The sequence below is a fragment of the Cryptomeria japonica genome, chromosome 10 (assembly GCF_030272615.1).
Source record: "Cryptomeria japonica chromosome 10, Sugi_1.0, whole genome shotgun sequence".
In the NCBI taxonomy this organism is placed as follows: domain Eukaryota; kingdom Viridiplantae; phylum Streptophyta; class Pinopsida; order Cupressales; family Cupressaceae; genus Cryptomeria; species Cryptomeria japonica.
This window is the reverse complement of record NC_081414.1, coordinates 22,700,268-22,772,356: the sequence shown is the minus strand read 5'-3', so window position 1 is coordinate 22,772,356 and position 72,089 is coordinate 22,700,268.

The following is a 72,089-nucleotide window of genomic DNA, read 5'->3' as shown; positions in this document are numbered from 1 at the left end:
CATCTGGTTTGCACAATCATTAGTTTTGTATGCTTTGTTTTCATGTCTCTATTGAATGTGTCTTAGGATAGATTCATTGCAATGAATGCATTTGTAATTGATTATTAGTTTTTGTCTTGTCTTGTGATGATTTCCTATTTCCTAACGTACAAAATGTACTAATAATATTGTTGAATATGAAGCTCTCCTATTAGGACTTAAATTAGCAAACAAGCATGGTATTAAGTTACTAACAATTTATGGTGATTCAAAATTAGTTTTTTCATAAGTTAGAGGCAAATTTGCTACAAAAAATATAAAATTAAGAATTTATAGGAATAAGGTTTGGGATTATATTGAACTTTTTGATGCTTTTTCCATTAATTGGACTGAAAGGTCCAATAATATTTTGGTGAACTTTATGGCTAACCTGGCAATTAAAAATAATGATATCCCTTTTGATGATATTACACAAGTTGAAATTAAAACAAGACCATATGTTCCTGATAATGTTAAGAGTTGGCAAGTGTTTAATGATGACAGGGATCTGCTAAGATTTCTCTTTTGTGAAGATTAGTATGCAGACCAACAGATTGATTGGAATGGACTTGTAGAAGACAAGGATGGCATGGAAACAGTACTTGGGTAGGAGGTGTTGCAGCTGAAGAAAAATAAAATCCTGAAGGGATTGGTAGAGCTGGAAAGAATGTTTGATGATAAAGACATGGCTAGTTTTAGACCTAGTTCAGGAGGGTGTGAAGGTGTTGAAAAAATAAACTTGGGAAGTGACAGCAATCCAAGAGAAGTGTATATTGGAAAAAGGCTCACACCAAAGATCAGGACAGTATTGATTAATCTACTGAGAAAATATAGACATGTCTTTTCTTGGTTATATGATGACCTTAAATCATACAAAGAAGACCTTTTTCAGCATGAGGTGCCATTAAAACCAGATGCTAACCCCTTCAGGAAAGAAAAAAAAAAAAGGCCTATAAACCCTACCTTGGCTACTAAGATGAAGGAGGAGTTAATGAAAATGAGAAATGGAAGGATTATTGAGCCTATAAGGCACTCAACATGGGTGTCAAACTTAGTACCAGTACGAAAGAAAAATGGTGATATTAGGTTATGTGTAGATTTCAGAAATCTAAATGTTTCATCTTTGAAGGATAACTATGCTTTGTCTAACATGGAAGCTCTATTGCAGAAGGTTACAGGAAATGAATTGATGTCTATGATGGATGGGTTTTCAGGCTATAACCAAGTTAAGGTCAAGGAGTCAGATAAATACAAGACAACCTTTACTACACCATGGGGCACTTATGTGTATGCAAGGATTCCTTTCGGGTTAAGAAATGCAGGAGCTACATTCCAAAGGGCTATGGACGTAGCCTTTGAAGGGTTAATTGATCATATTTTAGCAGTGTAACAAGATGATCTGACTGCTTATTCTAAAAATGCAGAAGATCATTGTAATGGCTTAGAATTTTTTTTATTAGAGCATTAGAATATGGCATGTCTTTGAATCCTCAAAAATGTCATTTTGGTGTTACTGAAGGAAAATTGTTAGGTCATATTGCTTCAAAATATGGTGGGAGAATCGATCGAGAAAGGATTGCTTCTATTGATAAAATTCAAATCCCAAAAATAGTTAAAGCAATTCAATATTTTTTCGGTCAAATTAACTTTGTAAGAAGATTTGTTTCAAACTTCTCTAAAATCATAAAGTCTTGCTAAAATGTTGAAAAAGGGTGCTGAAATAAAATGGACTAATGAAGCTCTTGAAGCTTTTGTAAATATCAAAAGAGCCATCAAGGAACCCCTCGTATTAAAATCACCTGATTTCTCTAAACCCTTCCAATTGTTTTTATTTGCTTCATTCCATACCATTGTTGTTGTCATGTTACAAAAGAATGATGAGGGCAATGAACAGCCAGTGGCATTTTTTAGCAAAACCTTACAAGCATTTGAATTGAACTATGATTTGGACGAAAAATAGGCTTATGCTCTTGTGAAAGCTATTAAATCTTTCAGACCCTATTTGGTTGGTGCCACTGTCATTGCATATGTGCCAAATGTTGTTGTTAAAGACATCTTCAGACAATCAGAAACTACTGGAAGGAGATGCAGATGGATAAATCAGATCCAAGAATTCAATATTGATCTACAAATCACAAAGTTGGTAAGGGGTCAGGGTTTGGCAAAATTAATGGCAGAATCCAATTTTGAAGCAGCACAGGTAAATTGGGTAGAGTTGGAAGATGCATAAATTAGCATTGAGATGTGTCCTTGGTAAACAAATATTGTATATTACTTAAAATACATGGAATATCCGGATATTTTAAATGATAGTCAGAAAATAACTTTAAAGTTTTAAACATCTAAGTATGTGTTACTTAATGGAGATTTATATTGGAAAAATAGAGATGGTATTCTCTTATTGTGTTTAGATGAGTGTCAAGCATCTGTTGTTTTAAAAGATTTACATGAAGGCATATGTGGAGGTCATTTTTTAGCCAAAACCACTGCTCATAAAATTCTGAATGTTGGTTATTATTGGCCCCAAATTTTTAAATATAGTCATGCTTATATCAGAAAATGTGAAGCACGTCAAAAATTTTCAAGAAAACTTAACTATAATGGAGTCATTCCTCTCAAACCCATGCATACAGAGGAACCATTCCAGATGTGGGGTATTGACGTCATAGTGGAAGTAGCAAATAAATCTAGTGGTGGGCATAAATGGATTTTGGTGGCTACTAATTATTTTACTAAGTGGGTTGAAGTCATTCCCACAAGATAGGCTACTAGCAAAGTTGTGATAAAGGTTCTTTTGGAAAACATTTTGACTAGATTTGGGGTACCCCAGAAGATTGTGGTAGATAATGGTATGTGTTTCAGATCCAATGAGTTCTCTGATTTCTGTAAAACTTATGGGATCATTTTGTCCTATTCATCACCTTACCATCCCCAAGGAAATGGACAAGCAAACTCCAGCAATAAAAACTTGTTGAAGATTATCAAAAGGATGTTGGGTGATAATAAAAGAGCTTGGGATTCAAAATTGATATTAGCAGTATGGGTTGATAGAGTGACAGTTGAGAAATCCATAGGATTTGCTCCATATGAGCTTGTACATGGCAAAGAAGCAAGATTACCCTTGAGTAATTTTCTCCTAGTTTATAAATTTTTTACAGAAGAGTTTTTGAGAAGAAGTGAACTTTATGGGGGACAAATTGATGGCATTAACTGAGTTGGATGAATGTAGAAAAGAGGCTCAGGAAAGAAACATCCAGAGGCAATAGATGGTTAAGTATTTACATGATAAAAGGGCTTGCGACAAAACTTTTCAGGAAGGAGAATGGGTACTTAAATGGAATGCCAAAGACCAAGACAAAGGAAAACATGGAAAATTTGATGCATACTGGTTAGGACCTTATATCATCTTTGAAAAGGGTGGAGAAAACTCATATTACTTGTAGGGTACTGATGGCGAATTGCTAGAATTTCCAGTCCATGCTCAATACCTCAAGCATTTCTTCTCTTGATGATCAGGGAGTATTTATTGTATTATAGTAATATAGTTTTTCTCTTGTTTTCTGTTATATGTTTTAAATTTTCATTTTGGTCTGCTTATCTAGAGATAGCTAAGATCTCACTATGGTTACATGGAGCATACGTCCCCAGAAAGAGCCACGATTGGAACCCTAAAATTTTCAAATTTTAAAGTTCCAAATTCATGCCAAAAAGTAGATTTCTATGTTCAATCATGTGTAACATCTATAATCAGGTAGGTTCATTCAATTCTAACTTTCAGAGACCAAGTCTAATGCATCCATCAAGAGGTCAGCTTGAGGTATGTATATGTTTCACAAATTCCAGAGTCAAGCTAGTTATAGCTTTTCAAACCATAATTCTTTTTCATCTCATCACTATCAGGTCAAATTAATTATTCCTTTGTATTTCATGTATATCTGAGACCTACGTTTCAAATTTCGGATTCATATGAGGTTATTTGATATGTTTTCTAAAAGAAAATTTAAATATAACTTATTTGAATTGACAATACGCAATTCTAAATTCTGAATCAAGATGATTACAATTGGACATTAGTAAATCATTTTGCAGGAGCATAACTAAAGAACATGGAGCTGCGCCAGAAAAGGGAAAGCCTTTATCCCACGTTTGTGGGATAGGCTCTTTTAACACTTAAATCCAAAACAGCCCATATGATAACTATCAAAACACAATAGGCTTTTGGCATGAAGAAGGTTGAACCCAGTGGATCCTACGTGCACACACATCTCGAGGTAACCAAAGTTTTATGATAGACTAGCGAGGATGGAGGCTAAAGATTGAGCAATTCAAGCAAATCTAACAATCGAGCAGATGATCCAATGGTGGTCTCTATACCACAATGGGAAATTGCATGGCAAATACATATCACGAATCAGCAACAAAGCACATGCAGAAAAGGCAAGTTAATTATTGAGCAGGTTGAAGGTGGATCAACAATTGTCGCTATACTGCAAGATGAAGATGCACGCCAATTATCCCCCATGACATTGAGACAAGTGAGGTGGCATCCAGGTGGAAGTTGAGGTAGTGCCCAGGTAGATCATGTGGCAAACTAGAGGCTGACATGTGGTCACATGTGATAGAAGAGAGAAGCGCAGGTAGGTTAGGGATCACACAAGTCCGAGAAGATACAACGGTTGTCGCTATACTGCGATGGGAAACTGTTCCTTAGTTACCCATTGTGACTTGGTGACTAACCGCTAGCAGTCACACCGATAAGGCAGACGCTTAAAGATAGATAGTGAAGTGGCACAGATGGATGAAGAGATAAAGGACGAGGAGGTCATGGAAGATCCAACGGATGTCGCTATTCCACTATGGAAAGTTACACGATCAATATCTATCGCGAATCAGCGACAAAGGGGGACCAAAGTGAAACGGTGGGTCCAGTCAAGATGAGTTAGCAGTTGAAGTGGTCGTCAGGTGGCATGTCATCAAAAAAAGACTTATCGAACAAACCTAGGATGCGATGGATCTCTAAAAGGACTCACTGAAAGTAGTAGTTTCACCAACATGAAGTTCATCGAAGAAATCAGAAGCGGTCCCATCAAAAATAAAAAATATCGATGAAACTACAGAATCGATAAGACCTGTGAACAACTCACTGAGGGAGGAAATTTGGCCGAAAGAATAATATTAATTCATGGATATCATTATAAGAGAAATATTTTCCTTTATTTATTTGATATAACAATCTTTTTAGGGTAAATTATTATCTTATGTCAATGAATGTTATACTTGCACATTATTTTCTTAAAAAGAAAATACTTTGGTTTTATTGAATTATTTTAAACAAGTATTTATATAAAAATTATTGACTTTTCAAACTAAAATCTAAGGTGGAATATGTTTAATTTTCAAATCAATGAATTCGATTGGCTTATCTTGTGTGCAAGAGATATTGACAAGATGATGAATATTTGCCGAGGAATTTTATCAAGGTGGAGAATAAAAGACACATTATTAGAGCATCATTTAGTATTTTTTAGGGTTCTCATTTGCAATTGTTTATTAAACCAGAGGGTGTGTCTTTTGAAATGCAACTGTCTATAACTCTCTTTTGTGTATGAAAGGGTATGTCCTTTCATATATGTCTTTTGATTGACATACTTATAGGGAGTCATTTTTGTATGTAATAGAAAGGGGGAAATATTGTCATAAGAAGAAGATATGGTTGTAAGGATTGAATATCATTTTGTATTAGAGAAGTCTATAGGAAGAAGAAGTATCATTTTGTACAAGAAATCTTTAATGGAGTATCTGCAAGTGCAACTTATGTATGCAATTCTTTCCTAAAGATTAATATACAAGGTTCACTGTTTCTTTTTCCAAATATTGTGTACACTTTTGTGTTGATGATTATCTTTGTCCTCTTGATAAATCTGTTTATAGATTTTCTATGATGTGAATCACATGCCATTGCATTAAGTGAAAGATTGAGTTCTTATTGTTTGTGTAACGCGTACTGAACCTTCATAGTTGATGAGAAATTGTCTCTTGAGTTGATAAGATATTTTGTCCACAAAGTGTCATATATATACCTAGATAGAGGCACTGGTTTGTTATTGATCTTTTAAGGTTTTGATCTGTATGCATTCAAGGTCCTTGATAGAGAAATGTTCTTCCCAAATCTTGTATGAGCTGATCTATGCAGATTTTATTTAAGTCTTGAAAGTAATTTCATTTTCAATATACATTCACGATCATTTATTTTCAAAGCATTCAGTTAAAGCACATAATAAAGCATAGTTGCAGAACAATAATTTGCGAGTTGTGTAAACTTGCTAAAAGGTTTAAATCCACTATAAATAACCTCTTTTGTGCTTGAGAGGAAGAGGAACACCCGCCTAGGTTCAGTGGTGCCTTAAGTGCAGAGGGATTTGGTCTTTGACCATCCCTATTCGTTGGCCAACGCTGATTGGACTACTTGAAGATTTGGCAAGTCTTTTGGTTTTCCAATCTATGGTTTTGGGAACCAACAGATTGGCGACTCTACTGGGGAGTTTTCATACATAGTTTGACATTCACCTAGAAGCTTTGGTGTTTTTTCATTGAATGTTTTTTAAGTTTTGTTTTCCCCATCTGAGTCACACAACAGATTGCTAACTTTGTTGGGGAGTTGTCATACATAGTTTTCAGAATCTTTGGTAGTTTATTTGAGACTCTACTGAAGGGAGGATCCCAAAAGATAAGTTAAGTTCATAATATTTCCTCTTAGGAGGTGGTGAATCTACATTTCAATACATGAATAATAGTTGGTATTTTAAGAAAATAAGAGAAACCCCTAGACGTTTATCAATAAAATTGATGCAGGGGAGAAGGTCTTTGCATAAAGGGTAGGATAATCTTGTTGAGTTGAGTTCGACATTGAGTTTATTGATGTACAAGATAAGGACATTCCTAAGGATGTTTGGGACACACTGGAAACCATTTATGGTCGTAATGAGCATGTCAAGTAGGCTAAGAAAGAAAGGCTTAGAGGAAAATTTGAAGACATGAGGATGGTTGAAGGAGAGACCATTCAACAATATAGCATGAGGATTAAGACTATGGTTGGAGATATCAAGAGAACTAGTGGAAAAATTGATGATGTCAGCATTGTCAGCAAAGTTCTGAGATCATTGTTACCGGTCTATGCAATCATGGTTGTCTCTGTTCAGGAGATAAGGTCTATCGACAAAAGAAAGGTATCTTTAGACTCTATTATTACAAAGTTGACTGCATATGAATTGAATAGCTATGATGGTAGTGTTCAGAAGACAGAGTCAGTCTTTAGAGCGTCCGCTTCTTCTGCACCAACCAGAAAAGGAAAAGAGGTCAGTGCCAGTTATGAATCCAGGCCAAGCAGAGATATGGATGATGAGGAGATTTTAATGGACTTTGAAGCTCTTCTTGCCAAGAGACTTCCAAAAGGCATTGGAAAATACAGAGGTAAGCTTCTTGTAAAATATTTTTCCTATAATAAGATAGGACATATAGCTGTTATTTGTCCTAACAATGACAATAAGGATAAACCAGAAAGGTTTAGAAAGTATAAAGGAGGAGGTAGGAGAAATTGTCTTGTTGCAGTGGATGAAGGTGTTACCGATGAAGAATATGAGGATGAAGAGAATGAGGACATAGTGTTTGTAGCTGTAAAGGAAGAGGTGTCTGATTAGAAATCCCTTGTCTCTCGCATTGACAACTCTAATGAGTGGATCATTGATAGCAGGTGTTCTCACCACATCACTGGTGACCGAAGAAATTTTCTAACTTTGGAAGAATATGATGGAGGTGTTGTCTAGTTTGGCAACGATGCACCTTGCATGGTGAAAGGAAAAGGATCCATCTCACTGAATGGAAAGTGAAGTGTGGATGATGTCTACTAGGTAGAAGGCCTTAAGCACAACCTTTTGAGTGGTCCTCAGCTGAACGACAAAGGACTTATTCTGGAGTTCAAAGGTGGGGTTTTCAAAACAATCAAAAAGAGTGGTGAACTTATTGCCACCAGTAAGAGAATCAAAGGAAACCTATTTCAGCTGAATGCCAAGATTAGTAAGTGAATGATGGAAAAATTTGATGATAGTTGGATATGGTCTAGGAGACTCGATCATATAATTTTTTATAATATTGTAAAAGTTAGTAAGATCAAGGTGGTAAGAGGATTGTCTTTGTTGAACAAACCAGAGAATAGTTTATGCAGAGAATGTCAGCTTGGGAAGATGTCTTCCTCAACATTCAAAGGTAAGTCTTTTTCAGTAGAGAACTTACTTGATCTAATGCACACTGATCTGTGTGGTTTGATGAAAACAAGAAGTATTCAGGGAGATCGGTATTTTATGATCCTTACCGATGACTGCTCAATAATGATGTGGGTCACATTCTTGAAAGACATGTCTGAGGAATTTGGAAAGTTCAAAGCCTTTAGAGCATTGGTGGAGAAGGAAAGCAGCAGAAGAATAAAATGCCTAAGAACCAATCAGGGAGGTGAATTTACTTCTAATGAATTCAACAAGTACTGTGAAGAGAATGAAATCAAGAGGAAATTGTCTACCCCAAGGACACCATAGCAGAATGGTATAGCAAAAAGGAATAACAGGATTGTAGTTGAAGGGCCAAGAACTATGTTGATCCAAGGAAATGTAGCTCACACATTTTGGAGAGAAGCAGTGAACACTGCAGTCTATACTATGAACCGGGTACTCATCAAGAAAGGTAAAGACAAAACCCTCTATGAGTACTGGAATGGGAGAACTCCTAATGTGAGTTATTTCAAAGTGTTTGGCAATAAGTGCTATATCAGGAGAGGTGAGCATCTGAGCAAGTTTGATGCTAAATGTGATGAAGGAATATTTCTAGGATATTCCACTAAAAGAAAAGCTCTCAAATTCTAAAACAATAGGACTCAAAAAATTGTTGAGAGTATTAATGTCAAGGTTGATGAATCCCCTAAGGAGCCTGAGGAAACTAGTAGTAAGCAAGCAGAAGATGAATCAGGTGTAGCCTTCTTGGAACTGGTTAAGGAGGAAACAAGTTGCAAACGCTAGAAAGAGCTCAATGTTCCTATACCAGTAGAATCTGCAGTAGGTGAAGAAGAAGATGAAGTGGAAGAAGAAGAGGAAAAGAAAGTGGAACCAACTAGGGTCATTCCTAGGTATGTGAAACCACATCATGATCTAAAGCAGATCATAGGAGACAAAGATGGAGGGATACTCACAAGGAGAAAGATGAAAGAAAACTCTTGCATGATTTCAGAGTTTGAGCCTAATATCACTAGAGAGGCACTTACTGATGAAGACTAGATAAAAGCAATGGAAGATGAGCTAGACCAAATAGAAAAGAATGCAACATGGTCCTTGGTGCCCAGACCAAAACATAAGAATGTCATAGGTACCAAATGGGTCTTCAGGAATAAGCTAAATGAAGAAGGCATAGTGGTAAGGAACAAGGCAAGACTTGTATGCAAGGGATATGCTCAGGAAGAGGGAGAAGACTATGGACAAATATTTGCCCCAGTAGCAAGACTAGAAGGTGTCTGAATGCTACTTGCATTTGCAGAATTCAAGGGATTCAAGGTATACCATATGGATGTGAAGTCTACATTCTTGAATGGAATCCTAGAAGAAGTGTATATTGAGAAACCAGATGAGTTTGCTTTGTCAAAAGATAGTAACATTGTGTGTAGATTACACAAGGCCCTGTATGGATTGAAACAAGCACCAAGGGCATGGTATGAATGGTTACACTCTTATCTTGTGAAGACAAGATTTCATAGAACAAGTGAGGACAACAACATCAGCGTGAAATTTGAAAGTGATCAGATATTGATCTGTTAAGTATTTGTAGATGACATAATCTTTGGAGGACATGATGAAATGAGTCATGCATTTGCAGATGAAATGAAGAAAGAGTTTGAGATGTATCTGATTGGAGAGATAAATTTCTTCATTGGTCTACAGATTCAACAGACGAAGGAGGGTATCTTCATTACCCAATCAAAGTATATTAAAGAGGTATTGAAGACCTTTGGCATGGAGGAGAGAAAATTGGTTGGAACACTGATGGTCACCACATGCAAACTGACAAAGGAGGATGATACAACATTGGTGGATGAGAAGGAGTATTGGTCGATGATCAGTAAGTTTCACTATGTGGTGCACAGTAGACTGGATATTGCTCATGTAGTGGGCATAGTGGCCCATTTTCAGAAGAGTCCAATAGAATCTCACTTGGTAGCGGTAAAGAGGATTCTTAGATATCTAAAAGGGACAGTTGATTATGGACTGTGGTATCCATATAATAGAAACTTTGGTCTCAAAGTGTTTACCGATGTAGATTGGGTAGGTAATGTGGACCACCAGAAGAGTAAAACTAGTGGAGCATTCTTCCTTAATGGGAGACTCGTCTAATGGACAAGTAAGAAGTAGAGTTGTATTTCCCAGTCTACAACTAAAGCGGAGTGTGTAGCAACATTTATGAACTTCACTCAGGCAATCTGGATGAATCTTGTGTTAGGATTCCCAAAGATACTGAGAGAGGGGGGTGAATCAGTATCTAACCGGTTAATAGATTTTCTGACCTTATTAAATAAATTGCATTCTAAAATAGTGTACCGATAAACAAGAATTAATGCAGTAAATATGAACAATAAACACAACATAGAAAGCACACCATAACACAATATTTTTGGCGAGGAAACCCAGTGTGGGAAAAATCTCGGTGGGATTTGTGACCACAATATTCACTCACTGGCCAATGAATGTATATTACTTACAATAGTGGTGCCTGCACATGCAGGAGGGCCAACTACCTAGAGCTCACTACTCAATTACAAAAGGAAGTCTTACTGACTTACAAAATGGATTATGGAAATCCAATGTGATGTACTGCTACAAAAAGCATCTGCTATGCTAGGTTTAGTATCGGTTTAAGCTCATACAACAACCATAAACCTTACTCCAAAATCTGCCTTAATATTTGCTCATCATATCCATCCTATCATCTATGTGTATATCCGAAATGATCTTCAAGATCTCATACTTATATATGAGTCTTATTACAATATGCCATGCCGACTTACAAAAAGATATTATAATTAAATACAATATACAATAATCAAAATCCTATCGGTTGGGGTGTCAGTAATCATCTTTGTCGCTGTCGATGAACTATCTGTCGGTGTAAAGTCTACTGATACCAGTGCCATAGGATTTCATGGTTGACATCAATGAAAATACCTACAATCATCTACAATTCTCATTGGAGTGTGAAATGCCAACAATCTCCCCCTTTGGCGTTGATGGCAACACCCATGAGAAAAATTCAAAATTATATGCAAAAATTGAAGTCCAAAAATCTTACCAAAACTGTGTGCTCCCCATGAGCAGATGATCTCTAAGTCAATGGATTTTTCTCTTCTCTACTACTCCCCCTTTGACATCAATGACAAAGTTTTTCAAAATGTCAATTGAGTGTAGTTATCAGCTAGAACAATGTAACCGGTTGGTTACAATTTGAAAAAGGTCCGCTAATACAAAATTTAGGCTCTCAGTGAACTTGTCACTGTCCTTCAATGTTGCCTCTATTCTTTGAATGGTATCGGTGAGGTGATGCATATGCTCTTCTAGTGTCTTTAGTCCTTGAACAAGTGCCTCTTATATCTCTTTCCTTACAGAGATGAGGTAATCCAATTTGGGACTGAGTCTTCTTTTAAGTTCTTTTGCCTTGTATTTTATTCTTTCCTTTTCTTTCTCTAATTTTTCAAGTTTCTCCTCAAAACCTGCTATCTCCTGCTCTATAACTGATATTGGTTTGGAGGAACCAATGATGTTGTTAGCTATATCATTTATTTCTTTATGCACTTTACTAATCTTCTTGTCTATATCCACTATCAAAATATTAGTCTTGCATGTGTCTCTGTACAACTCCTTAAACTCCATTATTGTTTTGCTTAGTGTCGGTAGGAGGGTGTCAATGTGTCCCATGCACTTCTTTATTGTCTCATCAAATAATTTCTCTTTTTCCTTATTCATTTTCTCTCTAAATATCTCCTCATTTATTTGTTCCACTATCAATATGTTATCGATGATATACTTAGACAATGTGTCTAATTGACTTAAAGAGTCTTTATTGTCCACATTGCACTTGGGTGCAATCAATTTTAGAATAGGAATGGTATCATCAATAGCTTTTATATGCTAGTACATTACAATCTGTGATTTTCTTAATTGAATCCAACAATACCTCTGTCACATTAGTTGGTCTGAATTTTGTCATGGAAGAACCAGATGATTGTCCAACTACCTTAACAATCTGCATTCCACTGGTGTGAGTAACCTCTTTTCTTGTATTGACCTCTAGTAGGTCAGTTTGTGTCTGCATTTTGATTAGCAAAGGCTTAGGGTTCTCAGTTGTTGTCGGTAGCACTATCTCTGCATGAACCTATGACTCAACCTTTTTCTCTCCCTATTTATCAACCTATATCTCAGTGGGTTTCACTGTGCTCTCTACTGCCAGTTTCTCTGATGATGTCTCAGTGGTATTCACTATTAGTTTCTCAGTATACACCTCTATACTATCCACTGTCGGTATCTCAACTGGTTTCTCTATGTTATCAACCAGTTGCTCTAACTCTGTAGGTTTTTCAATGTTTTTATTAATGGTATTGTCAGTATCCATTCTAGTAACCAGGGGATTAACTGATTGTTCAGTTTGCTCAAGTTGTGTCTCAACCCCAATCTCAATGTTATCAACCATTGGCTCTTCATGTGTTCCTACCTACATATTTTCAGTCGGTGGCTCAGTAGCCACATCTTTCTTCTCACCTGTGGTTTCCTTATCAACCACAATATTGACCTCATGTGTATCAATATTCATTGTATACATGATTTCTAATTCAGGATTTTTATCCTCATCTATAGTCTTCATATCCTCAGTTGTCGATATGTCAACAGTTTCAACTGATGAAGTAATAGAAGGAGGTGGTGGAAAATTATCTATTACTTTTATGTTGGGTAGTCCACCTACCTTGCCTTTATCTTTGTCCTTATCATTTTGATAGACCTTGAAAGTTTTGGGTCTTTTGAGTTCTTCTTGCTTCTCTTTCTCCACAAAGAAGATATCCCATTTATCTGTTGTCTCTTCAATGATTTCATTAACTCTGTCTGCCATTAAAGATACATGTCGGTGACCACTAGAAAATACTGTCCTATTAGCTTCACTTATTAACTCATCAATTTCTTCTGTTGATTTAACAAGGTGTACAACAAGTAGCTTTTCAACTTTTATTTTCTTATCCAATTCCATAATAGCTAGTCTCTTGGCATCAAGTCGTCTATACAAGTCACTGGGCAGATCATATACAACCTCTATCAAAATTTTCTTATTGATATATAGGTGTAGAATGATACTATTTTCTATGCTTTCCTTTTCCTCATTTGTAAAAGTATCATACAGTTTACTAACATTAGACAAGTTTCCATCATCCCTTATTTCATTCAGAAGATTGTCTAAAGGAGGGATAACCTGTTTTTCCTTCTTCTTCCTTGGTGTCATTTTCTTTGCTGGAGGCCTTACTACCTATTGTTTCTTTCTTGTTTTATTTGGTGTAGGAGAGGGTACCAGTGAAGGTTTTCTTTTCCTTTCTACTCTCTTAAACTCAGCTGGTATTTCACTGTCAGATGAAGTTCCAACCTGTGAGAGGTGAGCTTCCGGTTGCAACCCTTCCAAGTCACTTTCCTTAATACCAGTGATATTCAATACATTTTCCTTGATCTCTTTGACCTGTTTAGTTGCTTTCCTGATATATTGCTCTCTTTTCTTCCTTCATTTAAGTGTTTGTACTTTTCTTCCAATGGTTTCAGCACTACCAAATATTTTCTCTTCAGGTTCTCTAGGGGCTTCAAGTAGGGCTTTGGCATATGTTTCAATTATGTTTACATTATCCTCATAACCCATTTTTGTCACCCAAACAGTTCTAGGAACCACTACCTCCATCCAGATTTCATCTTTCTTAATAACAAAACATTTCTTTTTGAGATTTGGCAACAATGTTCTGAGGTAGCCTTTCCCTTGTTTTCATTCTAGCCTTAAATTCTTGGAAATATTCAATTATATTGTTTTCCTTGTCTTTTCCCATGCCGATAAAGATATCCAATAGTTGTTTACCTACCGGTATGTCAAAACCAAATTCTTTCTTGCCTATATGGGGAACTTTCTTTGTAATATATAGCATTAGGCACACAAGTAGATTACTAGATTTGAAAGTACCTTTCTTATCACCTTTAATTTTCTTCAAGTTGTCAATCAATTCATCCTTCAACCATTCACATATATCTATCTTAGCATTATTGTTCACCATATCATAAGCACTCTTGATACACAGACTAGAAATAGAGTTCAATCTGTTAGCATGTGTAGTTTGTATCCTAGTATCATGCTAATGAATCTAACATTTATGTCTTTCACATAATTGACTCTCAAGGATCTGTTGTCATGGGTTGCACCAGTTAATGTCATCACAATGTTATTTGGAACTTTCTTAGTTTTGTCAGGCCTACTATCAGTGGAAGGTAAGCCAGTCACTGTCTTTACTACTTCTCTAGTGATCTTATGGATAGAATCAAGCCAAAAGAATTATCCATGAACTCTGCTGAGTACAATCCTCACAACTTCCTTAGGGAAATCTAGTTATGTTCCGGTTTCACAACACCATTCTCATCACAAATGACAATCTTATACATATTCATGATTTCATCAGCACCTAGTTCCTCAATATGACAATATATGTATATCCTAGGATCTTCTACATATGCAACTCCTTTAGGGATTTTAGAGAATGCACCTAGGGTATCATCATGCTTCGCTACTTTGGGTATGATCTTGAATACGGGCCTAAGGCATTTAACCACTTCAATAGCAGTAGGTTTTGCAATGAATTCAAGAGCAGGGGAGGAAGCCATTGATAAATACCTTAATCTACCTTTAGGTTTGGATGCTTGAAAGATTTTGCTTCACTTCTCGCTGTGGATAACTTTGCTCGGGTTTTTCGCGCTCTTAGGAAATTTGAATGCTCAGTGAGTGAAAAAGAGTGAAAAACAGTTGCTTTATAATGTCTTTTCCTTCAACTACCACAATAAATGTATGTCAGTTAAGTGAAACTTAACACATCTACCGGTAAAGAAGCAATTCATCTTCTTACCATCAACTGATGGTAAACTAGCATGATTTTCAATTAGTTTTCATACCCCCAAAAGATTTCTTTTCAATTAGATGAAGAATCTCCTATCGGTGGAGTCATACTCTATTCTACCGGTGAAGGAATAGTCTCATCAACATTCTGATATCTCTTTTTAATCCATTGTTTTGAAAATTCTTGCTTTACCTCATCAACCTTCTCTTTACCTTTCAAATTGGGTCCTTTATTATTTGGCGGTGATGCCTTACTTCTACAAAACTTTGCAATATGTCCAATCTTGTTACAAGCATAACAAGTCACATTGTTTTTTTGAATAGTCTTTCCATATCCTATGCCGGTATGTGTTCTGCATTGATTAGATAAGTGTCCAAATCTTCCACAAACATAACATCTTACATTCATTCTGCAATTTTCTGAATTATGACCAATTTTGTTGCATTTGGAACATTGACTGGTGGGTGCATTAGTGTTTTCATAGTTTCTAGATCTACATTGATTTTCTCTATGACCATACTTGTTACAGTTACAGCATTTCCCATTAAATTTGTAGGCATTAGGTTGTCTTACTGGTTTACTGTTATCATGATTGTTTGCAGTACTGGAGCTTTCACCAACTTCAAAGCCAAGTCCATTAGTGTCTCCATCAGGTCTATGATTTTTCAGCATGTTATCAAGTTCCTCTGAACTTTTCTTGAATTTCTCTTTGTGTTGATTTACAGTAGCCAACTCATTTTCCAAGAATCCCTTCTGTCTCATAAGTTCAATTTTATCATTTTCCATGTGGATCAGATCTATCTTCAACATATCATTTTCATGAATAAGTCTTAGATTTTCAGTTCCAGCATCATTGAGTCTTCTAGTCAAGTCATCTTCATTCTTCTTTCTGTCTTCAATGTCTTTGCAAAACCTCATAGTCATATCTTGCATCTCATTCCTCATAGCACTGTTTTCTTGTCTCAACTTGTTCACAAGGTCATTAAGAGTTTCCTTTTCATCATCATCACTCTGCATCTTCTCATGAAGTTCTCTTCTTTTATTTCTATCAATAGTGAGATTCTCTTGAAGTCCTTGAATGAATTCTTGTATAGTCTTCAGATCATCTTCAAGTTTGATATTCTTTAACTTTTATCCATCATAATCTGAAAGAGTTGTTTCCAATTGCTTTCTCAAACTTTCTATCTGTACCGGTGTCACAATCTCCCTCAAGTTATTAGGCTTCTGAAAATAGAGGACCAAGCTCTGATACCAATTGTTAGGATTCCCAAAGATACTAAGAGGGGGGGGGTTGAATTAGTATCTAACTAGTTCACAGATTTTCTGACCTTATTAAATAAATTGCATTCCAAAACAGTGTACCAGTAAACAAGAATTAATGGAGTAAATATGAACAATAAACACAACATAGAAAGCACACCATAACACAAGATTTTTGGCGAGGAAACCTGGTGTGGAAAAAACCTCAGTGGGATTTGTGACCCACAATATTCACTCACTGGCCAATGAATGGATATTACTTACAATAGTGGTGCTTGCACATGTAGGAAGGCCAACTACCTAGAGCTCACTACTCAATTACAAAAGGAAGTCTCGCTGACTTACAAAATGGATTATGGAAATCCAATGTGATGTACTACTACAAAAAGCATCTGCTATGTCAGGTTCAGTACCGGTTTAAGCTTATACAACAATCATAAACCTTACTCCAAAATCCGCCTTAATATTTGCTCATCATATCCATCCTATCATCTATGTGTATATCCGAAATGATCTTCAAGATCTCATACTTATATATGAGTCTTATTACAATATGCCATGTCGGCTTACAAAAAGATATTATAATTAAATACAATATACAATAATCAAAATCCTGTCCGCCGGGGTACCGGTAATCGTCTTTGTCGCTACCGGTGTAGAGTTTGTCAGTGTTGGTGCCTGTCGATGCCATAGGATTGCAAGGTTGCCATCAATGACAATACCTTCAATCAATTAGCATTGGAGTGTGCAATGCCAACAACATGTACTATATGGCTTCAAAGTGACTGTATCTAAACCAGTGAGTATTTTTTGTGATAATACTAGTGCAATCAATATTTCCAAAAATCTAGTATTGCATGCTAGTACCAAGCATATTGAGCTCAAGTATCATTTCTTGAGAGAAAAGGTTCAGAATAAAGAGGTTGTATTAGAACATGTTTTCAGTAAGGAGCAGCTAGCAAACATATTCACTAAGCCCTTACCGAAGACTACATTTACCTATTTGAGAGGTGAATTAGGGGTTCTGCCCCTTCATGAAGTAAACTAAAGTTGTGTGCTCCACATCAGTCAGGTACTATCATGTCATATCTTACAGGATTGATGTTGTAGACACCTAAAAATGGTCAACGCTTGCGAAATCATGCTTTAACATTTGCGCATGACCTTATTTTAGGGTTTTTGCGTCGCATTAACATTTCTCCTATGATTTGCACTTGGCCTTTATCATTTGCGAGCATCGAGTCATTCTTCTACATTCTTCATTCATCTTACTCTCGAATTTGGTCTTGTCGACAACACTCTCCAGTCATGATTTTAATCGATCTTATCTTATTGCATCAATGTGTGTGCTCATTTGTCATCATTTTGGACATCGTCAATCCTAATTAGGGTTTTATCCTCTTATCAATCTTGTCATGTTGTCATCAATCCTTATCATTTTCAATCTTGTCATTTTGCAATCGATTTGTCATCGGTCGTTGTCATGTTCGATCTTGTCATTTTGCGATCGATTTGTCATCAATCGTGGTCATTTTCAATCCTGTCGTCTTGTAATCTATTTTGTCATCGATCCTTGTCCTCTTGTCAATTTTGTCATCTTGTGATAAATTTATCATCGATCATCGTCATTATTTCAATTTGGGTCAATTAGTTATTGTTCCTCGTCAATTGGCGTATTTATCAATTGAATCATTTATCACATTGGTCCTTTGTTAATCAGAATCAAATCGAATCAATTATCTTCAATCAAGACCTAATTGTCATTCTCGCATTGCTAATTCATCTTCTAGGGTTTTATGATTTAATCATTTAACCTTGTGTGTCATTTCTTCCTCTAGGATTAATAAATTGTTTATTTATCCTAAGTCTTCTCATCGCAATTAAATGTTCATTTAATTGGCTAATTATTCCTCTTTTAATGAATTAATTAATAAATGACAAATTATTAATTAATTTACCTAATTCCTAATTTCCTATTTTCCATTAATTTCTAATTTCTAATTTCCTAATTTCTTAATTCCTCATTTTCTAATTTTCTATTTTTTTAATTCCTAATTTCAATTCTCTCCTATTTTTCTCCTAATTTCATGGGAATGACATAGAAATTTGTCATAATTTGTCATAATTGACAATCAATTAATTTTTGACATAGAAGTTGTCATAATTTGTCATAAATTATCAATCAACAAATTTTGCATAGAAAGTGCATAATTTGTCATAATTTGTCATGATTGACATAATTGATTTGCAATTTCCATTTGAATTGAATCATGCTAATCTTGTCATCTCTCCAATTTTTCTATAAATTGGATGAATTTCTTCAATCTTGACTAATAATGAGAATGAGAATAATCAAATTATTGAATTTCTAATCACTTTGTCAAATCACGCTTCGAGTACTCTTGTGTCAATGTCAATCTTGCTTTCACATTAGGTTTATGCACTTGAAGGTGAGATCCACAACAAAACTATTTGGAGAAGAAAGAAGAACAATGGAGCTGCATGAAGGAAGCATTTGCATTTACATCTGGTTTGCATAATCTTTTTGAATGTTTCATTTTCTTGTCTCTATTGAATGTGTTTAGGATAGGTCATTACATTTGAGCTTTTGTGATTGAGCTATGACTAATATTCCTATAATGTTTGTGATGATTTCCAAATTCCTATGCTACAGATGTGTTGAAGGATGCTACTCCATAGGGGGAGTAGCATAGTGGAGATTGGAACCTTGTGCCTCCACTTTGGCATTGTTGTCAAAGAGGGAGAAGATATCTGATGATGTATGGGGGAGAAGATATATTGTTTGCAGAGAAGATGTTGAGCATACACACTAATCAGTCTAGGTAATGGTGATCCTTTAAGTTGCATAGGTATAGTGTCAACCGGTGTATACATTTTTACCTGAGCAATGATTCACTAAGTATTGCCATCAATGCCAAAGGGGGAGATTGTTGGCATATGATGAAGCAGTGACAATGTATATTTTCATTGATGTCAATAAATGAACAGGTTTGTGGTACCCGAGCAGGTGAACTAGTATAAAACAGTATGAAGACTAGAAGCCACTATAGTCAACCGAGATGGAGTGAACCAGTGTCGAGGTTCACAGTTTGACTATCAGTTGGTAGTCTCAGTTCAGCTCTAGGGTTTCCGGTTTGGCTTGTGCGGTGCAATTGATGATGTCTTGTAATGAGTTAGTTAAGAACAAGGATAAGGATCAAGATACCATGTCAACTATGTGCACATGAAGGATTCTTCGAGGATCTTGTGTGTGAAGATCGAATGCATTGAATGTCTACCTCGGGAATGTGCATTTTTCTTAGAGGCATGAGAAAAGCGTATGATGGGTTACTGTTTTCCAGTTGCGATAAATATTGGACGATGCAGAATGACTTGAGATCTTTCTCATATTTTTCTATTCTATGAAAAGTATTTTAATGGTCAGAATTGGACCACTTGTAATTGTAAACCTAAAATGATTAGGGTTTAGGGTTTATGCTAACCAACCTAATTGTTGTTGTCTATAAGGTCGATGATGTTTGTTGTTGTTTGTGTTGGAAAAAGTTGTGTTTATGTCCACATGTAGAGATACTTTCCAAACCAAGGTGTGGAATCTGTAAAGTTTGATTGCAGAGGAGAGGAATTGAAAAGGATATGCCTTAGCAAGTAGTGTTGTTATCAGATTGAAGCTTTACCTATTGACTTCTAACCATCTCAATAGAGGGAAAATCCCTTGACCATGTAGCTTTAATAGGCTTGCTGAAAATCCTCTAACCAGGTGACTCAAGCTCATTGAGTTCTTTAAATCCTCTAGCAAGGTAACCTTTAACAAGGTTTCAACCTTTAACAGGGTTTATAGCCATCCCTTAACCGGGTGATCCCTAACAAGATCGGTTCCTAACAGAACCTTATTGTAAAGTCTTTAACCGGACTAGGCTCCTAACAAAGCAGAGTTCAAAAGAGTTCAAAAACAAACTTGTGGGTATTCATCCCCACCATGGTTTTTCCCATTTGGGTTTCCACGTGAAAAATCTATGTGTCATGGGCTGTGTATTTTTCATGAGATGTTTGAGTAGTTTTTGTTCTATTGTATATGCATGCAGAGCTAATGGTTGTGATATTACTAACGCAACTCATGCATGTTCAAACTGGTAAAATAGCTATCTAGATTTGAAAAGTGTTGTATGCTATTTGATGTACTTTTATTTTACCAATTTAGTTGTCTGAAGCATTTCAGTTTAACCGGTATTGCTATGGTTAAGTACAGTGGTATAGATAACCGGTTATCTGTGTTCAGAGATTGTTAAAACATTAAAGCAAGTTTTGTCTGTACTGATTCACCCCCCCCGCTCTCAATACCGGTTAGAGTATTAGTTGTTCATCATTATTCATCACACTAGTTTTAAATCCTAGTATAGTCTTGTCTAAATGAGCTTTCTGCATGTTAATCAAGTCTTCCAAAAGTTTGCTACTTTCAAGAACTTTACTTTCTACCTTCAACTTCTTTACTTCTTGTTCCAGCTTCTCACATTCTTCTGTCTTCAGCTTGATCAATATTCTTTCAGGGTTTCTTCTATCTTGTTCTTCTCATCAATCTTCATCATCAGATCTTTAATGGTTTCATTCACCTACTTCAATTGATTGTTAACTTCCTTATGTCTCAACTTGAACTTCCAAACCTATCCTCACAACTTCATTACACACTCATTTGCTTCTCTAATATTTTATTTTAATTCCCCATTCTCTAATTCCACTCATTTCAGATCTTCAAGAGCTATCTGAAATTCTTCATCTAGATGATGTTCTTTGATCATACACATCGGTGCCATGATTCAACCAACAAGGATCTCCCTCAAGAAGTTAATCTGTCAAACAAGGGACCAGGCTTTGATACTAATTCTTGAATTGATTGAATGGACCAGAATACTAAGGGGGGGGTGGGGGTGAATCATTATTCCCGCATTTCTCAAACGTTTACTACTATATAAATCTCATCAACATGGAACAACAAAGAAAAACAAACAAACAACACAACCACAAATTTAACACCGGATTTTATACGTGGAAAACACAAATGGGAAAAAGCATGGAGAGGGTTAACTCTCAAGATAATATAACTAGTTATATGGTGTTTACAAAAAGGGTGGCTCACTATTAGATGGCTCACTGCTAGATTACAAAGTGGCTCACTCCCGGAATGCTCACTGCAATAGATATAAATGAACTGAGGAAAGTTGCATCTCCAAATGCATGAAGTCAATTCCAATATAAGCTCAGATATCAACTTACATAAGCTTACAACAAATTTGGTAAAGGATTACTACAACACTTTCCACAACTGCTTGCAACAAATCCAACAAAGGATTACTACACCATTGTGACTGCACTCTGCTAAACCAATTACTTGCAGTATATCTGGTAAAGGATTACTATAACACATTCTACGCTTTGACTCTTCTTCACACACCTTCGCTCATATACTTCTCATACTGCATACTGCTTGCATACTAGCTCTGTCATTTGTATACTTCTTATTCTACTACACTTCACAAGCATACTCTATTGAATACCACACATACTCTCTCTCTCATTATTCACACACACACTCTTCTCTTCTTCAAATGCCACACAATGCTACTTTCACATCCTCACATCTTCTATATATATACAATTAAGCACAAACACCAAGATACTATGTCGGCCAAGCACAAGTGATGCATTGCTTGGATGAACACGTTATCCAAAGCATACCTCAAGAAAAAATACGATAACCAAGCCGGCCTTCACAAATATTCTACATGCTTCCTTTACATACTTAATTTACCAAACATGTGCCCCAATTATTGGAACAAAATAGGGTCTATTGGACCCAAGGATACAGACCCATAAGCACAAACTCCAAGCACAACAACTCCTAACTATACCACATATTCTGGAACATAATATAATGCAATATAATCAATACAAAATGATACAACCGATATGTCTGATACTACTGATATAAATAATATAACTGATACCGAAACTGGATGCAAACCATGATAAGCAAAACACAAGATTCCAGAGAAGAAGATATTCTACAAATGACTCCAGTAGATCATATATACCTTACTCCTTCATATCACTTACATACCTATCTTCCACTGTTGCTCAACCTGCAAAACCAAAACTGTTTCATGTGCCTTAATAGCATGCCACATCCAGTCCTAATAGAATGACCAGGTTTGACATCAATGACAATATTCACACAAATATAACAATCATATCTCAAAGCTTTTACCTATGTTATTTATTATTTCATGATGACGTTTTTAAGAACATGCATTACGTTTGTAGATATCATAAAGGCTTTTGTACACAATGATAATCCTAGAGATGACATTAACAAGGTTAACACTTGTACCTCTCCTAGGGTATCTAATGTGAATAGGGAAAAAAGCCAATAATCCATCAATGATATCTCCATTAGAGAGAAAGCATTGAAGAGCAACATGACACCATCCTCTTCTCATCGACATACTCTAGTGCAAGAGGGGGAAGATCAAAATATTGGTTTATCAATCTCTTTAGATCCTCCTCATTCTCCTAAATCTTATCTTAGTCATCATCAACATATTTGTACAGACGATGATGTTATGCATTTTTTATTCATGACCTATCCCCTTACATAACATTAAGCAAAGATGAAGCCTTTGATGATAAGGACCTTCCTTCCCAACCTATCGAAGAGGATATGAATGATGATAGAAAGGAGAATCTTCCTACGAAGGATATTCCTTATTAATCTAATTCTCTCTTTGATCCTTCCATGTGCCCTTATGATGGTATGATGAAAGAATAAGTATCAGGTCAACTACTGAGAGGGGGGGTGAATCAGTAGATAGAAAAACTGATAATAAAATTCACCAATTAATTTCTCAAAGTAAACTTAGAATAATAACTCTATCAAGATAAAAACTCATAAGATAAACTAGTTGTTTGTTACAACAAATTAACAGTAAACAACTTCTTCATATCTCAATACTTCCAGTTATCATGACTTATCAGAAATAGTTAAGTAGTTAAGTAAATCAACCATGAAAATATAACCACAAAAACATTCACCACTTGACACAAATATTTTGGACGTGGAACCCCAAATAGGTAAAAACCACGGAGAGATGAGACTCACAAGATAATATTTGAACTCTTCTAAAGGTTGCCCTATTAGGAGTTGTGTGTGTGAAAAGTGAACTAAGAATCTGTATCTGCAAGACACAACACTTCAATCAAGTCATTACATGCATGGTTAATTAGATATAATCAATGAATAATAAACCATAACAAATCGACCCATTGCTTTCTCAAAGATGCGAGTATAAGATTGCTCTCAGATTATAAGCAATACCAGTGACTAGACAACATCAAGATGAAGGATTTTATCTATATGAACATGATGAATGCTAGATGGATGCGATATTAATCTAACAAGATTTAAGCAATAAATGAGATAAATGATCCAAATATGTATGCAATATTCTTAATGAACCTAGAGAAAAATCAGAATAATAACAATATATTCTCCATGATCTTTGAATGAGAGATGAGAGCCTGAATTTATAGAAAATTCAGAAAGAAACCAAAGGCTAAGATCAAATGATGATGAGCGGTCAAGATTTTCCAAGAGGAAGCACAATCTAGGTGAATTGATGTGATTGGATGCTTTTCTCAGTTTTAAAGGAAATTGAACTAAAATTAAGATTTAAAAAAAAAAAAAAAATTGAATTATTCTTTATTTCATTCAATTTTAATATTTAATTGTTTTAATTGCTTTCTCTCAGATTATTTATCAATTTTTAATTTGTTTTTCAAGATTATCTCCAATTGATTTCTTTTCTCAATTTTTTAATTCTTTCTTGGTCAATTAATTCCTTTTTTTGATTTATTTCCATTTTTGAAGATTTGATGGAAAATTGATTTATTTAATTAAATATGCTAGGATATTTAATTAAAATAAATAAGATAATTGTTTAAAATGATTTATTTGGAATTATTTAATTAATTAATTAAATATTTAATTAATATTGATTGATTAATTTGCCATGTGACATTTGATGATTAAAGAATTAATTGTGTGCTCAAGATTTATTTAATTGCCTTTGGTTAGGACCTTGGTGATGCTATCGAGATTAGGGGCTCACGGTTTAGATGACCATTTTTAGGGTATTACATTTGCCCCTCTTTGAATTAATGTGTGAGCAACGTGTTGGAGCAAAGAAAATTTGATGTCTAGGAGATACCAGTTCTGAACTTGAACTAGATGAAAGCGAGGTGTTTGGCTTGTTTCAAAGCGACGAAGCTGAATGAAGTCTGATTAAAGTGATACCATTCCCGAACTTGATTGAACTTAGGAACGATAGAAAATAAAAGATACCGAACTTGAACTTGATTGATCTAGACACAACGACTGATGATAAAAATTGATCTTGAACTTGATTGATCAAGATATGATGAAGATAAACTGTTCAGCTTCGTCCAAAGCAACGAATACTAAACACCTGCTTAGATTGAGTGTGATCAAAGAAACTCTTTAAACCCTTGATTGAGTTTAAATGAATAATCAGCTTGATGAAAAGCTATGAAACTAATTAATGTTAAGAGATTGATTTAGACGAACACAAATATCAGCTTTCATATGAAGCGATCAAACTGATATGCCCCTAGCGATTGAGGTCTTATTTGATTGATTTTCTTTAGTTGAAAAAGATGTTTTTCTTGACTTTCGATGAAGATTTCAAAATTTTCTCGACATTTGAAGATGTGAGGTCATAAGGTCACGAGTATGCCCCCTCAGGAGCGAAATCAAAAGATAGTGAGGGTACATAACGATTATAGGCAATTTTTAGCGATGATAAGTTGTTTTGAGCACAAATTGATTTAGAGGAATTTTTGAAAATTTTGCGAGAAATTGAGTGCAAAGTTGATTTGTAGAAATTAAATTGAGATTCAGCGTTGAAATTGAGTGCAAAGTTAAAGAAAGAGGAAGCTTTTGATGAAAAGAGCGCTAAGTGGTCCAAATTCTGAAATTGACTAGCAAAATGATCTTGAATTTCGATTTCGATCCCGAAAATGGACTCAAGACAGTCAATTTAGCTAAGTGTACAATTTTCATGTCCATCGGAGCAAGTTGAAAAATTAGGTTTTTGGCTATATATGGGAAAAACTTGTCATTTTCAATTCATTTTAATCCTCCAAGTTTGAAAATTCAAAAAGCCTTCTGCGAAGAAAATGGTGGTCCCTACTCGTCAACATCGATTTGAGCGCCAGAGAAGACATAATCAACCCTGAAACTATGAGCCAGCGGTAAGTGATCGATCTTAAGCCTGTTTGTGTTTCCAAATTTGAATTTTTTTGTTCAATTTTTAAGTTTTCCGCATGTTTGGGGTCGGGCATCACTGTTTGTCATGCAAGACAAGATCTTGTCTCATACGAGAAACTGGTAAATTTTCTTTTGTCGTTTAAGGCCATTAGTTTTATCGTTCTAGGACCACCCATGTGTCGTACGACAGGTCTATAAAAAGACCATTTTGTCGTGCGGATTCCAAAAGTTTGTCGTTCGAGGATGTTTTGTCGTGATAGAGCTAATCTTGGCTCATATGAAATGCTGCTTATTTGTGTTATGTCATTCGAGAAATAGTGAGCATTTTTGAAGGTGTAAACATGAAATTTTGAATTTGCATTTGACTTAGTTGGATTTGCGTGATGTTTTGGTTCTCTTGTAGGCTTATTTGGAATGTTTTATGATGCTTCGTTATTGGGTTTTTGCATGTTCAATTACCTCCTGTGTTGTTCAGATGTGTGTATCCTCCTACCATGGCATTAGTGCGACATTTATCTGAGGTTGAGCAGGCTCATATTGACTTGTGCGGCTTGACTCATCTGTTGGGATTACCTGATATCTGTGTGAATCACGGAATGCTTACGGTATTGGTAGAGTGTTTTCGAAGCATAACACATTTCATCTATCGGTGGGGGAGTTGATTATCACTCCTGAGGATGTATATAGGATCCTTCGTATTCCTTTTGCTGGGGATAAGGTGGATTATGATTCAGGGCACCTTCCAGGATTATAGGCAGTCAGGCATGTCTTTGGTGATCCTGACATTTTGACTCAATCCATGAGTTGGGATATTCTTATGAGCAGGTACAGTGAGGAGTATCCTCTAGTATGCATCCTAGCAGGATTCATAGGTTGTTTTCTTATGCCAGACAGAAGGCAGTAGGGCTTCTAGTGCGGATGCGGCCGAATGTTAGAGAGGTTGATAGAGACCCCTCAGAGACTTGGCTAGGGTGCTTATTTATTGGCCCACATGTATCGAGAGATGCATGAGATCGTATACAGAGATGGGTGGAGTATGGACGACAGGGTATATATTTTGCAAGTGTGGGTTTGGGAGCACCTTCCCGTTTGTCGGTCGATAGTAGCTAACAGCAGAGAGCTTGGGCAACCAATCATTTATAGGTATGTTGGATATATTACACAACCCCATCTAGGCAAGACAGATTTTTGGAGACGACAGCTTGATGACCTGATAGCTGTTGTATGGAGACTATACAGAGGTTTGGAGCCGTGGGATGACTGGCGGCTAGTTTGCAGGGACCTATTTGTTACATGCCCACTGATTGGGATGTCACAGACCATTGTGGAGCGATTCGTCATTTCTTGAGTGATGAGGCAGTATGGCCAGCCTTAGGGGATCTCGCAAGAGTATATAGCTTATGCTCGGTATACAGATGATGAGAGATAGGGATGGTCTCTGCGATTATCATACGCTTTGGCGATGCAAGAGCTGACAGGTTTACACTGCCAAAGGTGGGACTACTTGGACGATGTAGCGGATGCGGGAGTATTGCCCTAGTATAGAGATCATTTTCAGCAGCATCTGTTCCCCCGATTTATAGATCTAGGTGAGAAGGCTCCTCATATTAAGGATATTGAGGATGATGCCCCTGCACCAGCATAGGGACAGGGATAGGGCCACAGGAAGGGTCACAGGCAGGGACAGGCACAGAGAGCTGAGGCTCCACGGTGGACAGGTGGTGATCCTGGTGCTAGCAGCAATAGGGTGCTTGTTGAGGGTGGACAGCAGAGGGGTGAGGGTGGATCCCTAGGAGGAGTGGGTGTGAGATTGGGTGGGACTGAGGAGGAGCGAGCAGCTCCAAGACAAGTCTGGCAGTAGAGGGATGAGCAGGGTGGAACTACAGGTGGAGGTGGAGGTGAGGAGCCTGCGAGAGAGCAGGGGACGGATGTTGGACGATCGATGAGGGCACATCTTGCAAAGCTACAGTCACAGCTGATAGTGGCTTAGACTCAGTTGGTGGAGCGGGACCAGCATCTTGCCGAGGTGAGCGTCGAGCGTGATCGCCAGATCGCAGCATTGAGAGCAGAGATGAGAGCAGAGATAGATTCCTTGCAATAGGAGGTCCTTCACCAAAGTAGCAGGGCAGCCTACTATGTTGCAGCATATAGTGTTGCAGTTCCTATTGCGCAGCAAGTGATACCCTATTCATAGTATATGGCATGGTCAGAGGGAGCTTGGGTGACTCGACAGGATCCTGGGCATCAGGGTCATCCTCCTCCACCAAGCAATGAGGGAGAGGGTGCAAGCTAGATTATTTCTTTTTGTAGCTCGGATATTTTTTGTAGACACACCCATTTTTTGTAGCCTATATGATTCTTGCTCCAATGGGAGTTTGTATATATCATTTGACATCATTTTGTACTCATATACTTGGCATGATATATATATATATATGAGATCTGATTTGACTTCATCGTACTTGTGTTGATTCGCTTATGAGATGTCTTTTATATGCTTTATTCTATATGTATGCATTTCTTTGCAGTATGAATGTATGAATGCAAATGAATATGGATGTCTTATTTTTCTTTCTTTTCATATGCAAATAAATGAATGTGAATGAGTAATGCAATTGTTTCTTTATTTTTCTATGCAATAAGATGAATGTAAATGAGTGATAGTGAAATGTATGAATCTATATAAAATGTTCATGTATGCAGCTAACATCTCAATACACAAGTACTCGATTGGATAAATGATGAAAAGAGACCACTTAGCGAAGAAATGATGACGCTCCCGACTCTTGTTCAAAAGATAAAGAGAGCACTGTTATTATACCAAAATCACTCCAAATTCACAAAATGCAAGATGAAATGCAAAACGATATGCAAAATGAGATGCAACCTAAACCTAGTCACTGGACTTTGAAAAGCTTAATTTTCATCATTGAGTGTTTTACAATTATAGCAAGCAGAGTAGAGTTCCTTTCTTTTCATGTGCAGTGTTAATGATCTTGTCCGCAATGACCCTTTTTCATTCATATCCTTGGATAGATTTTGCAGGAACCTGGATTGCACAATAAAGAAATTCCCTCAAAATAGACAAAGAAATGATATGGAACCTCCATGTAGCATTTAAATAAGCGGAGTCAAAGTATGTGAGGCGATTTCACCTTGATGTGAAGGCTCTTATCACAGACACCTAGCTAATTTAGATGTTTCCAGATCATTGGAATCATTCCTACAAGTAGCAAACAAGAAAATATTATGCCCCCAATCCTTACTCCTCTTAGTCACAAGAGACTTCCTCGAGTTACTCAGAGCGATAATAATCGAAAACCAATATAAAAGACAGAACACAAATAAAATTTTCATGCATAGCTCAACCTGTTTAGTGATTGTTTTTCATTATGTTGTTTTGCTTGTTAACTTAGTGATAAAACTCTTTAGTAGCCAGGAGACAGGTAACTAACTCGGAGTGGATGACCAGGTTTCACTGACGTAAAGTTGACTTGGTTGATAGCGCTTAGGACATGTAATGTGCTCTGTCGATTACTCTAAGACTGACAATGATCGGTTTCAAGCCATGAGGATTCCAACGAATCGGGATGTCACAAAAGTGACTAAAATATGTACAAGCGAAAGCAAATATGCAGGAAAGTGAGAATGCCAATGTTGCATTGATAGATGGAGTGCTTGAGTACAAGAGGCACCTATTTACCAAGTTTTCACCTGCTTGGCAGAGATATACATTTTTTTTTACCAAGGTGCCTGTTTACCAGGTTTTCACCAGGGCATTTTCTCTCTTTTTTTTTTTTTTTTTCTTTTTCTCTTTTTTTCTTTTTTTTGAATTCCTTCAGGACTTTTTCTGATTTTTATGATTTTGACATAACTTTTTCCGATTTTTGTGATTTCTTCAGGACATTTTCTGGTTTTTATGATTTTTTTCCAAACTTTTTCCGCTGTAAAAGCTGCTGGAGTAGAGAATATTTAGGTGAAAAATTTCTTTAGATGGATGGTGTTAATTGGTTTGCGGAGCTATTCTCCTTCCGATGTTGAAAGTTGATAAGCACCAAAGCCAAAAGTTACAGTAACGATATAGGGACCCAGCCAGTTGGGTTCAAACTTCCCTTTGTTATCTTGAAACTGTTGATTTTTAGGATTCTCTCTTAGAACTAAGTCACCAACTTTAAATTCTAAGTGTCGGACTTTCTTGTTATATCCTCTGGACATTCTCTTCTGATACACTCTGAGATGATCAAACGCCACTTGCCGACGCTCATCCAGCAATTCGAGCTCTTGCAATCTAGATATTCTATAGTCTTCATCAGTAACAAGACCTTGCAAGGAAACTCTTAGAGATGGTATTTCAACTTCAATAGGTAATACTGCTTCAAACCCATACACCAAAGAAAAAGGTGTAGCCCTAGTTGGTGTTCTGATACTTGTTCTATAAGCCCACAGTGCAGGATTGAGTTGCAGATGCTAATCCTTCCCGAATTTGTTCACTATTCTGTGCAAGATAGTCAGTAGGTTTTTGTTAGATGCCTCTACTTGTCCATTACCTTAAGGGTAATATACTATGGACCGGTGTTGTTTGATTTTAAACTTCTCACAAAGTTCATCTAGATATTTGTTCTTAAACTGTCCTCCATTGTCTGTTATAATTGATGAAGGTATACCATACCTGCTGATGATATAGTTAAGAATAAATAGAGCTACTTGTTTTCCGATTGCCTTGATGTGCAGAACTGCTTCTACCCACTTAGTGAAGTACTCAGTGGCAGTGATAATAAATTTGTGTCCGTTAGATGATGCAGGATCTATTTGGCCAATTAGATCAAATGCCCACTATTGGAAGGGCTAGTGTGTCACAAAGGGTATGAGATCCCTTGCTGGAGCGTGTATAAGGTGCCCATGTAGCTGACACTTTTCACAGGTTTTAGAAAATTTTATAGCTTCTTTCTCCATGTCTGGCCAGTAGTAACCAGCCCTTAGTAGTTTTCGTGCTAAAGTTAGACCATTCGAATGGGATCCACAAACACCTTCGTGAACCTCAGATAATGTGCATTGGGACTCTTTGGTTTTTAGACATCTAAGCAAAGTATTATCTAAACCTCGCCTGAATAGGTTCTTAGCAATGATGACGTACCATGACGCATTTTGGATTAGGTTCTTTTTTTCATTTTGGGAAAGATTAGCAAGGACAACTTGGTCACATAGGTAAGAGTTAATGTGCCTTTAACAAGATGAGTCATGTCCAATAATAGAACATACCATCTAGGACTCGGGAGAATCATAGGCAGGGTAATGTAACTTTTCCAAAAGGAATTCAAAGCGAAAATTAGACTCCTGTAGCTGTGGTATAGATGCCAAAGGGGCCATTGCATCTACTGCTCTATTTGTTGTTCTAGGGATCTACTGAAATGATACAAAGGTAAAGTATTTCTTGAGATCATCCACCATTCTCTTGTAAGGCATTAGCTTCTCATCTCTTGTCTGATATAGATCATTGATTTGGTTGATAATGAGTTGAGAATCGTCATAGATGAGTAATTCCATGATCTTCCACTCAATGGCCAGCTTGATCCCATTTACCAAAGCTTCATATTCTACAATGTTGTTTGTGCAAGGGAAGAGAATCTTGTAAGCTTTTGGAATTGAGTATTTCTAGGGAGTAATAAATAGTATCCCGGCACCAGAACCATGTTGAGTAAAAGAACCATCAAAGAACATCTTCCATGATTGTTCAGTAAGGTGCATGATTGATTCATCTGGGAATTCTATATGCAGAGGTTGATCATCTTCTAGTGGAGCTTTGGCAAGTTGGTCTACAATAACCTGTCCTTTGATGGCTGTATGTTCCACATATTCAATGTCAAATTTTGTAAGGACCATGACCCATTTGGCCAGTCTTCCTGTAAGCGTTGCTTTACTGAGAAGATACTTGAGTGGATCAATTCTGGCTACCAGCTTAATAGAGTGTGCCAACATATAGTGCCTTAATTTTTGTGATGCAAAGACCAAAGCTAAGCATGCTTTCTCTATTATAGTATAACTCATTTCATACGACACCAAATTTCTATTGATGTAATAGATAGCTCATTCCTTTTTATTGTCATCTTGTTGTGCCAGAGGTGCCCCCAGTGAAGTAGTCGTAGCTGATATGTATAGGATCAGTGGCTTACCTTGAATCGGTGGCATTAATATGGGTGGATTAGAAAGATATTCTTTGATTTGTTGTAAATGTCATTCAAATCTTTATCCTAGTTGTATTGAATCCCTTTCCTTAATACCTTCGTGAAGGATTGAGCTTTGTCTGCTAGCTGAGATATGAAATGCCTTATTGACTGAAGACGGCCTTGTAAACTTCTCATCTGACTAATGTTCTTGGGTGGAGGCATTTCCATTATAGCTTGGACCTTTTTAGGGTCAACCTCAATTCCTTTTCTTGATATTATATACCAAAGCAATTTGTTGGATGTTACTCCAAATGCACATTTTTTTGGATTTAAGTAGAGCTTGAATCTTTCAATTCTATCTAGTATGAGGCCTAGCTCTTGAATATGCGTAGATCTCTTCATAGTTTTTACCAGGGTGTCATCAACATAATCTTCCATGTTTTTATGCATCATATCGTGGAAGATTGTGGTTACTGCTCTTTGATAAGTTTCTCCTGCATTCTTTAGACCAAACGGCATAACATTCCAGTAGAAGGTTCCCCACGCACATGTGAAAGCTATTTTCTCTTGATCTTCAGGCGCTATCTTGATCTGATTGTAACCAGAGAATCCATCCATTAATGAATACATCTCATATCCAGCAGTCATATCTACTATCATGCCAATGTTGGGAAATGGAAAATCATCTTTTGGACATGCCTTGTTGAGATCCTGGAACTCTGTGCAAACTCTAATAGATTTGTCCACCTTTGACATAGGTACTATATTTTATATCCATTCTGCATAGTCTATAGCTTTGATAAATCCAGATTTTAGCAATTTCTCTAGTTCAGCCTTGACTAGCAGTGCCACATGAGGATGCATCTTTCGGAGTTTTTGTTTGACTGGTTTTACTCCTGGTATAATAGAGAGGTGATGCATGATGAGCTCAGGATCTAGTCCTGGCATATCTGAGTATGTCCATGCAAAGTTGATCTTCTTTGCTAGAAAGAGGTTGTTGAAATCCTTTAAATCTTTTGCTGATAGTGATTGAGCTAAATGAATGATGTGTGGTGTCTCTTGACTCCCAATGTTTACTAGCTGAGTTGGCTCGATCAATATGGAAGATCTCTCCTAGAAGTGATTTGGCAGTATATCAAGTATCTCACCTTCAGGTGCCTCAGAGAGGTTTTCACCTTTAGGTAAGTCCTTTATTTTCTCTTTTTTAGAGTCTGACACCGCCACAATGTGGTTTTCACCATCAGATCTTTTATTCTTATTTTTCTTGTTTTTGCGACTAAGATACCTGATATCTGCTTCAGTCATGTTTTCATTATGTTCATTGGTGGAAGAGTACATGGGTTCAACTGCATTGAGATAGTAGGCTAGTGTATAGTCATTGACAAAGATACGTACATTCAAGGGCTGGTTATAAAGAGTATTATCAATCAGTTCTGGATGCATTAAGGATAAGGCTGGAATAGGTTCAAGGGAGTTCACAGTACTATCATCATGGCTTTGGACCGACCAGTCGAGTTCCAAAAGACTACCTTGCATATGTGTCTCAAGACCAGGAAGATTTATGACACGATTATTGAAATTCATGTTAGTATTTATTGGACCTAACTCAACCGACCTACTTCTAGCATCCTCACTTACTTCAGACTGGACTACATACCGTGGTGTAATAGTAGATAGTAACTCATCATTCATGATAGAGTAATCATAATGCATTGTTGAATAGTTGTTGTCGTAAATAGAGCTCATGTCTGAGTCATCAAAGTCATGGGATGAAGTTGCTGACTCATCTTCAAGTGGCTTAGTAAAGGTATATATAGTATCAACACCTACATCTTTGATGCTACAAGTTCCTTCGTGATTCGGTCCATTAACTGCTTGTACTTGACACACTTGTGGACATGACTTTGATGGTTCTGTTAATCCCTGTCATCTATTCCATTCAGCTTCTTCTAGACTAATGAGTGGTTCTTTTTTTGTAGCTTCGATTTTTTCTGGTGTAGTTCCGTACTTGATTTGTCCTATCTCATTAGGAGGGTTGGTAGGTGAAGGAATTGCTTGTGTCATTTCTTTCTTTAGCTCTTGTTCATAGTCTTCTTGTCTTTTTAGTCTGATTTCTTCTATTTCCTTTTGCATTCTTAGGCGTATCAGCTCTTGTGCATCATCTATAATAATTCTGGATTCTTCAGGGGTTTCTGTAGTAGATGTATCTGAGAGATGGTCAGGACCCCATTCATACTCATTTGAATCAGTTTCTGAATCACCTAATTGTTGTGTGCTAGTATATGTGACGGGAATGTTTAGCGGTGTAAACAATTCTCTAATTCTGTATACTTCGTCTCTCATATCCTCTGGGACTTCTACTTCCTGTGGTATTATAGCTGATATAACTAGAACTTGATTACCATATGTTTCCTCTCTTTGGGTGGGAAATTCTTTTTGTTCACCATCACCTTCCTCCTGAGTTTGTTGAGTATCAATTTCTTGTGTTATTAAAGGTAGTACCTTTTTCTTCCACTTACATTGATGGTGAGATGTGTGCTTCTAATCTGATGACTTTCTTGGATCATAGCCCAGTCCAGCTTTATCATTGGCAGACTTAGTTTGTAACTGAATAGGTTCAACAATACCTTTTTGACATTTGCCAAGAGGACCAGTACCTAAATATCTCATGCGTTGAAGCATCTTATAGTCTGGACCATATTGTGTCAGAGAAATCTCACAATGACATATTTCTTTATCTGCATTGTCTTTTTTAAAGAGCGATTTAAGGACATCATCCCCTTCTATTTCACTTGCAAGAGAAGTAGAGGACTGTATGAAGGTGCCATCATAAATGACTTTTGGAGTTGAAGTTTGTGGCCTCATACCCTCTGATGGTTTTCTCGACTATCTTGGTGATGGAGGAAGAGCCGTTAGTGAGAGTATAGGCTCTATCTTGTAACCATCCATGCCAGTGTTTGTGATTCTCAGTTTATTTTCCAAATCTTTCAGCAAAGATTCTGAACTTTTAGCTTTAGAAGCTACTCTATTATTAGGAACAAAAGCATCAGCACCCTATGTTAATGCATTGTAGGCATAGCTTGTATTGGCCAGAATACTAACTTCTATTCCATTATAGAGAAATTTCAGGCATTTATGATTCATAGATGGTACTGCTTTCATTTCATGAATCCATGGCCTACCTAGTAAGATGTTGTATGAAAGATGAAGGTCCAGGACTTGAAAAATGACATCTCTTTCCACAGGTCCTACTCTGATTAGTAATGATACCAATCCCTTAGAAGTTCTTTCCTCTTCATCATAAGCCTTGATTGTTATCTTTTTTGTTGGATCAATGACATTCTCAGAAAATCCCAGTTGTGTCAATAGATTGTAGGTGCAAATATTCAACCTAGTGCCTCCAGCTATCAAAACATGTTTAACATGATCTTTATGAATCATGGCTTTAATGTGTAATGGTTGGTTATGTGGGTGACTTAGTGAATTAGCATCTTCTTCAGAGAATGTGAGGTAATGGGGTGAGGCTAGGTGACCTACCATAGATTGAAACCGATCTATGTCCAAATCTTTAGGGACACTGGTGGTAAGTAGAGCCTTGTCCAGGACCTCTTTATGTGCAGAAGAGATCTTAAGCAGTTCTAAAATGGAGATTTGAGCATTGGTTCTCTTCAATTGTTTGACAATACTATAACCAGGAGAAGACAATGAAGCTGGTTGTTTCAATTTAGCCATCATTGTGTTTGTTTTGCTATTTTCCAGTTTTGATGTCGTTTGATCAAAAGTTGGGGGACTAGCTCCTGGGAGAGAAATCTTCCTTTGAGAGCGCGAGTCACGGCATTAGCAGTCTATGTTTGACTTTGATGATCCTAGACTATAATCACATTGCAATATTTAGGTTGAACAGATTCAATCATGTTGATCACATTATCGTGATTAGTGTAAGTATAATTGACTCTAGCTCCTCCCTTGGATTTTGAGGATTCTCCTTGTTCATAATTGGGTAAGGGATCTTTAAAAGCCTTATGATCAGCATTAGCTATGTGACTTCCAACAATGATCTTGCCTGCATCAATGAGATCTTGGATTTCATGCTGGAGTTTCATGCAGCTATTTATGTTGTGTCCCTTGTTCTGATGATAGTCGCAGTATTCATTTTCTCTCCACCATCTAGGTCTAATTTATGGGTCATATGGTTTGGAATTGTCTGGCAATGTTATCAGATTATTTTCCAATAAAGTTTTAAAAGCCGATTCCTATGATTCATCTAGAGGAGTAAAATCACACTTAGATTTTGAGACCCAAGGCTTGTCTTTAAACCACTTTCTTGTTTTCTTTGGAGGATTTTCCGTTGTAGTTTCAACTGCCTTGAGTGCTTGTGTGCCACTAGCCAAGTTAAATATTGTGGATTTTGTTTTTGCTTGGATAGTATCTACCACTCCATCACTAACGATGTTCTTATTACTGTCTTTGCCATATTTACAGTATTTGCTCTTTTCTTTAGAGCTAGAACCTTGCGATGTTTCTTTCCAAAGTGATATATCTCGCTTTTTGATAAGCATGTCTTCCATTCCGAGGGCGTTATCTACCATTTTGTTGAATGAAGGGTGTACTTGCATCTGGACAATGTATTTCAATTCAGGGACTAAGTTGTTGACAAAGATATCCATTTTCTCAAGATCTGGGATGGTCCATGAATATCTAGAGAACATCTTTCTTCATCGTTGGAGGAAAGTGAGAAAGGGTTCTCTTGTCTTTTGTCTAGTATTGCAAAGCTCTATCATAGTGACTGGGTGATGAATGTTGTATGAGTATTGTTGTAAAAATAGCTGGATTAGTTCTTCAAACATTTTAATCCCTTTGGTTAGGCTTGCGAACCATTCCATTGCTTGACCCCCTAAACTCCTTGGGAATAGGCGCATGAGGTACGTTTGATCATGCATAAACTCCATACAAGCGGCACAAAACTCTCTGACATGATCTTGAGGATCTGAGGTACCATCATACTTATCAAATTTTGGGATCTCAACTCATGAAGGAAATGAAGACATGTAAAGGTTTTTGTCAAATGGGAATGGGCATATTGTGTCCAGAGAATATTGTTTTGGTGTTTTATCTTTGTTTTCTATTCTTTTGACCACAATTTGTAACGCTTGCATTTGCTTGCTCATTTTTCCCCATGGTGTCTCTTCCTCTTTAGCAATGAGGGCCTCCATATTATAACTAGTAGGGAGTTTGGCACCTTGTTTTGCTAATTCTAAGAAATAATCTTCTTTTTCCCTAGCCATGATGACCTTCATCATTTTTTGGAATTCTTTATCATTCTGACATCTATGTACTTCATCTTCAAGAGGTTTAGGAAGCTCAGATTCAGTTGATGAATCACTGTCAGTGGCATGGTTGCTGAAATCTTCGTGAGTGTTTCGTTTACTAGCTTCTCTTTCTTGTCTTTCCCCAGAATGGTGGGAGATAAGGGCTGACCAAAGATTGTTATATCATAAACTGGTATCTATGATGAGGCAGTTTATTCTAAAAGGGGTTTTCTTTGAAGAATGGATTGTCATTGGTCGAAAAGGGTGTCTCTTTTACTTTTTCTATTTTGCTGCGAGACCTTCTGGTTTGAACAGGCATTTCTAACCGATAGGACCAAGAGCGAGATGTGTTGCAGAAGTCAAGATCAAATTGTAGCTAGTAGATCGTTTAACATAGTAATTGAGAGAAGTAACTAAGATCTGGTCTGGTTTCAAGAATGATCTATCCTGTGTAAGATGTTATCTAAGTTATCTTTAGGTTTGATAAGATGTTTGTTTGAACTAGCTGAGAAATGATCAACAAAATCATGCAACGCAATGGCAGAGGTACACTATCAAGGTTGTTTATGCTTATGAGGATGATAACCAGTCTTAGGCTTGTTGTAGACTATTTTGGACAAGTTTGACTATTCTAGACTAGCAAAATCAAAGACTCGTATGACTATATTTTAGAGACCGTACGATAGTATAACAAGTTTAGGACGACAATAGTTCTGTATTGTACGAGTTGTTGCCTAGTACCGTACGACAATTGGGTAGGTCCCAGATGACAAATGAGTTTGTTCAATTTTGTTTCATACTATACAAAATTTAGCTTAAACGATAGACTGTTTGGTTTCGTACGACACAAGATTGGACTCAGGATGACAATTTAGTATACTCGTACGACACATGATTTGGTGCAGGACGACAATTCAGAAGACTTGTATGACTGTTCATAGAGCAGAGACTAAAAATTCTGAGTTTTTCAATGGCTGAGTATGATAATTGAGTATAACCAATTCTAGGATGGACTAGTTTGTGACACAAACAGAGTTTATCACTGAGTTGTTTGATATTGTTTGATTTGTTTTCTCCATTTTTTAGTATTTCATTTTTCAGTTTTGGGGATGGAAACACAGAAAACATGCAAGATATATAATAATTCAATATCAACACGCTAACCCTATGGAATTTGGCTTGGAGAAGAAAACCTTTGCTTGCTGACTTAGGTACACACCCAATAGCTAATCAGAATATAGCTGCTAAGTCTCACGCAATGGATTCTCAATGTTGTATTAGCCGACTCCAAATGCTAATGGGGGCACGATATGGCAAGTGTCTTGGGAGAGTTACTATCTCTCTTACACAAAGATTATCAACCTTTCAGAGGTGAATCAAGTAGCTTCTAATTTATAGTTCTTAATCAAGAATTCCGTTTGAAATTACCCCTTGAAGTCATGCAGGCATGATTGAGGCCTATAGCCCGACAAGGTACCGAAACAAGCTGTAGTCAGGTAAACGTGATTGAGACCGTGAGGCCCTACAAAATGCCCGATATGAGAGATCTCAAAGAGCAAACTCAAATAATCCCATCCTCTGAGACTTTATTCATCAGAGACCTATTTATTATAGTGAGTTGGAATGCTCAGGTCCAGCTGTACTCACTTGGGTCGTTCTCACAGGGTACTTACTTTTTCCCACTGTGACAAGCTCACTAAAGGTACACAAATCTCAAAACTTAGAAAAAAGCTTCAAGGGTCTAGATTTCTGATTGTCTGTAAAAGACAAGAGCATACTCTCCTACCTCTTAGATTTTTCTGAAAACACGAAAGACAAATTTGTTCATTAACCAGATAGCAATTTAAGTGCCTAAAAATGAATTTAAAGAATACACAATATTTGGTTGATTTTCTCTTTAGGCAACCTGCAAAAACAATGCATCAGTAATCATGTTGTTTTTATTCTTTGACAGGCGTATGTTTGATTGATAGATTCTTTGACAAGTGTCCTACAAGAAATTGGTTAGGCTGTAAAAATCTCAAGTAGACAGAAGACAATCCAGGGTCAGCGTTAGCATAATCAAAATTTAAGCAAAAAAATCCTGAAAGGTAATCTGTTTTTAATCTGTCAGAACATAGAATCATACGACAATCTTCATAAAACATTGCGATAGAATGATTTTATCATACGAGTTATAAATCAATATAGAACGACAAAAGATAGAATAAGCAGTGTGTCGTACGAGTTAGAAATCAACACAGAATGACAAAAGATAGCATAAGCAGTGTATCGTGCGAGTTAGAAATCAACATAGAACGCCAGAGTATAAAAGAATCAGTATGTCGTATGAGTGAATATTCCGATTCATACGACAATATAAAGGATATGATCTTGTTTCGTACGAGAAACTACAGGCATCAATATAATGTCGTACGATACAGTGAAACTGCCCGTACGATATTTCGCAAAGGCTGTACGGACAAAACCTGCAGATAAACAAAAATGATTTTTGAGGCTGAAAAAGTAGTTTTCTACCCCACGGTGGGCGCCAAAAATGTGTGTGAAAAGTGAACTAAGAATCTGTATCTGCAAGACACAACACTTCAATCAAGTCATTACATGCATGGTTAATCAGATATAATCAATGAACAATAAACCATAACAAATCGACCCATTGCTTTCTAAAAGATGTGAGTATAAGATTGCTCTCAGATTATAAGCAATACCAGTAACTAGACAACATCAAGACGAAGGATTTTATCTATATGAACATGATGAATGCTAGATGGATGCAATATTAATCTAACAAGATTCAAGCAATAAATGAGATAAATGATCTAAATATGTATGCAATATTCTTAATGAACAGAGAGCAAAATCAACATAATAATAATATATTCTCCATGATCTTTGAATGAGAGATGAGAGCCTGAATTTATAGAAAATTCAGAAAGAAACCAAAGGCTAAGATCAAATGATGATGAGGGGTCAAGATTTTCCAAGAGGAAGCACAATCTAGGTGAATTGATGTGATTGGATGCTTTTCTCAATTTTAAAGGAAATTGAACTAAAATTAAGATAAAATTAGAAAAAACTGATTTATTCTCTATTTCATTCAATTTTAATATTTAATTGTTTTAATTGCTTTTTTCAGATTATTTATCAATTTTTAATTTGTTTTTCAAGATTATCTCCAATTGATTTCTTTTCTCAAATTTTTAATTCTTTCTTGGTCAATTAATTCCTTTTTCTAATTTATTTCCATTTTTGAAGATTTGATGGCAAATTGATTTATTTAATTAAATATGCTAGGATATTTAATTAAAATAAACAAGATAATTGTTTAAAATGATTTACTTGGAATGATTTAATTAATTAAATAAATATTTAATTAATATTGATTGATTAATTTGCCATGTGACATTTGATGATTAAAGAATTAATTGTGTGCCCAAGATTTATTTAATTGCCTTTGGTTAGGACCTTGGTGACGTTGTTGAGATTAGGGGCTCATGGTTTAGATGACCATTTTTAGGGTATTACGGGAGCCTAGCCTGTTAAAGCTTTACAAAAAATCTTGTTCAGAACTGATCCTGTTAGGAATCACCCAATCAAGGGATTGAACAAATGCCTTATTAGAAGCAATACCTTGTAAGGAGTAACCTCAGTAGATGATTTGAAAATCCAATCTAATGTACTACCTTGTTAGAGGATTTGAATAGCACCAATCTTGTTAGAGCTTACCCGGTTAGGGGATTTCAATTCTCCTGTAATTGTTAGAAAACAACAGGAGTTTGCTGATATATTTGAATAGCACTACACTTGCTTGATCAAATCCATTTCATGCTCCTATCTCCCTTTACTCAAATTTGTCTTTACTCAAACTGCAAATACATCATCCGATTTGGCAACCACACACTCAACTGAACTGTGTCTGTCTCTTTGCCAACTCTCTTAAAACTAAACAACTTCATCAACCTTAAATACAAATCAATTAGGTCGGTAACACAACAAAAACCTTACTCTCATCGAGACTATAAACAAATTTGGTTTAAGTATGACCGTTGGATTACATAGCAATCTCTACACATCAATCAAGAAAACTTTGATCACTCTTGGATCACCGCTTTATTGAACTTAGTAAATCATCATGCACTTTGCATTAGATGCAATACATTTTCTCATTCCCTAAACAAAAACCATTACAACAACTCACCAAAATCTCTTGGAATTGTCTTCATACAATAATCATGTGTGTCATCATCATTACTGCTCATCATCAGATCATAAATCAATATAACCAATTCACCAAACTTCATCGGTTAGGGTTTATCAAAAACAACAGCTAGGGTTTACTATTTATAACAATAGATAAGGTTTACACCGGTTACCGATTCTCCTCACAAATTCTTCCTATCGGTTACAGTAACAATATTACAACAATATCAACAATATCATTACCAGTTCAATTGACATCAACAACAACATATCATATCATTAATGCAATCTTCATGCAAATACCAACAATCTCCCCCTTTGGCATTGATTGCATTATAAATATCAACACCATTTATTGTTGCATGATTATGAATAGGAATCCTGGTTTACATTACCAAGTATTCACCATGTTCAGTGTGTCTTTAGCTTGTCATTGGTTCTCCTTCCCATAATCACATAATTCTTCTCCCCCTATTATAGCAATGCCAAATTGAAAGTAAAACATGTAATGTTAAATTTCACTATGCATCATCAACAATCTGCAACTTGATGCTCCCCCTGTGGAATAAATCCACTTTTACACCAATCCTCCTATAAAATTCTGCAAGTAGCTCTAGGATTGATGTAATCTACATCATACTTAACTGACTTCATGAAGAGGGACAACCCCGAACTGACATCTAAGTTATTCAAATGTAGTCTTAGGTAGAGGTTTAGTAAAAATAACTACAAGCTACTCCTTGGTAGAAACATGCTCTAAGATAACATCTTTACACTGAACTTTTTCCCTCAACAAATGATACTTCAATTCAATATGCTTGGTTCGTGCGTGCAAAACAAGGTTCTTGGAAATATTTATGAAACTTGTGTTATCACATAAAATCTTTATAGGTTCTGAAATCTTCATCTTAAAATCTTCCAAAATGTGCCTCATCCATATAGACTGTGTGCAATTCATGTAAGTTGTAACATACTCAGCTTCAGCAGTAGATTGTGAAGTACAACTCTGCTTCTTACTATTCCATGAAACAAGCGTTCCTCCAAGAAAAAATGCTCCACTAGTTGTGCTTTTCTGATCATCAACATTTCCTACCCAATCTGCATCTGTGTACACCTTCAAGTCAAAATTTCCTCCATATGGATACCATAACCCATAATCAACAGTACCTTTCAAGTATCTAAAAATTATCTTCATTTCTATTAGATGTGTTTCCTTAGGATTCTTCTAGAATCTAGCAACTATGCCAACTGCATGAGCTATGTCCGGTCTGTTGTGAACATCATAGTGCAATTTTCCAATCATTGACTTGTATTCCTTCTCATCAACAGATTTGGACTCATCTTCCTTAGACAACTTAAAACATATAATCATAGGTGTGCCAACTGGTTTACAATCACTCATGCCAAATGTCTTCAAGACCTCTTTCACATATTTAGACTATGTGATGAAAATACCATTCTTCGTTTGTTGTATTTTCAAGCCTATTAAATTTTTGATTTCCCTCACTAAAGACATTTCAAACTCATTTTTCATTTCATCTGCAAAACTATTGCTCATGTCATCATTACCTCTAAATATGATATCATGAACAAATACTTCGTTGACTAGTATTTTATCTCCTTCAGATTTGAGATAAATGTTACTATCATCAATGGTTCTTAGAAAGCCTATCTTCATCAGATGTGTATGAAGCCTTTCATACCATGCTCTAGGTGCCTGCTTTAATCCATATAAAGCTTTATGCAATATGCATACCATGTCTTCCTTATCAGTCAGAGCATAAACATCTGGCTACTCAATGTATACTTCTTCTTCAAGTATCCCATTCAAAAATGTTGACTTAACATCCATATGGTATACCTTGAATTTCTTTTGTGCTGCAAATGCAAGTAAAGTTCTGACACCTTCTAGTCTTGCCACTAGTACAAAAGTCTCACCATAGTCTTCTCCTTCTTCTTGTGCATAACCTTTGCAAACCAGCCTAGCTTTATTGTGAACCACAACACCATCTTCATTCAACTTATTCCTAAAAACCCACTTAGTTCCTATCAAATTTTTATTTACTGATCAGGGTACCAGGGTCCATGTGTTGTTCTTCTCAATTTGATCTAATTCCTCCTCCATATCTTTAACCCAATGTTCATCACCAAATGCTTCCTTAGAAGTTCTTGGTTTAATAGTGGAGATCATGCAAGAATTTTCTCTGATTCTTCTTCTGGCTAGTACTCCAGCATCCTTATCCCCAATAATCTATTCAGGATTGTGATTCAGTCTCACATATCTTGGAATAACATGATCATTATATTCAGGTTTAGCTTCTTCATTATCATCATCTTCTTCTAAATTTATTTGTTCCGGTTGGACTGGTACATCAATATTTGCTTTGCCAGTTTTAGATTTCATAGTTTTTTATTCCAAAAATAAAATGCAAGGATCTTCATCCTTTTTCTCTGAACTAGTTTCCTCTGAGATTTTATGAAATTCATCCACTCAAACATCAACACTCTCAACAATTTTCTATGTCCGGTTGTTAAAACACTTGTAGGCCTTACTCTTGGTGGAATAGCCAAGAAATATACCTTCATCACTTTTAGCCTCAAATTTGCTAATATAATCACCTCTCTTAATAAAACATTTGCTTCCAAATATCCTAAAATAACTAACATCGGGTGATCTCCCATACCAATATTCATAAGGAGTCTTGTCCTTACCTCTCTTTACTAGAATTTGGTTCATAGAGTAGAAAGTTGTGTTGATAGCTTCTCTCCAGAAATTTTTGGCTACACCTCCTTGTATCAACATCATCCTAGCAGCTTCAACAACTAACTGGTTGTTTCTCTCTATGATACCATTCTGTTGTGGTGTCCTTGGTGCAAAAAGTTGTCGCTTGATACCATTTCCTTCACAATACCTAGTGAATTCCTCAGAAGTAAATTCATTGCCCTGATCTGTCCTCAGACACTTTATCCTCTTACCGCTCTCTTTCTCAGCTAAGGACCTGAATGCCTTGAACTTACCAGAAGATTTAGTCTTATCCTTCAAGAATGTTACCCACATCATCCTTGAGCAATCATTAGTGAATATCATGAAATATCTGTCACCTTGTATACTTTTTGTTCTTATTGATCCATAAAGATCTATATGAACCAAATCTAACAAATGTTTCTCTGAAAAAGATTTGCTCTTGAAAGTTGAGGATGTCATCTTTCCCAACTGACATTCTTTGCACAGAGCATTAACCGATTTGTCTAGCTGAGGCAATCCTCTCACTGTCTTGGACTTACTCACTTTAACAATGTTATCAAAGTCTATATGACAAAATCTTTTATGCCAAAGCCAACTATCATCTATCTTTGCAATTAATTAGTTTCTGACTTTATGATTAAGATGAAACAAGTTACCTTTAATTTTCTTCCCAGTTGCAATTAGTTCACCTTTATTGTCATATATCTTGCACATACCATTTTTAAACTCCAATGGGTATCCTATGTCATTGAGTTGTGCCACACTCACGAGATTGTGCTTTAGACCTTCAACCCAGTAGACATCATCTACACTACTCTATCCATTAAGAGAAATAGTTCCCTTACCTTTAACCATGCAGGGTGAGTCATTACCAAATCTTACAAATCCACTGTCAAATTCCTTCAAAGAAAGAAATTTGCTCCAATCACTGGTCATGTGATGTGAACAACCACTATCAATGATCCAATCATTAGAGTTATCCATCCTGGATACTAATGCCTTCTGGTTTGACATCTCTTCTTTAATGGCTACAAACACAATGTCTTCATTAGCATCACCATCAAATTCCTCATCAGTGATACCGCCATCAACAACAATAAGACAATGTCTTTTTCCTTTACCCTTGTACTTCTTGAATTTCTCTCGTTTGTGCTCATTATCACCATTAGGAGAATTAGTAGCAATGTGTCCAATCTTGTTGCATGCAAAACATTTCAAAGGTAATTTACCTCTATATTTACCTGTACCTCTAAGAAACCTCTTGGAGAACAATTATTCAAGCTCAACTAAACTATCTTCATCATCAGCTTCTCTGCTAGATCTAGATTCATAACTGTGACTGGCATCTCTACTTTTCCTCATAGAGGGGTTAGAAATAGAAGCTCTAAATGCAGACTCATATTTCTATACACTACCATCATAACCATTTAATTCAAAAGTAGTAAGCTTCCCACTGATGGATTCAAGAGTTACCTTAGTTTTGTCAATGGACTTCTGCTCCTGAATAGCTACAACTCTGATGGCGTAGACTGGTAGCAGGGTTCTTAGTACCTTATTGATTGCTATGGAGTCTTCCACTTTACCTCCTGCACTCTTAATTTCACTAACTACCTCTTTTATCCTTTGACCATACTATTGGATATTCTCACCTTCAGCTATCTCCATGTCATCAAACTTTCCTCTTAGACTCTCCTCTTTAGAAATTTTAACATATTCATCACCGCTATAAATCTCTTCAAGTTTTTTCCATACCTCATATGTAGTTTCAAGACCATGAACATCTACATACTCTGCATCAGACAAGAACTAATAATAGCCTCCAATGCTTGATGATTTTCTTGTTGCCCTTTCTTCTGATCATCAATCAACATCCCAGTAGATGCAACATACTTAGTATCGACATGTTCCCAATACTGACTTCCTAGACTCTTGATATAAATTTTCATTATGTCACTCCATATCCTATAGTTCTCTTTATTAAACTTCAAACCTTCCTTCTTCATCATGATCAGTAGATCTTTTCCTCAAGTTGTTAGGCTTAGACCTTAGAGAACCTCAAATGCTCTGATACCAATTGATGATATGATGAAAGAATGTATCCAGTCAACTACTGAGAGGGGGGTGAATCAGTAGATAGAAAAAGTGATAATAAAATTCACCAATCAATCTCTCAAAGTAAACTTATAATAATAAATTTGTCAAGATAAAAACTCATAAGATAAACCAGTTGTCTATTACAACAAATTAACAGTAAACAACTTCTTCATATCTCAATACTTTCGGTCATCATAAATTATCAAAAATAGTTAAGTAGTTAAGTAAATCAACCATGAAAACATAATCACAAAAACATTCACCACTTGACACAAATATTTTTGACATGGAAACCCAAATAGGTAAAAACCACGGTGAGATGAGACTCACAAGATAATATCTGAACTCTTCTGAAGTTCTCCCTATTAGGAGCCTAGCTTGTTAAAGCTTTACAAAAAGTCTTGTTAAGAACTGATCCCATTAGGAATCACTCAGTCAAGGGATTGACTACAAATGCCTTGTTAGAAGCAATACCCAGAAGGAGTAACCTCGGTAGAGGATTTGAAAATCCAATCTAATGGACTACCTTGTTAGAGGATTTGAATAGCACCAACCTTCTTAGAGCTTACCCTGTTAGGGTTTTTCAATTCTGCTATAATTGTTAGAAAACAACAGGAGTTTGCTGATCTATCTAAATAGCACTATACTTGCTTGATCAGATCCATTTCATGTTCCTATCTGCCTTTACTCAAACTATAGGAACATCATCTGGTTCGGCAACCACACACTCAACTGAATTGTGTCCATCTCTTTGCCAACTCTCTTAAAACTAAACAACTTCATCGACCTTAAATACAAATCAATTAGGTCGGTAACACAACAAAAACCTAACTCTCATTGAGATTATAAAAAAATTTGGTTCAAGTATGACCGTTGGATTACATAGCAATCTTTGTACATCAATCAAGAAAACCTTGATCACTCCTTGATCACCGCTTCATTGAACTTAGTAACTCATCACGTGCTTTGCATTAGATGCAATACATTTGCTCATTCCCTAGACAAAAATCATTACAACAACTCACCAAAATCTCTTGGAATTTTCTTCATACAATAATCATGCATGTCATCATTATTACCACTCATCATCAGATCATAAATCAATATAACCAATTCATCAAACTTAATCGGTTAGGGTTTATCAAAAGCAATAGGTAGGGTTTACCGGTTACAACAATAGATAAGGTTTACATCGATTACTAGTTCTCCTCACAAATCCTTCCTACCAGTTACAGTAACAATATTATAACAATATCATTACCAGTTCAATTGACATCAATGACAACATATCATATCATTAATGCAATCTTCATGCAAATGCCAACACCTTACAATACCAATTTTAGAGAAATTCCTTATAATAGTCCTTCCTCTTCACAATTGAAAAGTTCTGATAGGAGTGGTTATTGTTGGAAAAATGGTGTATCAACCTTGCATTTACTATTGGGAAAATGGTGTATCAAACTTGAAAATGGTACTTGCGATATTTCGGCTAGGGATGCTTTTTATTTAGCAGTTTTCTGGATGTTGAATACCATTGGATGGGTTACTTTCTATTGGCATTGGAAGCATATTACCTTGTGGCAGGGAAATGTAGATCAATTTAATGAGTTTTCCACTTAAATAATGGGATGGTTAAGATATTATCTTTGGGTAAATTCTTCACAACTAATTAATGGATACAATCCTTTTGGTATGAACAATTTATTTGTATGGGCGTGGATGTTCTTATTTGGGCATCTTGTTTGGGCTACTGGATTTATGTTTCTTATTTCTTGGCGTGGATATTGGCAAGAATGAGGTTACTATTTATAGTAAGTTTTCATTTGAGCACAAAAAGGTGTGAAATTCTCCCCGAAGCTTTTGGTTGGCTAGATAAGCATTCTAGTAAAGTTGTACGTCACAAGATCACAACTAGTTTTGAAGATATTAAATTTTCCATTTTGGAGGGGTCCAATGAAAGGTTTAAATTTGATTTTGAGGAATTTAGAGTCCTTGAAATGCCATAAAAAGTGGGCATAAATGGCATTGATTTTATGAGGAAATAGAGAACTTCACGAGCTTTCTAACGCTTCAAATGATTCATCAATAGGACACACGGTTCTCAAGTTATGTCCTCCAAAAGTTAATTTGTACTCCTAAAATAGGAAATATAAAATACATCGAACACATGAATGAGCTATAAAAAGGGAGGGACACATCATAGGGAGTCTAGAAGGGAGATAAGGTTGGCTACACCTTATTCGATGGTTTTAGCCCATGGTTTTGTAATACCGTTTGATGGTTTCTTGTATTGTATCTCCTATATATGAGGTGTGTGAGATAGAGGTTGTGTGTAAGATTCTTATAGCTATTGAGTTACCTATGAATCTTTGATTAGTGGTACTCATACGAAAATAATGCTCTACAAGTATATTGTAATCTATTTTTTATTGCGGAATAATATATTGGTGGGCTTTTAGAGTGTGGGTTTTTCTCCCAAAAGAGTTTTCCCCACATAAATCATTGTGTTATGGTTTGAATGTTATTATATTTATTTCTATTTTTTGTAACTGTTGTGATGATCTTTAAAAAAAATTGCATTACCCTCCTCTCAAGGTTAGTGTAGGAAGTTGTTCCGCTACTTAACTTCCTTACAAGTAGTATAAGATCTTGATCACCTTTGGTTTCAATTGTGGGTTGTTGGGTTTTTTGAACAAATCCAGATTTGAGTGGGAGCTTTTGCAAAAGATACTTTTTGATATTGTTGCAGGAATTTTTAGATGGCAAGTTCGTCAAGGAAAATAGAGGTGGAAGCTGAAGATGGAAGATCTGCTAATAGATTGATATCTATGGGATGTTGTTGATGTGTATGTCCAAAGGCCATCATATCCTACTGCGGCGACTCAGTATGAAGTTATGGACCAAAAAGCCAAGGGTCTAGTCAGACAGATCTTGGCAGACTCTGTTCTGATCAATGTCCACGAAGAAAACAATACAAATAAGCTATGGACTACGCTTGAAGAAATGTATCAAGTGAAATATTTATTAAAATATATTTTCTTGAAGAGAAAATTGTATTCCTTGAAGATGGAAGAGGATGGATGAGTTGCAGACCACTTGGAAGCATTCGATATGTTGGTGGTTCAATTAGTATCTGTCAGTGTTAAGATGAACGAAGAGGAGAAATGTTAGATCTTGCTTTGTTCTTTTCCTGCTTTGTGGGATTCTCTTATTATGGCCATTAGTAGTACTTTTGTTGTTTTGAAGTCTGAAGATGTGGTGGGTGCCCTACTCGGTGAAGAGATGCAAAGGAAGGTATCCCATAGTTCGAAGGAAGCCCTAATTATTCATGGAAGACCTAAGGAGAAAGGCAAGAAGAATGAGAAACGTGGTAAGTCCAAATCAAGAGGGAGATCAAAATCTCCTGGAAAGTCCAGAGTCATTTGCTAGAATTGCAGTAAACTAGGTCACATCCATAAGGACAACAAAGAAGAAAAGAAGAAGATTGATTTTGATTCTGAGTCCGAGAAGGAAGATGGTGATGCATTTATTGCAGCTTTGGCAACTCATGCAGGTAATGATGCTTGGTTAACTGACTCAGGTGCATCTTTTTATATGACTGCCAATAGAGATTGGTTTCCTGAATATGAAGAATTTAATGGAGGTAAGGTGTACTTGGGTGATGATTCACATTTAGACATTGTTGGTCAAGGTAAAGTTAGAATCAGATTTTCTAATGGTAGAATAAAAAGGATTAATGGTGTGTTGCATATCCCTGGTTTAAAATGAAATATTTTATCTGTGAGGAAACTGATAGATGTGGGTGTGTAGGCAGTCTTTTCTAAAGAAGGATGTAAGATGATTAAGGGTGCTATGGTAGTTGCTAGAGGTGTCAGGTACTGAAAGTTGTATTAGCTAGATGCATACATTGTTGAGTGTAATAGCACTTCTATATAAAATAAGTCTGTGGAAGATTTGAGTGTTTCATCTTTAGCAAATGGAAATGGCTTTGGGTACCTAAGGTTTCTCTTTCTTCTGAAGAAAAGATACCTACGGAGAAGACTATGTTATGGCATTAAAGGCTTGGCCACATTGGAGAAAACGATCTAAGGACCTTGAAAAATAAAAACCTTGTTGAAGGTTTGAATTATTGTAATCTTGACTTTCATTTCTGTGAGCATTGCATTTATGGAAAACAAAACTGCATTTAGTTTTACTTGAGTTATCATAAAACTTGTGGTGTTTTGGATCTTATTCATTCTGATGTGTTTGGTCTTGTAGATGTTCATTTGATGGGAAAATCCATATATTATGTTTCATTTATAGATGATTTTAGTAGAAGGACGTGGGTATATTTTCTAAATAGTAAATCTGAAGTTTTTGGTCGATTTAAAGAATTTAAAGCAATGGTTGAGTTGCAGATTGGAAAGAAAATTAAAAGTTTGAGGATTGATAATGGCGGTGAATTTTTCTCTAGTGATTTTGATAGATTCTATAAAGACTGTGGCATTAATAAACAGAAGAAAACTCTGTTTTCTCCATAGCAGAATGCAGTTGCAGAAAGAATGAATTGGACACTGATGGAGAAGGCTAGGAATATGTTGAGTGGTGCTAGTCTAGAACAAAAGTTTTGGGGTGAAGCCATTGGTATTGCTTGCTACCTGATTAACAGGTCTCCTACATCAGTCCTTGTTGATAAAATGCCTATGAAAGCATGGTCGGGTCACAAGCCTTCATTGAGACATCTTAGAGTTTTGGGTTGTGAGGCGTATGCACATGTGCCAAAGGAGAAGCAGACAAAGTTGGAGAACAAGGTTGTGAAATGTATCTTCATCGGGTATAGTTATGGTGTGAAAGGATACATGCTTTGGGACCCTGTTGCACACAAGGTAATTCATAGTAGAAGTGTTATTTTTAGAGAAATTAAGTCTCCTTTTGTTACATTGTAGCCAAAACTGGCTAAAAAGGAAGATGTGATTCAATTTCCTTCTACACCTGAAAGAGTTGAATTGAGACCCCTAAATAGACAAGAAGTTGAGGAGAGCTCATCTAGCTCTGAATCTTCAGAGGAGGAGGAATAACCTCCAACTTCAAAGGTCTACAAGAAATAGACAACCACCTGAAAGGTATTCACCTGATGATTGGAGATGTATTTTTTCTTTGAATACTAATGTGGATGAATTGAAATCTATAGAAGAGGTATTAGGTATGAATGATGCAGAATCCTAGAAGATTTTTATGGAAGAAGAAATGACAACTTTGAAAAAGAATGATACATAGGATCTTGTACCATTGCCTGAAGAATGAAAGCTTGTTGGTTGCAAATGGATGTTCAAGAAAAATATTTTGTTCAAATGGAAGCATTGAGAAGTATAGAGCAAGGTTGGTTGCAAAAGGCTACTCTCAGATTGAGGGTGTTAATTATGGTGAGATATTTTCTCTTGTTGCCAAAATGACATCCAGTAAGATTTTTGCTTTCTATTGTTGTTGCTTATTATTTAGAGGTTGAGAAAATGGATGTGAAAACTGCTTTCCTTCATGGTTATTTGGAGGAGGATATTTATATGACACAAATGGAGCACTATGTGGTGAAAGGTAAAATTAATTTGGTTTGTAAATTAAAGAAATTCATGTATGGCCTCAAACAGAGTCCTAGGATGTGGTACTAGAAATTTGATACATATTTGTTGAGTTTGGGATTTGAGCCTTCTAAATCAGATCATTGTGTTTATTATAAATTTTATGATGATCATTTCCTTTACATTGCATTGAATGTTAATGATATTTTATTCATTGGTAAAGGAAAAGGTATGATTTCAAAACTAAAGTCTTAGCTCCCTGCTAAATTTGAAATGAAAGATCTTGGTGCAGTGAAACACATTCTTGGGATAGAAATTAGAAGAGATGGAGTGAATAGAAAGTTATGCCTAGGCTAGAGTAAGTATGTAAATTAAGTATTACACAGGTTCGACATGCAGGACTGTAGACCATTGTGTGTTTCTTTTACAGCTGGAACAAAATTATCTACTACAGATTGTCCTACATCTCCATCAGGGATGGAAGACATGAGCAGAGTACCTTACCAAAGTGAAGTTCAAAGTTTGATGTATGTTATGGTCCATACTAAACCAAACATTGCCCAAGCAGTGGGAGTTTTGTCCAGATATATGTCTAATCCTGGTAGAGCTCATTGGGATGTAGTCAAAAGAGTCTTCAGATATTTGAAGGGTAAATCAGAGTATTCTTTGTGTTATCATGGTAATTCAGTTGGAGATGTGATTTCCCTTGATATTCATGGTTATGTGGATTCGGACTGGGTAGGTGATATTGATAGCAGAAGATCCACCAGTGCTTATGTGTTTTCCTTATTTGATGGTACAATTAGTTGGATGAGTAAGTGACAGGTTGTGGTTGCTTTGTCCACTACTGAAGCAGAGTATATGGTAGATACTCATGCTTGTAAAGAGGCCATTTGTCTTAAGAGATTGTGTTCAGACATTGGAATAAAACAAGGAGTCGTGATAGTTTATTGTGACAATCAAAGTGTGATATGTCAAGCTAAAAACCCAACATTTCATGCCTGGACCAAGCACATTGATGTTCAGTATCATTTTATCAAAGATATGGTCGAAGATGGCAGGGTGAAGCTGGTTAAGGTAGAAACTTTGATGAATGTTGTAGATTCTTTAATTAAGGTTGTGAGCATAGAGAAGTTTAGATGGTGCTTGGATTCAATGGGCCTCATGTCCCCTAGCAATTGATTTAATGTGTTGATACTCCCTTTTCTCTTGCAAGGTGTTCAACAAGTGGGATATTTGTTGGAAAAATGGTATCTCAACCTTGCATTTACATGAGGTTACTATTTATAGTAATTTTTCATTCGAGCATGAAATGGTGCAAAATTCTCCCTGAAGCTTTTGGATGGCTAGATAAGCATTCTGGTAAAGTTACGTCACAAGATCACATCTAGTTTTGAAGATATTAATTTTTGTGTTTTGAAGGGGTCTAGTGAAAGGTTTAAATTTGATTTTGAGGACTTTATAGGCCCTGAAAAGTGGTTGTAAACAACATAGAATTTACGAGGTAATAAAGCACTTCATGAGCTTTCCGATGCTTCAAATGATTTGTGAATAGGACACACGATTCTCAAGTTATGGCCTCCAGAAGTTTGTATTCCTAAAATAGGAAATATAAAATACATCAGACACATAAATGAGTTGTAAAAAGGGAGGGACACATCATAGGGCATATAGAAGGGAGATAACAACGGCTACACCTTATTGGGTGGTTTTAGCCCATCATTTTGTAATACCATTTGATAGTTTCTTTTATTATATTGTATCTCAAATATATGAGGTGCGTGAGATAGAGGTTGTGTGTAAGAGTCTTATAGCTATTGAGTTACCTCTGAATCTTTGATTAGTGGTACTCCTACGAAGAGCTTGCTCTGCAAGTATATTGTAATATGTTTTTTATTGTAGGATAATATATTGGGCAGATTTTGGAGTGTGGGGTTTTTCTCCTGAAAGGGTTTTCCCCACGTAAATCATTGTGTTATGGTTTGAATGTTATTAAATCTATTTCTATTTATTGTAACTATTGTGACGATCTATAAAAAAAAATTGTGTTACCCTCCTCTCAAGGTTAGTGTAGGAAGTTGTTCTGCTACTTAACTTCCTTACAGTTATAACATAATCTCAAAACAAGGTTATAGTGGACAAGGACTTGGAAAATATGAACAAGGAATCAAAGTCCCTATAAACCCTCCTTCACAAGCCGGTATAGAAGATCTAGTACATCCTCATCATTCATCCATGGATGATCTCCTTAAGGTGAAAAATCTTGAGGATTATTTTGTAAGACATAATCTCTATCCTCCATATAAAGGTGCTTCTTCCTCAAACAATCCTTTTTTCTCATATCATCAAACCCACAATCACCATGTCAATGATCGTCCTGATTTTCAAAAGAGAATACAAGGACTCATTGATAGTGAAACCATCAAAATCATAGAATACAATCCTCCTCCCTCTAGCAACCCTTTTCCTATATCTCAAGAGACAGCACCTATTCCCATTGATGATCAAGACAAATTAGCTACAATCATCTTTTGAAGAATGAAGTATGATAAGAATGTTGTTTTTCCTTTCATTAAACTTAATTAAAATTTTAAGAATAAGGAAGGTGATGAACATTGTCCTTTTTATCATATTTATTCTCATTCTCTTGGAAATTGTAAAGCCTTAAAAGAATTTGTCCAAGACCAATATGATCAAGCTTTCATAGCTCTTACAACTGATCTTGCACTTTTTCTTGGTGAAGAGGTAGTGCCTTAGTACTCCATTCACCCTATCATGTTTCTCCTCATCCTATTTCACTAGTAGTTAACTTTGTTGGGGGCTCTTTGTTACAAGTGGTGATGCTTTTTCAATAACAATAATCTTGGGGCAGCAACATGGCTTTTTCTTGTCTCCTCGCTTGGGGGACAAGGACAATATATATTCAATTGTCTCTTTATCTTTGAACATTACCTCTTCTTTTGTGTTCTATTTATCATAACATGATGTCCTTTCTTTCATAGAATTATCCTTCATGCGAGTACATGTATGTTCCTTGGGTAGGACCTATTCCTTACTTGAAATAGTATGTCTCTTATGAATAGATATCTCCTTGGAGGTTGTGTAAATCCTTCGCATTATCTCTACACTTGGGGGGCATTTATCTTTCCTATAATTTCTAAGGATCTACTTTTCCTTTATTGAGTGGTGTTTTCTTACGATATGATGTCATTCCTTGTGTGAAGTTGTTTGCTTTCTCAAGGATTCTCTCTTATGCAAGAGGTGTGTATCCTTCACTACAACCTCTTCTACACTTGGTAATGTATATCTATTATAAACAAACCCTTCACTTTGGGTCAAAATTGTGTCATCTTTCATCAAGAATCTCTTTCACATAGAAATAGGGGAAAGGTATGCATCAAGAATCCCTTTCACTATGTAGTAGTGACAATGAAGTAAGTGACCATCTAATTTTGGCTTGTACTTTTGTAAATGAGTGTTGGAATTGGCTTTTGACATCCTCAATTAGGTTTGTGTGAGACATAGTTCTTTATTATCCTTCTTCCAAGGCTAACCATCCAGGGATAAAATACGTGGAGTGACATGTGGACAATTTCACCACCAATGATAGTGTGACACCTGTTGAAAGTGAGGAATAGGAGAATTTTTTTAGGAGAAACACATGTTGGTCACAAAAGTAATAAAGAAAATAGAAGGTATTTGTGAGGTTGCTAATTTGAATCAAAAGACGAAAAAAGAGCCTCTAGATCACCTCATAAGATAATGATATCCAAAAGAAATGGGATAGGTTGAAAACTCCAGTAGAATTAGCCTTGAACAAAGGAAAGGCAATAAAAAGCATTCATTGGATTTCCCTAGCACAAGGTAGATACAAATCAAATTTTGACGAGGCAACAAGGAGCAATTTGCGAGAGGCTTGACCAAGGTGTGTGATTCATGATGACACAGGTCAATGTGTTTGGGCATTGTCAAAAGAGGTGTGTATTGCAACAAATAATGAAGCGGAATTTGACACTTTGGCTTGTAGTATAAAATTATGTAGTATTAAGGCCATAAGAAAGGTAGACATTGAAGCATATTCTCTTATTTGCATTGATGTAGTGAGAAAAAATGATGTACATAATTGGAAATTAAAAAATGGTGAATATTATAAGAGAATATTTAAATGAGATGGAAAATGTGCCCATATCCTATGCATATAGGGAGGCTACTAGTGTGGCAGATAGACTAGGCAATTTGGGTGTAGATAAACTTGAAAAGGAAAAGATTTAGTATGAAAAGGAGATGGATAAAGAAATATTGGTACTCATTTCCAAGGAGTGAGAAGGATGAAGGTAGCAGTTGGAAATAATGAGTAATGGAGAAAGTGTTGGACATTGTGTTGGCAATTGACACTCAATTGGTTGGTTTCACTATGTGGTCATTCATGGCAACATGGTATCTTGTTCTGGCTTTATGTTTTGGTTTAGTTGTATACTGACATGCACTTCACAGACATTACACTGGCATCAACAATAGTAGGATGAAAGGAATTCTTTGGTTACCAAAAATGCAGGCCGACAAGGTTTAGAATAAGGTTATCGATATTGGAGGCCGACATCTCTTGGATTCAGCATCAACAATTATTTTTTATATTCATGTATTTATGTTATCTAGCCGACATGTATATTGATATTGTAATTATCTTTGTAAGTCGACATAAGGCATGATAAATTGTATAAGGTATATAAGTTAGATGGTTAGATCATTTTGAGATATATAAAAAGATGTGAATGTGTATTAGGAAGGAGATGTGAAATATATCAGAGAGATTATGTATGTGAGGAAATTTATGTAAGGGTTATTCCAGTAAAGGGTTTAGGGTTTCATACCAGAATAGATAGAGATTAACCGAAACTGTATTCTAGCATAGAAGATGCTATCTTATCAGTTCACTCATTTCTCCAGATTGAAGTCTGGATTTATATGTAGTCAGTGAGGCTCCTTTTGTGATTGAGCAGTGTGCTCTAGGTTGTAAGCCTTCCTGCAAGTGTAGGCCCCTATATTTTGTAATATCTCTTCATATGGCCAATGGATTGATATTGTGGGTCATAAATCCCATCGTGGTTTTTCCTCTTTGAGGATTTCAACGTATAACTCTGTGTGTTATGATATTCATTTATGTGATTGGCTTAATGGTTTCTTTACTTCTTTCAATTCTTTATGTACCGATATACTGGTTGGTGTATGCATGTTTTAATAAGGTTAAAATTAATCATACCGGTAGAACGTTGATTCACCCCCCCCCCCCCCCCTTAGTGTTCTTGGATTCCAACAATTGGTATCAGAGCCTTGTGCCTCAGAGGAAGTTTAACTGCTTGAGGAGGATCCTAAATCTGGAATCCATGGATATGGGTTTGGAAAAGCAACTTGAGATGGCACTTGAATATTATGATGCTAAAAGGATGAAGAACTTGAAGTTACAAAATGAATTGAATTTTACTCAAGAATTCATTCTTGTCCTACAGGAGAGGTTGTCATATGTTCAAGCTAGGAGGAAGGAACTTTTGCAAAATCAGGATGATGAAGAGAAAGATGCACTTAAGGAACAATGTCAAAAGTTGAGTCAGGAGAACATGGTTATGAGAAATGAAATGCAAGCTATAACTATGAGAATGTCTAAAGAGATTGATGACTGGAAGAAAAATGAAGAAAATCTTGTTGTATCTCTGAAAAACAAATTTGAAGAATGTGGTAGGTTGGTTCATGCGAATGATATGTTGAGAACTAATTTAGTACAATCCCAGAGTAAAGAACAAGAGCTTGAGAGAAAAATGATAATTCTGAGAGATGATCTAACTATTGAAAGTGAGTATAAAGAAAAATTCAAGATTATTTCAGCATAGTTAGATGAGTTAATGAAAAGACAAAGGCAGAATGGAGATTCTAGTGGACTTGGATTTGAGCAAGGACAGAGTTCCAGTATTGCTAGTGAAGATCAAAACCATAAGGAACCGATAAGGAAATTTAATGCTTATAAATTTAATGGTAGATGTTTTGTTTGCAATAAATTTGGTCACATGACTAGGCAATGTAGAAATAGAACAAATCAAAATCTTGATCCTACTCTCGGTCAATGTTCTAAATGCAATAAGTATGGTCATAAGACAGAAGATTGCAAAATGAAAGTTAAATGCTATGCATGTGGAAAATTTGGACATATGGCTAATCAGTGCAAGTCAAGAAATTATATCGGTTTTAGAAAAGCAATTCAAAAGAATAATGTTACATGTTATGCATGTAATAAGGTTGGACATATTGCTAAATTCTGTAGAAGCAGAAATCCACCGGTTGGTAATGGAGTATTAAATGAGAAAGGGAAAGAGAAGGTTAATGGAATCTAGCAAAATCATACCCAGAGATGGGTCAGGAAGATTGAAGATCAATCTGCAGATGGGAATGCATGGGTTACTTATCCAGCAGAGGAGGTTGCTCCTACACTGGTAGGTAGCTCATCCGGTAACTGTAGTTGAGGTCAAGGATCGTCCTAGGCCAATTTTCAAGCGGTATCCGCATGTGGCTACCCTAGAAGATTCGGTTGGAGCTTTTTCCCATGTTTTGGAAGGAGTTGTGTATGTTGAAGATGTTAGGGTGTACATACACTATCACATTGAGGATTTGGGGGCATCTGATATAAAGGGAATTTACATGAGCAAGCTTATAGGAGATTCTAGAAAGATTTAGCCTAAATACAAGCACATTGAAGACTTAGGGTTTACGAACATTCTAGACATTCTGGAATTCGAAGATGAAATTGTTAGGTATGTTTTGAGCAATTACATGGAGAGTTTATTTGGTTGGATAGACCTTATAAGATAACAAAGGAGGCCATCCAAGTGATCACCAATTTACCACAGGCTGGGCAGTGACTGGATAAGAAGGTTTCTAATGATTATGTCAACAAGATTACTGGTGCAACATCAAACATGAGATCTATGAGAATAAGCACTATCACTGACACAGAAATCAGATTCGGTAGCATGGTCTTCGATTATAAGGTAACAAAATCAAACTAACATAATTTTGTTTCTAGCTCCTGCATTTTCATAGCTTACAAGATGATGAGAAAAAATGAGAAATTGGATCTATATGGTTGGATGTTGGATGAACTATTGATAAACTGAGGAAAGATTAAAGGTGAAAAGAAAGGGACTTTCCAGTATGGAAACTTGATTGTCTGCTTAATGCTATTTTTCATGAATGAGACTCCCAGTTTTGGGAAGAGACAATGGGCATTTGATATCCCGGTAGGGAGGCAATTGAAACAGTCAATTGCTACATTGGGCAGTCAAAGAGATGACAAAGTATGGGGATATTTTAAGGCATTCCAGAAGGCTATGAAATCTAGAAAAAGGATTCCTAAGCATATTGTTGAGAAATACTCAACTAACATATGGTTCATGGTGAAGAAAGATGAAACACTCATGGAAGTGGTCAAGCCCCAAAAGATCTGGATTGAGGAAAGGGGCTATGAAGTTGATGGATAGATTTTAGGTGCTTATGCAAAAATGTTGATTGATGCACCTATTGATAAAGTTGAGAATCCCTATGGTACTACTAAACAAAAGACACAAGAGATTGAAATTGAGTTCAACCGGAAGAAGAGAGAGAAGCAGGAAGGAAAGGCAAGCAAGTTTGTTGAGAAGGTCTCGGATGACATTAAAGCATTGATTGATACTATCCCGGAGAAAGGTAGGAAGAGAAAAGAACTAGAAGTATTCATTGAGTCTATTACAGTAGAGTCTACATCTTAAGATGACACAACCCTAGCTTTCAAAAGGGTTATAAGAAAAAAAGCAGAGAAAACCAAGGTAGAGGCTAAAAAGCAACCGGTTAGGAAAGTTACATTCAAGTTACCAGCACAGAAGAAAGTGCCAAAAGTAACACCTTCGGCTCCATCCAGTACTAGTAGAAGGAAGAAGAAGGCAAACATTGATTTGACAATTGAATCTGGTAATGTAACTATCATTCCACCAAAAACTTGTGCATAATTAGTTAATGAGATTACTAAGGATGGTATGTTAAAGAATGTAAAATTTTATTATGAGAATTTAGAGGATGATGAACAAAGAGAAATAGAGGGAGTGGTATTGTTATATTTGGATATTTATAAGAAAACCTTGATAGAAATTTAAGACCAAATATTGAAAGAATTGTATGATATGTTAGATGCTAGGAGACTATCAGCAATCCAAGAGGACAAGCATATTAAGATACAGGAGTTTTTATATGTTTGTGTTTCTATTGCTCTAGAAGAAATAGATAGGAAACTTGAGGTGGCAGACAGAAAAATCTTTAATAGAAAACATAGAATAACTAGTCTTATGTTAGGAAGAGTAAATGAGATAATCAAGGAGACAAACAAGGCATGCGTTAAGTTATTTGAAGAGAACCGTGGCTTTCTAAAGACATCTCGATTCAAGGAAAAGGAAAGGGTATGGGTACTTCACCCTCAATTTTGAAAAACATTAAGATAGTGGAAATTAAGCCCCCTGGTAGATACAAATGTACAGGCAAATGTTGAGATACCGGAAAATAGAGAGAGTGAAGAGGTTGATATTGTATAGGATACTAATGTTGAGGACAACAGTCCTCCGGATACAAATGTACAAGATGACGTTACAGTTCCTACAGAGGAACCAGTAGTTACAGAGACTGCACCAAGTGGCAAAGCCACCAGTGCAAGTGAGGAAGCTATAAGGGATAAATCATTAGAGGAGAACAAAGGGGAATTCGGCAGGAAACCAGTAGTAGGTCCATCATTATTTTCAATTAACACCTCGCAGGTTGAAAATTAAACATAACTGAGATGAGTTATATTGAACTCATGATGATGGTTGCACATAAATTGATGTAGGAGGGATCTATGGATAAAAGGATTATTGATCAGTCTATCACTGTTTTGCATAAAATAGTCCCGGAGTGTAAGTTTGACAAGGAAGCGAGCCCATCCAACAAGCTTCAGACAATTACAGAGCACATTTCAAAGGATTTTCAACCCTTGCAGCAGATTTCAAACCGACAAGCATTAGAGAGGTTCACATAGGAAAAAAGAGCTACATTTGATCAAGTAATTGAGTTTGAGAGGAAGAAAATTGATGAAAAGATGAAATTGATAGACAATTCTTTAAAGCAATGTACAAATATTTATAGGGTATGTTGTAACATAGATGTACTTACAGTTAATGTGGATAAGAAGATTAAGGAATTTTAGGAGAAAATTGTAGTTGATGTCATGGAAATGGGGACAAGGCAACAACAAAGTTCAATGTTAATAAGTTAGTTTCAACCATAAAAACAAAACAAAGAACTAAAAACCATTCCAAACATATCAAGAGAGATTTCAAAAAGCATGAAAGAAGTTTAACAAAATAAAAGAAAGGAGAAGAGCCTCCCTAAGATGCTTCCATGATGCCTTTTGATGCTTCTCCCTTGTTTCTCTCCTCTCCAAGTCCCAAATGAGTGTAGCTCTCAGCTTTTAGCACTAGCCATGGATGCCATATGGAGATTCAAGATGGTTGAATATGATAAGCAAATACTATGCAAGAGTAGATAGTGATGCTATGAAAAAGCTCTATGCTAATGCCAGTATAACAACAATACTCTAAAATGCTTCCTTTTGCTTGAGGAGAAGGGTTCTATTTATAGAAGAAATGGGGAAATGAAGGGTTAAGATTGAATGGTTTAATCAAGGGCCAAGCTTGAAAGTTGGGGATCCATGTGCACAATTGGCACCAATAAAATGGTGACAAGTGTCAACATAGGATTGGGTTGAGAGAAGAGGTTGGAGGCATTAAAGGCCTGAGAAGACCTCATGGTTATCTAGAAGGTAAGGGTCAAGTCTAAATTAAGATTACCCATTGGATTAAGAGTTAATCCAAGGATAAACCTTTGTGCAAATGTTTAAGAGATAATCATGGTCAAAGCATTAATGGCCTGATGAGACCTTTGGGTTGCGTAGAGGTTGAGTCAAAACAAATGTTTTAACCATGTGGGAGGGTTGAATTAACCATTAATGGTTATTGGAGACTTTGGGGATTAAGTGGTTGAAGGTTGAAAGCTTTCAAAGGTTATCCAAGACTTTGAGGGTTAATTTGTTGAACACACAAAGCATTAATTGCTTTTCAAAGACTTTGGAGTCTTTGAGAAGTGACTCCAATTTGCTTAGGAATGTGACAATATTTAGGAGATGGATTAGGCTAATTAGGAAGGGTTTAGAAGAATCTAGAAGGGGTTTAGGCATACAAGTGGATTTTGTAGGAAAATGCAAGTGGGAGAAATTTTGGTATTTTCAATTAAAATAAAATCATTTATTTCAATTAAATGGTGTAATTTGCATTTGGATAAATATTCAAATAAATATTAATTTTTTTAAATGAGAAAAAGAAGATAAAGCATTTAAAATGCTTGAAGACTTTGAGGGAAACCATTAAAGGCTTGAAGACTTTAAGGAAAACCATTAAAGTCTTAAGAAGATTATAGAAGGAAGCCATCAAGTTTGAAGACTTTAAAGCCATCAAGTTTGAATACTTTAAGGGAAACCATTAAAGGTTTCAAGTGGGTGAGGATAAATAGGATTTTAAATAAATAATTTATTTAAGTGGAGGATAAAGGTGATTTTAAATAAATGATTTATTTAAAATAATTGTGCAACTTGTATTTGTAGGAAAATGCAAGTGGGTGGAAGATAAAGGTGATTTTAAATAAATGATTTATTTATTTAAATGTGAGAGGTGGGATTTTGGGGGTTTTAAATAAATATTAATTTATTTAAATGTGAGAGAAGATTTAATTAAATAAATATGATTTATTTATTTAATTAATGGTCTGAATTTGGTTAAGTGAATTAAATCAAATAAATTGAATAATTTATTTAATTAATAGGAGAATAGGGTTAAGATGAATTAATTAAATATTAATTTAATTAATTATTAATTGATGGTTAAATAATCAAATAAATACTAAGTATTCATTTAATTAAGTGGACAGATTTATGTGACTACAGTAGTTATAGCCAATTATTTTGATGGATTGAATTCATTGACTACATCCATTGATGGTCAAATTTTGGTTTTGGAAGCCCAAATTTCTGTTCTTGAGAAAGAAAAAAGACAAAATCATAAGAAGAGCCAGAAGTCTTAGAGGCTTGGTGAGTTCCTGGTTGGATTCATTTAGTGTACATAAGGAGTGTATGGATATGGTTGGTAAGCCCACACCGGTAGAGTTAAGTGAGAAAGAGTCATTTGCTCATATACTAAATGGACTTGTATCTATTTCTAGCACTTTCAAATCTAGTTGGGATACTTATCTTGAGCTATTGGAGAAGGCATATCTAGAAATTTTCAAATTTGTTAAGCTTTGGTAAGATATTTTTGGGATATTCATTGTACAGTTTTGGATTTTTGGTATTCTTTTTGGAATTTCTGTTGGTAGTGATGTAAAAAGGGGGAGTGATATAGATGTGAAAAAGAAAAAGGGAGTTGTATACATTAGGAGGAGTATGAATTATTTTTGGATTATGATCATAGATGAATATTTAGCTCAGGGAGAGCAGATTCAGGATGAAACCAGTAGATGAAACCGACAGATGAAACCATGACCATTTTTCACATGAGTGTTGCCATCAATTCCAAAGGGGGAAATTGTTGGCAATTGATACCCAATTGGTTGGTGTTGTCATTGATGGCAACATGGTATCTTGTTATGGCTTCATTTTTTAGTTCAGTTGTGTACCAGTTGGCACTTCAGAGACACTACACCAGTACTGGCACTGGCACTAACAAGATGAAAGAAATTATTTGGTTACCAGCAATGCAGGTCAACAAGATTTAGAATAAGGTTATCAGTTTGGAGGCCAACATCTCTTGGATCCGACATCAGAATTTGTTTTTGATATTCATGTATTTATGTTATCTAGCCGACATGTATATTGATATTGTAATTATCTTTGTAAGTCGATATAAGGCATGATAAATTTTATAAGGTATATAGGTTATATGGTAAGATCATTTTGAGATATAGAAAGAGATGTGAATGTATATTAGGAAGGAGATGTGAAATATATCAGATATAGAAAGAGATGTGAATGTATATTAGGAAGGAGATGTGAAATATATCAAAGAGACTATGTATGTGAGGAGACTTATGTAAGGGTTATTCCGGTAAAGGATTTAGGGTTTCAGACTAGAACAGACAAAGCTTAACCTAAACTATATTCTCTCATAGAAGATGCTATCTTAGTAGTTCACTCATTTCTTCGAATTGAAGAATGGATTTATATGTAGTCAGTGAGGATCTTTTGTGATTAAGCAGATGTGAATGTATATTAGGAAGGAGATGTGAAATATATCAGATATAGAAAGAGATGTGAATGTATATTAGGAAGGAGATGTGAAATATATCAAAGAGACTATGTATGTGAGGAGACTTATGTAAGGGTTATTCCGGTAAAGGATTTAGGGTTTCAGACTAGAACAGACAAAGCTTAACCTAAACTATATTCTCGCATAGAAGATGCTATCTTAGTAGTTCACTCATTTCTTCGAATTGAAGAATGGATTTATATGTAGTCAGTGAGGATCTTTTGTGATTAAGCAGTGTGCTCTCAGTTGTAAGCCTTCCTACAAGTGCAGGCCCCTATATTTTGTAATATCTCTTCATATGGCCAGTGGATTGATATTGTGGGTCACAAATCCCACCATGGTTTTTCTCCTTTGAGGTTTTCCATGTATAACTCTATGTGTTATGGTACTCATTTATGTGATTGACTTATTCGTTGCTTTACTTCTTTCAATTATTTATGTATCGGTATATCGATTGGTGTATGCATGTTTTAATAAGGTTTAAATTAATCATACCGGTAGAACACTGATTCACCCCCCCTCTTAGTGTTCTTGGATTCCAACACATTGATGTTGCTAGGGTATGTTGTCGCCATTGATGTCAACATATTCCTTCTTATGTGATTATAGATTGGTTTATTGGGATTATAGTTTGGTGTATAGATTATTTCTAGTATCATTATATTATTATGTATTGGTTTTGGTGATCCGAAAATCTTAATTGATCAAATCATATGATCCAGTTTTGTAGTTTGTTTTTATGATCAGTGCTTTGTAGAGTTCAATATTTCTTCCGGTATATTCCGATGTGACTAGATCTTGAGCTGAGATCTTGGGAGATTTTTTGGGATGGTCTTGTGTATCTTCATTTCAGATGGTTCATGATTTGGTGCTCCGCAAGTTATCTTTCTTCGTGACAGTTTGAGTGTTCTTGAGGTTAAGGTTTTGATCGATGAAGATTTGATAAGTGGTGTTGGTGCAGCTATTATTGATGATTCTAACATGCTTGCTGGTGTTTCCTAATTGTGACCTATTTGTTTTGATGATCTGCATTAATTGTTGTGCAAGTTCTTGGTGATTTTGTTGAACCGGTGATGTTGCTCATGTTATGCGGTAATCCTGGTGTTGTATGTTGTGCTATAAATTTGCTTATCTTTGTTGTTGTTGTAGTTTATCATATTTGTATTTGTGGTTGATTTTGTAGATTTGGTAGAAAACTAATTCCCCCCCTCTCAGTTTTCTCTCATTTTTGTTGCCAACAATTGGTATCAGAGCTAGATCCTCCTGAAGAAGCTTAATTGCTTGAGGAGATCCGAGATGGCAATAGGACGTGTTATCTTTAAGAAGGAGAGTCTAAGATTTGATGGTAGTAACTATTATATATGGAAGAAATAGATGGAGGTTCACTTGATATTTCTTGATGAACATTAGTGGAAGATTACTAAGAATGCCTACTTTGTTCTTCTGAATGGACTGGTTACTGATGATGAGATCAAGGTAGCTGAAAATAACATTAGAGCGAAGGAAGCATTGTTGAGCGCCCTGGCTGATTCAAAGACGACTAATGTGATGGGACTTCAGACAACACATGAGATCTGGGAGAAGATCGAGACCATGTATGAAGGAGATAAACAAGTCAAAGTTGCTAAGTTACAGATTTTGAAAGGGAAGTATGAGATGTTGAAGATGGGAGAAGATGAGAACATAAACACCTTAATGGCTAAGGTGAATGACCTTGTCCTAGGTATCAGATGTGTTGGTGAAACCCTTGAAGAAGATGAAATTATTGCTAAGGTGATAAGATCATTTCCTCCTTACAAACATAAGATAGCTACTATTGATGAGATCCGGAGTGTGACTATTGTGACAAGAGATATGCTAGTTGGAAAGATTGTTGCATTTGAACTGAGTGATTTTGGTGAATCACATGGAAAGTCTAAGACATCATTTAGAGAATCTATATCCAGAAAGTAGAAATATAATCCTAAAGAATGTAGAATATTCATATATGAAAGAGAGAGAAGAGAGATGGAAGAGCAAGAAAGAGAATTGGAAGAGCTTGAAGCATTGATTGTATGGAGATTGCCTAAGGGAGCTGGTAAGTATGATGGAAAATTACCTTTGAAATGTTTCTCTTGCAATAAGATAGGACATTTTGCTTCTATATTCCCAGAGAGAATGTCTAAGTATGATAGACATGACAAATTTGATAAGCATGATAGGAATTATAGATATGAGAAGCATGAGAAGTATGATAAGACTTATAAGGCTAATCATAAGTATAATCATCAGAAGAACTATTATTATGATGTTGATGAAAGTATAACAAATGAAGAATCAGAAGGAGATGAAGTGGTGTGCATTTCTATCAAAGAAGATGGACTGGTACCTATTGATTTCACAAGCTGCACTTTTGAGGAGAAAGCTTTAGCTATTAAAGTTGAAGAGAAAGATGAATGGGCGATTGACAATGGTTGTTCACATCATATGACTGGTGATAAAAGAAAATTTGTAAATATGGAAATGTATGATGGTGGAATAGTAAGATTTGGAGATGATAAAGCCTATGTGATTTGTGGTAGAGGCTCTATTTCCTTTGATGGTAAGCGTAATACTGATGATGTCTTGTATGTTGAAGGTTTAAAGCATAATCTTTTAAGTGTTGGACAGATGGTTGACAAAGGTTATGATTTTCAATTCAAGAATAGAAAATACAATATCCTAAATGCCTCTAGTATATAGATTGCATCTGGAACTAAGACTAAAGGTAATATCTTTCATTTGAATGCTAGTGAGAAACATTGCTTGATTGCTCACATTGATGAAAGTTGGTTGTGGCATAGGAGAATGTGTCATGTTAATTTTGATTCAATGATTAAGATAGGTTCTACACAAGTTGTTAGAGATTTGCAAAAAGTGATGAAGGAATTTTCTTGGGATATTCAACAAAGAGCAAAGCCTACCAGTGCTACAATAAGAGACTGAGAAAGATACTGGAAAGTGCAAATATGAAGGTTGATGAGAACTATGGAAAAGAGATCATAGCGTGTAGATATGATGATAGTCAGCATGTTGTTCTAACGCCTATTCAGACTGAAGAATTGAAGTAGAATGATCTAGTAGAGATAGTTAATCAGGATATTGTTGTTGTCGGTGGAGAGGTGCAGGAACCTGAACTTGAAAATCAGAACAATCAGAAGACTCTGAGGTATGTAAGATTGAATCATTTTGAAAATCAGATTATTGGTGATAAAAAAAGGTGTGATGACTAGAAGAAGGCTAGCTACTGAAGAGGTGTGTTTGATTTCTAAAATTGAACCTAAAGATGTTGTTGAATCTTGCAAAGATGAAAATTGGATAAGAGTTATGGAAGAAGAATTAGATCAAATTGAAAAGATTGACACATGGGAAGTTGTGCCTAGACCTAAAGATAAGAATGTGATTAGTACCAAATGGGTATTCAAGAACAAATTGAATGAAGTTGGTGAAGTTGTTAGAAATAAAGCAAGATTGGCATGCAAAGGATATTCATAGAAAGAAGGAATTGATTATGAGGAGACTTTTTCTCTGGTAGCTAGACTTGAAGTTGTTAGATTGTTTCTTGCATATGTTGCCTATAGAGATTTCAAGTTATATCAGATGGATGTCAAGTCAGCTTTTCTGAATGGTGATCTTGAGAAAGAAGTCTACATTGAACAACCTGATGGATTTTCATTATCAAATGATGGACACATGGTATGCAAATTGAAGAAAGCTCTTTATGGATTGAAACAAGTCCCTAGAGCCTGGTATGCTAGATTGGATAAGTATTTGCTGAAATTGGGATTTAATAAAGGTACTATTGATAGTAACCTATATTTCAAGATTGAGAATGATAACATCTTGATTGTTAAAGTTTTTGTTCATGATATTATATTTAGAGGAGATGATAACTCAAGTATGAAGTTTTTCGGTGATATGCAGAAAGAATTTGAGATGTCTATGATAGGAGAGATGAATTTTTCTTAGGATTGCAGATTTCACAGACTGGAAAAGGTATTTTTATATCTCAAACTAAATATGTGAAGGAATTATTGAAGAAGTTTCGGTTAGATGACTCTAAACCGGTTGGAACTCCTATGGTGAGTGGCTGCAAATTGTCTAGAAATGATGAATCTCCTTAAGATAATTAGTCTTTGTACAAATCTATAGTTGGTGGACTACTATATCTTACTCAGACTAGACCAGACATTATGCATGTTGTGTGCATGTCTGCTAGATATCAATCTGGTCTGAAAGAGAGCCATGTCACTGCTGTAAAGAGGATATTCAGATACTTGAAGGGGACTGTGGATTATGGTTTATGGTATCCAAGGAATGATGATTTCATGTTGTGTGCTTACACTGATGCTGATTGGGTTGGTGATGTTGATGATCGAAAGAGTACCTTCGGTGGTGCTTTCTTTTTGGGTAAGAAATTGGTTTCATGGGAGAGTAAGAAACAAGATTTAGTGTCTTTATCTACTGCTAAAAATTAGTACATTGATGTTGCTAGAAACTGCACTCAAGTAGTTTGGATGATGAAAATGTTGAAAGATATCAGAGTTATCTATGATGAGCCTACTATCATATATTGTGATAATTCCATTTCTATCAATATGTCAAAAAAACCAGTACAACATTCAAAGACTAAACATGTAACAATCAAATATCATTTCTTGAGAGAAAAAGTCAGTGAAGAGGAAGTAAAATTGGAGTATGTGTCTATAAAGGAACAGATTGCTTATATTTTCACTAAGCCTTTACCTGCAGATACATTTGTCTATTTGAGAGAAAAGATACGGGTATCCACCCCTCCCGATGAGAACTAGATGCATTGAGTTGCATTAATCCGATGGACCTCACAATCTTATCTCTTTGTCTGGATTGATGAGTTGGTGTCACTCCTCTGGTGGAGTAGTCTGTTTAATTGGTTATATGGGAGAGAATCATGATTTTCTTATCTAAGGGTGAGAGTTTGATTTTATGTTCTAAGAATCTTTGGCATTGTTGTCAAAGGAGGAGAGAAGCATGTGAAAAATTGTTTTATCTGCTTGATCTTAGGGGGAGTTTGTTGGAGATGTTTTCTTTATTTGCATTGATTGTTTTTCACATTCATATGTTGCCATCAATGCCAAAGGGGGAGATTGTTGGGCATTGCTACTGCTAGGGTATGTTATTGTCATTGATGTCAATGTATTCTTGCTCTGGTGATTACAGATTGGTTTATTGGGATTATGGTTTGGTGCATGGAGTATTTCTAGTATCATTATATTCTTATATATTGGTTTTGGTGATTTGGAAAGCTTAATTTATCATATCATATGATCTGGTTTTGCAGTTTTTTTTTTTTTCTGATCAGTGCTTTGCAAAGTTTAGTATTTCCTCTAGTATATTCCAGTATGATCAGATCTTGAGCTGAGATCTTGGGAGATTGTTTGGGATAGTCTTGTGTATCTTCATTTTAGATGGTTCATGATTTTGTGCTCTGCAAGTTATCTTTCTTCGTCACAATTGTTATTGTTTGTGTTAGGTCCCGGAGGCAACTAAGAGGGGGGATGAATCAGTTGTCTATTAATTTCAAACCAAAACTAACTTAACCAAACATAGTGCATAATACTGGTAAACCAAACTTTAATGGCGGTAGATAGTTTAGTAGTTAATAACAGTATCGGTAAAGTTTAATGCATGAAACAGAAAGACAAATAACATACACAACACATAACACAATTATTTGTAAATGGAAACCCTGTAAGGGGAAAAACCACGGTGGGAAACCTTACCCACAATTAGATGATACTATTGTAGATAGTATGTGTGTACAAATGGGGTCTACACATGCAGAAAGGCCAACTGCCTAGAGCTCACTACTCAATCACAAAATGGGAGTCACACTAACTATAATTGGATGGTTAAATCCAATGATAATGTATTGCTCAAAATAGCATCTTCATATGTTGGATTCAGTATCGGTTAAGCTCAGATTTGCCTTCTCCAAACCTTCCTTGAATTTTCAAATGATGTATGTGTGTATAGCTCTACTTATATTCGCATATACCTTATTACAATCCTTTTTCACACTCTCTCTCCATAATCTCTCAAATGAGATCTTACATATATACCAAAACCTAAGACCAACTGTGTAGGTCGGCTCACTAATATATTACAATAAAATCAATTACAAATGAATCAATATGTGATGCATTATGTTAGCTCAATGCATTTACAATAATAACAAATCATCTCCATAACATGTCATGCTGATCTGGAATAGATAATGCTTGTCAATCCATAACCTAGACCTATTTGCTGGTAACAACAAATATGCAAACTCAATTGCACCAATAATCAAATCACCAACACCAAGTGTCCAAACAATGTCTTCGACATAACCAAGTAATATCCAGATGATAACAGATCATCATCAGTGTCGGTGAACCAGATATCGGTGACTGTGCATAAGTCACTAAACATGTTGGTGAACATAACAAAGATCTCCAAGTGTTCTCAAGTGTTCTCAAGTGTTGACAAGTGTTGACATCAATGATAAAACCAATGCAACACATCCATAATACCAACAATATCCCCCTTTGGCATTGATGGCAACATAAGATGGAAAAACCATCTAAGTGCCAAAGCAGAAATGCCAAAAACCAAAAACCAACAATCTCCCAAAGAGATCATTAAAATACAGATACAGAGAGTAACAATCTCTCCCTAATGAATAATCTCTCCCCAAAAGATAATGTTTTTTTCCATAGATATCTCTCCCCCTTTGACATCAAATGCCAAAGCAATAAAAAACCAAATACAATCAGCTCATAAAACTTATTACAAATAACAATTGTTATAACCACTTTTATTCAATCTACTCCCCCTGAGAAGTAGCTCTCCTTCATCAAAGCCAGAAAAAAGATTTCTCTATTAATTTTGTCGGTTTGATGCCATGCTCCAACTGTCTAAGTTTCTATCGATGAGGGTATAACTCCAAGCTGCTCTCTTAGATATTCAAAATTTTCTTTAGGCAAAGGTTTAGTAAAGATATCTACAATTTGCTCTTTAGTATTCACATAAACCAATCTCACTTCTTTTGCTTCAACATTCTCTTTCAAAAAATTGAATTTGATAGAAACAATTTTAGTTTTTGAGTGAAATACCAGATTCTTTGATATATCAATTACTGCCATATTATCACAGTAAATGATTATAGGTTCTTTGCATTTTACCTTTATGTCCTTCAACATTTGCTTAATCCATAATACCTGTGTACAATTAGTTGGTGCTACAACATATTTTGATTCTGTTGTTGATAATGATGTACAACTTTGTTTCTTGCTCAACCATGAAATTAGTTTGCTGCCAAGAAAAAATGCTCCGTCGGTGGTGCTTTTTCTGTCATCTACATCTCCTATCCAATTTGCATCTATGTATGCACAGAAATCAAAATATTCATCTTTAGGATACCATAAACCAAGATTTGTCGTGCCTTGTAGATACCGGAAAATCCTTTTTACTATTTCATGATTTTCCTTAGGATTACTCTAAAATCTTGAAACAATACATACTGCATTCATAATATCAAGTCTTGTTTGTGTCAAATACAGTAAATCTCCTATCATAGACTTGTATCTTGTTGGATTAACAGGTGTTCATTCATCCTTCAATGATAGTTTATCAGTTGTAGTCATAGGTGTACTTACCGGTTTAGAGTTTTCCATGCCAAATTTCTTTAGTAATTCATTCAAGTACTTTGATTGATTTATGAATATACCT